Genomic DNA, 72,089 nt, shown 5'->3' on the forward strand with positions numbered 1-72,089 from the left:
CACTTTGTGATCATAAATTGCAACTCACTGCCGCTAAGGCAGAGGCAATGCGATCGTGTTGCTGCGTAGTGGTGGCAAATATGCCGCATGTTGCAGAGAAGAAAATACCTACCGGATTTTTTAAATTCACGAACATGCAAGCAATCCAAAGAAGGAAAAGGGAAACACACATACACACATTTGTGGCATGCAGTAAGCCGCTTCATGCATGTGGCATAGCAAATTATAGCAGAATGCCGGCATGCAAATGCTGCCGCCACGACCACTGCCTACGCGCCAACCAACGGAAGGGCTGCACAGCGCATGAATTCTGCAAAGTGGAGGCTTCCTCCAATCAGTTGATCGTGATTAGCCAAACAGGAATGTGTGCATATGCATGTATGTATGGACATATGCTGTGGCATGCCTAGTCATGCTGCTAAGCAAAGTGTTGAGAGTGGCGATTACTGCGCTGATTTTTTAAAACTTTTTTATATTTCTAGCCTTTTATTTCTTTTTTTTTTAGATTCTTGCTCTGTTCTTCTTTGGTCTGCTCTCAAATGCACAAAAAGTGCCTATAATTTGTTGTAGATCGTGTTGATTGTAACTGCCACTAAATTCATTTCATTTTTGTTGTTCTTTGCGCTTGCTTTTATTGCTAGTTGACCGCTAAACGAACGCGTAGCGAGAGCTCCGTGGTCTTTGAATCGCTGATCGCTGATGGCAGGCGTAAGAAATGCAATTTTCGTTTAATTAGTTGCACGTTGCAAACGCGCGCTACTTTTTCTTATTTTTTTTTTTAACTTAAATGCGCTCGTATATTTTTTATGGTTTTCATAGCTGCTTGATCAGCATTTGTTAGCCGCTGGCAGCTGTTTTGCATACACTTCTATTCGTACAGCTTAAGGTACATTCACTTTTTATAACTAATCGATCGCCTATTCATGCATTGTGGCATGAATGCATTGGGTGTTCATAATTCATGCCACAATTATGTGTAAGTAAATTAGTCTGGAGTTGAATATTTCTAGAACTATGCAGATGGTAGGGGAACAATGTAGTGAAGAAGTGGGAAGAGTTTCATAGAGGATTTTGAGCTTTAGGGAATGTTTCTACTGCATGGTTATCTTATTGATGGAAAAGTAACTGAGAAGTAAATTGGAAAACGAAATGATTCTACTAGACGAAATTTAATGCGAATTGTCGTAATTTTTAATAAAGGCTACAGCTCGATTGCTGAAAAGAAATTTTCTTAGAAATATGATCTGAAGATTAGTGCCTCCAAAACCGATCAGTCCTGTTCACAAGCTCAGGGATAGTTTCAGAACTCCATCACTTAATTGTGCAAATTCTAAAGTATGGAAACCGGAACTTTCTGGGAGTTCTTATTGATTCTTAACTTGCTTGGAAAGTATATATCGAAGAGCAAAGAAGAGAAGCACAGGGCGGGCTTTAGCAAAGGTTAGCTTAAGCTGCGGATCAGTCATACATAATGTCAGGCCTTATCGTTCTCACCTGGAATCCTCTTAACCTAACTTACTTTACAATTAGAACGACAATGTCAGAGGCAACTATATATAAATAAGACACATAATATATTTCACCTGATTAGCTTCGTCCAGTCTCAAAAGTATGTTTCAAATTGTCACCAAATTCGAGAATTTCCCATACTCGAGAATTTTGAATGCAAGGTAATTTTAAAGTAGTAAAACTTTTAGTACTAATTTTTAAGTAGGTAAAAATTATTAGTAAAACTTTCGGTAAGATTTTCAGTGCATGGTTTTAGAACATAGTTTTAGCACATATATTTAGTGCAAATTTTTAGTACACAACTTACTTGGAAGGAATATTTTTAGTAAATATTAAAAAAAAATATTTAGCTCATTTTTTTCCAAAAAATGTATAGCAACAATTTTTTTTAAATTTTTATTACAAATTTTCAGTAAAAATTTTAAGGTATAAATTTATAGTTAGCATTTTGAGTAAAAATTTTTAGCTAAGCTTTTAATAAAAAGTTTTTTTATTGAGCATTTCTTAAAAGAAAATTTTTAGCAAAAATTTTGCTTAAATTTTTTTTAGAAAATGCATAGCAACAATTCATTTTAAAAGTTCCAATAAAAATATTGCAGTTGGTATAAACTTGTAGTTTTTTTTTGTAATATTTTGAGTAAATATTTCTAGTAGGAAATTTAAAGCACGAATTTTTTTTGCAAAATTGTTAGCACAATATTTCGTAAAATGTTTTAGGTGATGTACTAAGTAAAACCATTTTCCAAATTTTTATTACATATTTTTAGCAACATTTTGAATACAAAATCCACTTATTAGTAATAGCTTTAGTACACAACTTTAACACCAAATTTTTTAATTTTTTTGTACAATATCTAACTCAAATTTTAGTACAGTATTTTAATACAGTTTTTAAAACACATCTATATTAAAATTTTCGATAATATTTTTAGTAAGAAATTGTGGTTAAGTGCTTTGTAAAAGTTGCTGTTGAAGTTTTTTGTAAATATTTTAGCAATATTTCTTTAAAATTTCTTAATAATATTTCGCAGCTTATAAAAACCTACCATTTTTTCAAATACAAACATTTACAAAAAATTGTCCCAACATCAAGATTCAGAATAAATAAAAATCAATTAAGTGAAATTAATTGGCACAGTTACTTGTAAGTTTTTAATGGTTTGCCGTTATATGAATATTTCCTTCTCTGAAATTTTACAGTGTGTAGTGTAAAAATTTAATAAATAAAAATTTAATAAAAATTTAATAAAAGAGCACCTATAAAATTTAATAAATAAAGCTTCTATGCGAATAACCAATATTTAAATACATTTAAATATTTCTTGAAGCGTAGGCTTTTTACACACAGAAGCAACTTTTTCATAAAGATGAAAAATTGCAAAAAAGCAAATAATGCCTTATGTCATATTATATTGTCACTGAGCAAATAAAGTGGCACGAAATAAAATCTAAAGAATGCCAGCCGCCAGATGTATAACCAGAGTACGATTTTTAAATCTCATATATAACAAAACATTTATTGCCTACTTTTGGGCGCGCTTGCCGGGGCTCGGGACAGCCTATGCTCGCATTACGAAAATGGCAAAACAACAATAATTATCACATTTATCACAAAGGCAATAAGCGGATGCTCACTATGCCAAAAGTCAACTTTTAGGCGCACAAGCTTGTCTGTTTGAAAGTACATAAAGCGAGAGGATGTTGAGAAGTGAAAAGCAAATTTGTTGGGCGAGTGGCAGAAGCAGAATGCTGCTTCGGAGCTAGGTGGTGCCCTCGAGGATGAGAGGCAATAAAGAATTTTGCCTGCGCCTAAATACACGTTACAAAATTTGTTTGAGGACTTATTTCTATGTGAATATGTACAGTTTACATGCAAAGCTCATGTTGTTGTCACAAACGTCAGTTTGAGCTGCTGGACAAATAAGCTGCGCTTGGCTTTTCTTGCATTTTTCTTATTTATGTTGTATTTCTTGTTTTTTGTATTGTGAGCATTTTACTTTGTTTACTTTTCAACTTTTAGCGGAAACAAGTAGCTGATAGCAGCGGAAGTAGGCAAGTAAAAGTTTGTTTTGCTTCCTCTAAGAGTTTGTGGAGGGAGGTTTGCAGGGTATGCAGGATATTTGGGCATTTCAAAATTAAAGTCAGCAATATTTGCGCAAACAGCGCCAACAGTGCCAACTTGGGTGTATAGAGAGGCAAACAAAAGCAGAATTTTTTGGGCGGTGAAATGGCAAAATCTGTTTTTGTACCAAATACATGCTTACTCATTTCATAACAAAAGTTTACTCCCTACCCGCATACCTGCATACCCTGTTTAGGGTCCCTTTTTACTCTTATCGCATTTCACTGCCCTTTCCTCTTTGGCTCTAAGCCAAATCGCTATTTTATAAGCTTAACTAATGAAATGAGTAGCCGATTTTGTTTTACTGCCAAAGCGAAATACCTAACAAGCTGTCTGCCTTCAGCAATCCCCCATAACTACTGCTGTAGCATCGAAATGCGGCAACTCGTCTCAGCCGACTGACTTTTTTTCAACTTGCCGCCACTATGCCGCTTTAAAGCGCTACCAAGTTGAGCCAACCAAAAAATGCAAAATTAAACAAAAAATTGCAACTTGCCACTTAGCTAGTAGTGCAGCATCTTGCTGCATGCCTCCACTAACAGAATCGTGAATTTCACTTCATTATTTACGCCGTATATTGCGAAATTATAGTGTGGCATGACCACGCCCTGACCGTGTTGGCGTGGCGCGTATCCAAGCTGTCGTAGCTGCTGCCGTCGCTAGTTGTGGCACGTTGATGGCAGCTTAATTCGCCGCTAAAGCTGAGATTTGGCAGCGCGCCTGCATTCTTAAGCCAATTATACTGCAAAGCATTTGCCGAAAAAGTTGCATGTTATATGCTTGCAATGCTGCAAGCAAGCAAAGAACTAAAGAATTTAGGAAAATATTTGGTTGCATGCAAAGAAAAAACGCTTTCCAACTTGACAAAAGTTTGCAATACAAGGACTTTGTTTATTCTGAATAACAAAAATGAAAAAAATTACAAATATTTCTTGTGGCACTTGCCAGCTGGCGTACAAAATTATTCACTGCGAATTTTGCAACAATAAAGCAAAAGCGCCACTTGCAAGCAGGAAGTTTCAGATTTCATGGCCACTTTGCATTTTTAAAAGTGAAAGAAAAAAGCAAAAGCCCTAATTAAAGCTTGACACACGCATATTTGGCAAAGTGCATCGTGCAAAATCACCAGCACCAGCTGACGCAATGCGAATCGTTAATTCAACAAAAACGAAGGAACAAAATTACTTGAGGTAAGTGGCCACAAATTGATGTTGTACTGGGATGACAGAGAGGGAGGCGCGAGTGTGGTAAGTGAGAAAGAGTCAAGGTGGCAATTTTGCCTTTAGGGGAGCAAAAAAAAATGGTGCAAAGTGTGGTAGAAGAGGAGCGAGCCGGAATTATTGGCAATTATTCTTGTTAAAACGCGGTGACAGTTTAAATTGCAGTTAAGTGGCAGCTTTTGAAGATGAGGCTGGACAGGCTAGCCCTTAGCTCATCGGCTGAACAAGAAATTACGCTGGAAATTACACAGCTCCACACGAAAAAAGTTCTTCTATAGAAATGTCTCTTCTGGATTAATTTGGGATCGCTGAATACGAAATGTATATCTTTTGAGCTGTTTGGAATCTTTGCGTGCGTGTATTTTCCACTGAAAAAGTGAACGTAACAAAGATTTAATACTTTTGTTATAAAATTAACTTAGGTTTTAAAATTTTTTATTATTGCTTTTACAAAGTTTATCAACTAAAATGAATGAATAAAAATGAACAATATACGAAAAACTTAAAAATTTCGATAGTTTTTGAATTTAAATGCCCATAACTGAAAAAGTATTATCCCGCAAAAAATGAACGAAACAAATTTTTCTATTTAGTGACCTGAAATTTGCTTTGGGATATCAAATTTGCAGTTTTTAAAATTTAAGTTAGTTTTCTGTAGGCAGGCCCATACGACGCAGATACGAACGCATCCCAATACTTAGCTCGCTTTTAGTATACTGGCACATTTAGGAGCCTTCCACACATATACTAGCTTGGACCACAAAGAGGAAAAATAACTGATGAGTCGTTTACTATAATCTTGCAGTAGCCCGCAGTATCAAAAACAGAGACCGACATATTTTTCTATAATTCGGTGTTTCATGCCCTCAATGGGTTCCGAGTCCCAGCCCCACTCAGCTACAGCGGCAGTACGACTTTACTAGCGTCAAACTCCGTTTAGATAGACTCTTCCTAGCTACTTGCTTTTCTGAAAGTTTGTCAATAAAAACGCTTTTCGAGATTGTCAGAACCTCTACTTGTTGCACGGCGGGGCCATCGAGATATCGAGTTCAGTAGTAGGTCAACATACATGTAAATACCTATAGCGGTTCCGTTATACATTTTTCAGGCATTTGCGAAATACTACAAGTATACTAATGCATATTTCTATGGTCAACACCTGAGATTTATTTCTCCGAAACTTTGAGCCTATGAATTTTACCAGAAATTTCCTGAGCCTAAGTATATTTCTTTGATGATTGCCCATTCTAACTAGGTGACTACTTTCGGTATTTATATTTTACAGATCTCTCTGAGTATTCTTAAACAGTAATTTTATCTCGAAGGTTTGCGTAAAATGTCAAACAACTTGTCTGTACAAACTTCATTGAAGTGATTGTAGCGACAAATGTTTGAAACTTACTTCAATCTCTAGCTAGAAGCGATGTGAAGAGAAAACGATTGTAGTCTGCTTTAAAAGAGCAATACTGCACTTCTTTTATTCAGATAGTGCCTTCATATATAAAACTTCTCTGTAATTTTTTGGATGGCCAAAACAACCTTCGAAATAGAGAAGCGAAATCTTGCTACCTCCTATTCACATTAAAACATAGACCCAAAACCTTATTTAGGCAAAGAATTCGACAGAGATTTCACAATACAGTGGCACTGAAAAGATTTGCCTCCCTCTCTTCTGCACCTCTCTATTTAAAAGTATGTTTTGGTACTGTCGCAAAGTGATTTGCAGTTTGGCATGAGAGCTGCACTTAGTTGTTGCGAGAAAGATTATGCTTTGGAATTTGACAATCACATTTCCGATGCACTTCATCAAGAGTATCTAAACCACCTAGAATTCTCCAAAGTGGCACTTAAGGTCCATAGCGGTAACTGTAGCCGAGCGGCTTTGTACGAGATTCCCATTCGGTTCCACCCGGTTTCGCAGTCTTCTTGGGAATAAAACATCAAATGGAAGTTTACCCTAAACCCTGTTCAGATTTCTACATAAAACATCAAGTTGTTAACCAAAGAAATTGAAGAAAACGAAATAATTCATAAATTCAGTTGCCCAGTAAAAAACAATTAACGTATGGACTAATAATGTCTTAAATTACCCAAAGAATGAATCTAAAATTGATTTAACTACACTATGCTGCATTATATTTTTCACTATTGGTTTCGGTAGGTTCTTTAATGATGAACTTGAATCCTATCCGAAATTTGGAACTTTTCGAAAATGGTAGCTCATACTTAGATCGGTATGGCCAAAAATACATGCGCGAAAAAACATTTCAGCATAGTTCACATTAAAGTTCACGCTGATAAACACATTTTCCCGACACACACTTCCCCAAATCTATGACGTCCATGGGCTGATATATTTAAAGGCAATTTGATGCGTCATTTAACATATTCAGTTAGTTATTGATAAAAGCTTTTTGGTCCTTTTGACCTTTCAAAATCTTTTTAACGTCTCGGATTGATATATTTAAAAACACGTCGATATGTCATTTAAAGTTTCTAGTTAGGTTTATTAACAAGGTCCAGTTTATCATGCTGATATTTTTAACAATAAGTTGGTATCAAACTTAGCATTTCCAGTTAGGTTTAATAGGCGATGTAAATAGCTATCAGCTGGTTAAGCTTACCGGCACTTAGACATGAAAGTAGTCCAAAACCGCTGGTACCGCATTGGATACTTAGAGAGCCGGAGCGTTTATATCCATTCGGACAACATGACCCAGCTAGCGAAGCCGCTGGATCTGTATTCGCTGCGCTATGTCTATGTCGTCGTAAAGCTCATACAGTCCACCGTTCCATCGCCTGCGATATTCGCCGTTACCAACGTGCAAAGATCCAACGAAAATTTCTCGGAACTAGCAAATTTTTATTTATCAGACAGTTGGAATAACGAAAAAATTAAAGTACACTTTGAATTTGGGTATATTTTATCGACTGGATTAGAAAAACTCACATTTTTGGCTAGATGAAAAAATAGTCCTTAATCAATTAATTTCTTACAATTTTTTTCTTACATTAATTTTACTTCAATTCAACTTTTGATATCCATTCGAAAGCATTTGCGTTTGCAGTCAAATTGAAATAAGCAGCTTATCAGAAAATCCGAACTGACAATAATTCATTTATCAAAGCAAATGGAAAACGGGCAATTCCGCAATCTACGAATAAATAGGCTAACCGAAAGAGTTCAAACTGATAATTTAGTTTTGAAGACAGATACCAAGTTCGAAAAAGCAGAATGAAGAAAGTGCCAATTGAGAAATGATTAATGGCGTCTCAGCAACGCTGCCTACAACTTTACCAAAAGGCTGCATATAAAGAAGATGTCTTATCATGCAGCTACTAATGTTGTAGAATTTGGGAAACGGGTGCTAGAACAACAATAGCAATTCGTAAATGGCGGCATTGTTAACTCTGAGCTAGGCTTAACACCGCCACCACCACTCAATACGCGCAATGACAGCGAAAAAGTTTTTCAATTCAATGCTTTCTTCTACTTTCCTATAAACAAATGGAAAAGTTTTCTTGCACCTTCACAGCGTAGCGCTATCTTTCATGCCTTCCGCGTTACCTTTAACAATACCAAGAACTGTCAATATTGAGCATAAATATAAAATTTACGATTTAATACTAAGTGTGTATGTACATATGTGTGCCTGAGTTGAGAATTCAGGCTGCGATTGTGGTTGTGTTGCAACAATTTATCAGACCAGCAAGCTGGCAGGCAGTCAGGCAGTAGAGCTAATCGAGTTGGAGCTGCAGCCAAGCCGGTCTCGGTATCACGCCCTCAATGACACACATGCACAAGCAAACACGATATGTGTGGTATTTTTGGAAATGTATGTATGTGCTTTTGTGTAATCAAAAGTTGTTTCCACTCAAGGTGTGCGCTTATGCTCTTTATGTAGATACTGTCAAAAAAGTACCGAAAATTAGGCAATTAAAAAGCCGGTTTAAAGAGATTTTAAAAATACAAAAAGGGAAAGTTCGGACGGTAAATTAAGTACAAGTCCTTTGAAAAATCAAATTTCATTGACAAGAGCAGAAAAAGAGCTCACTGATTCGTCGACAAATTCGAGATTTAAAAAAAAAAATTTAGGACTGGACCAAAAAAGACATCTTTGAAGGAAAAGATTGAAAACAACAAGATTTTTGTATTATAAAAATGGCCAAGAGTTCATCGAAAAAGATCAAAATTCATTGAAAGGCTCACGAATTCATTAAAAAAGGTAACATTTATAGAAAAAAATTCTTAAGTAGTCGTGGAGAAGACTAAGATTTTAAAAGAAAGTAGTGTAAAAAGGTTATATTTGCCAAAAAACATGATCATTGGTTGGTCGAAAATTTCGAGATTTCAGGTAAAAAATGTGAAGGACTCATCGAAAAAGGTCTAGTTTATTAATAGGCTGAAGAATTCATTGACAAAGGCAATATATATAAAAAAGGAGTTCAAAGATTAATTGAAAGAGGCGAGATTTTAAGAAGAAAAACAAGTTCAAGGCCTCACCAAAAATGCCCAGATTTGCTAAAAGGCTTAAGGATTCACCGCAAAATTACAAATTTAAAGAAAACAAAGTCAAGAGCTCATTGAAAAATAAAAAAATTGTCGAAAAAAGGGTCAGATATTTATGAAAAAAGGAGACATTTAAAGAAAACAAGTTTAAGAACTTATGAAAAAAGGGCAGATTTGTGAGATAAGCTCAAGGATTTATAGAGAAGTAAAAAATTATGGAAAAAAGTTTATGGGCTCATCGAAAACGCCCACTTTGTAAAACTAAACTCAAAGATTCATTGAAAGGACAAAGCTTGAGAAAAAATACGGAAGTGAGATTTTTAGAAAAAAAAAAGCTGAAGAGTTCATCAAAAAGCGAACTTTGGGGAATATAGGCTGAAAAATTAATAGCAAATAGCCAGAAGAGCCTGTGAAAAGGCTCAAGAATTCACTGAAAAATGAAAGATTTGTGAAAATAAGTCTGAAGATTCGAAAAGGCGAAATTCAGTCGAAAAGAGAATTCGCTGCAAAAACTTAGTCAATTCTGGAAAATTAGATTGAATAATTTTTTTACATATTATTGGATTATTTGTTGGCAGACGTATGCAATATTGCAACCGTGTTACTTGATTGATACCCTGTTGTTGATATCGAGCGGTAATGTTTCGATGATGATGTAGTTTAACACTTTTCCTTAGAGTTGTTCGTTTGGATTATCAAAACTTTAGATTTCCAATATTTTGGCACAAAACACCGATTTCTGCTTAAAATTATACAAATCTTTTAAGTTCAATTGAGCTTTATTTTTTCGGCAAGAAATGCCCTCTATTGAATATTGAAATACGAGGGCGGGTCAACAGGCATCTGTCAGTTGACTCCTGTCAAAATTTGAACGTGCTGCGTCAGTTGGTTTGTGTTTTACAGCTACCTTTATCAGACTACCCAGTAATTCACAGTCGACCACAAACGCAATCGTGTAACAACTTCACAGGAAGGTTTGGCGTTGTTTAATCGCAATATGGAGGAGTTTTTGCGCCGTTTTGTAACCGTGAACGAAACATGGATCCATCACCACACACCAGAGACCAAACAACAGTCGAAACAGTGGGTTTCTAAGGGGGAATCGGCTTAATAAGCACACGAAATTCAGTTTTTTTCCATTTTCTCCTCAAATTACTGGGTAGTCTTATAAAGGTAGCTGTAAAACACAAACTAACTGACACAGCACGTTCAAATTTTGACAGGAGTCAACTGACAGATGCTTGTTGACAGGAGCAACAAAGAAAAAGAAAGCAGTAAAAAGGTCAGAAATACAAAATGTCACGGACTTCTTGACCCGCCCTCGTATCATTTATTAAAAATTTAATATTATAAATATATCAAATACTCCCTGTTTTATTTGCCAATTCCCGGTACTTTTTTGGCAGAATGTATTTATCTAAGTATGTGTGCATGCAATTGTGTGTGTAGCCAGTCGCATTCAATCATTAGGCAAACGATCCATCATACTATATTAAATTTGACATTTGTTGCAAGGGGAGGTTAGGTGTTGGCAATATATGAAAAAGCAGTTAACGTCCGTCCGAGATGAAACTCTTTACCGCTTGCGTGAGTCATTCAGTCAGAATAAAATACTTAGTTGGAATAAAGCAATCAAGCACTCACCTTTGTTTAGTCGCTTGCCATGAGCGATTCATCCATAGTCACATTCATATTTATGCATTTACTTTGCTCACGCTTTGCATGCATGCATGTAAATGCGTGTGTGCATTTGTGCCGCCTTAAATCACGTTCAATATTTGTTATTTGATAAATCTGTAAAAGAGAGAAAACACAAAGTAAATGAGCTACATTGAATATTCTTGGGTAACTGCAGGCAGCGGAGTCAACTATATTTGATCTATTTACCATACATTTACGTAAGTATGTATGTATGTAAATGTATGCAAGTGTTTGAGTGGCTTATCACTAAACTTCGAGCAAATGAGGGAAGGTTAATGCAACGTTGTAAATTCTAATTTATTTGACTTTTAAATGCTATCTATTATTCCCACTTTTTATATCCATCCATTATCATACTATAAACTCGTATGTGTACTCTAATTCTTTGACTTGCCTTCATGCACTTCCTCACATTCTGCTGCGCCTCGGCGTGTGGCGACCGTGGCTGCACGATTTGGGTCAGTCATTGTCATGCATCCATAAATCTAGGCAGGTAGAGACAGTTGTGCTTTTGGCGTGTTGATAAATTGTTAATTGACACATTTTAAATGACTGAATAGGTAGGTGCGATGGTTTATGTGTGTTGATTGATAAACGGTTGCAACAACTTTTCGGAGCTCTGATTTTTATTATTTTATTGCTTGTGTGTTTTTTTTTTTACTGCACTCCTTTTTCTAGCTTAATGTTGTGTCAGTATAGAACTGCTGGAGTTAGGTGTGAATGTTTTTAGGCTCTATATACATAAGTAAATTCTTATATTTGTTCTCAGGCAATGTTGGCAGTGTCGTATATTACTCTAGATTGGCATCAAAGGAAGTAGGCTGAGAGCCACCGATAGTGATTTAAAAGGAAAGTGTGCGGGTTAAGGCGCTTAAACTTTGATGGATATGCAATGTAAAGCAGTATTTATATACATATCTATGTACAATGGCTGCGCAGAAGGTTTCCACCTGATGGGTGAAAACACAACTTTTGAAACTTTTTCTGCCTTTTTTTTTCATATAATAGATGTTTCCTGCTTGATAAGGAGGAACATTGTGGTGGCGCAAAATTAATCACCCTATCAGAAGATTTATAATTTTGCAGAAGGCATCGTACCTCATCCATATTTGCCACTTGTATAAAAGGACGGAAAATCTTGAAAAGAAAGGCTAGCGATACACTAGAAAAACCGATAGAAATGCTTGGTTCTTACAAATAATTAGGTAATTAGTGCAGCTGTTACCTACCCCAAATATATAAAAATGAAAAAAAGTTCCTTTGTTAGTTTGCGTTGCATTAACATATAATATATATTAGGCCGGGTCGATTTGTGGGGAGGCAAAAAAATCGCCCATTACTCTGTGAAAATCGTATTCTAGGGATCAAAATAAGAAACTTTGCCGAAAGAACCATACCTCTAAAACGAGTTCTGATGTTTCCCAATTTGGGCCGAACTTTTTAGTTTCTTTTCTCATGTAAAGGCCAAAAATGGTGATATTTTGAAATGATTGTATGGGGAACCCCCCAGGGGAGTTCCAGGGGGTGTGCCACTGGCATGGGTGGTTCCTTCGGCAATGTTTCTGATGTTGATCCCTAGAATACGATTTTCACAAAGCAATGAGCGATTTTTAAATCAACCCACCCTAATATATATACATAATATATGATTTGACATAGCACATAGCTCTATATTTCAAGTTTTGGACACATATAAATGAATAAATTGTTAAAAAATAGTCCTCATATCAATAGGTTATTTTTTTTATAACTTGCAACTTTGGAGGTTTCCGGAACTATAAAAAATATAATTTTAAGTTGCAGTATAACACTAACAAAAAATCGAACACTGCTCAAGTAGCAGCTATCGGAGTAGTAGAAGCGCAGCAGAAGTGGGAGTAGTAGCGCTCCTTGCAGGTCACATAAATAATCTCGCAAGTAGCGCTCCGGTCTATTCCAAGTTCTTCACTACTACTGTACACTGAGCGCTACAACTACAACTACAACTTTTTTTACTATAACTCTGAGCTACTAGCAGTAACGAAACGGCAGCTTGGAGAGAAGCAAAACAATTGAGCGCGCATTTTGCGCTACCTGATTCACAACGCTCATCTGTTGAAGTTCAGAGATGTAACGAGAGCACAAATTAAAACTAGGAAACAGCGAGGCAATTTCAAATCCCTGTACATGGTTTTGGAAAAATCGTTTGTAATTTTGTAACCTACTAAATTTTGTGATAAATTGCGCAGGTTTAAAATGTCTCCCAATTTGCGTTGATTCTTGCTAGTTGTGTGTTTTAAATAGAGAAAATACATTTGACACCAAAAAAATTGCCAAAAATAAAAAAAAAAATCGATTTTCAGCGACTTCAAACTTGACTTTATTGTATGAAAATGTAATGCACTTCAAAACCTAAATGCTTTTAAAAATTCTGACTAAAACGTTAAAGATTTTGATATGAAGTTATTCAATAAATTTTTTTTTTTAATTTTACAAAGTTTGAGGTGAAGCTACATTTGATGAAAACCTAATTTTTTTTTTTTTTAGTAAAAACTCCTACATATTTCATTAAAAATTGTTTTTAATTATTTTTCTATATAATTATCCATAATACTAATGTCAAAGAAAAAAACTGTTTTGGAATGAAAAATCTTATCTTATTGCAAAGAAATTTTTTTTTTCAATAAAATCTTTAACAATACTAATAGCGCATTGGCTGAAAAGTCAAGGGCCTAATAAAGAGAACTCTTTGTTTTGTTCAAAATTAGCTTTATTTATTAATGTAATATAGTTTTCATCAAGAACAACGCAATCATTCCAGCGCCGCTCTAACATTTCAATACCACTTTTGTAGAACGATTTATCTTTTGCCCCAAAATATGTCTCGGTTTCAGCGATAACCTCTTCATTCAAACGAAATTTCTTACCAGCGAGCAGTTTTTTAGGCCTGCGAATATCCAGTAGTCGCTGGTAGGCAAATATGGTGAATACGGTAGATGTGGGAGTTATTCGAAGTAGTTTTGTCATTGTTTTGATTGACTGGTGACATGGTGCGTTTTCTTAAAAGTGAGCAAGCGTGGGACCCACTTTGAACAGCGCTTTCTCATAGACAAATGCTCAAGCAATATAAAGCCAACACGTTCTTTTGATATCTTTACGATGTTAGCTAACTGACGCAACTTCACTTTTCAATCATTTACAATGATTTTGTGGATTTTTTTTTTATGTTACCTGGTGTTACCGCCGTTGTTATGTTACCTGGTCTACCTTTGGACGTCCATCGCGTTGTTCATCATCGGTGTTTCTACGACCACGTTCGAATTCAGCAACCCATTGTTTCATTATTGTTTCTGATGGAGCGAAGCCCCCATTACACTTTTCAAGTCATTGATTCACTTGAGTGATATTTTTTCCATCAATAAATAGTGTAAAATGAAAATACGAAATTCGGGCTGATCCATTGTGAAAATATCAAAAGTAGCAACACTCTTAGCACAATAACCCACGAACTAATAAATAAAATATCACGAAATTTTAACAACTGCCTATATCCTGCTTGGATTTGACATTCGCATGAACGGAGCTAAAAATTCATCAATAACGAGAGTTAACTTGGACTTCACGACGACAATCGTCAGTTGTTTGTCTGCATTGCTTGTCACAGAAAATAGCCCAGCTGACTTGTGAGATCCATACCACCCATCCCAAGCCACAAAAATATCTTTTTATCGACCGTTATTGATCCCCGGTGACAGCGAGCGCAGATCTATTACAGTAATATCACTTTTAAAGGGCAATTCACACACAAACCACAGATCTATAAGAGTGACCTCTTCCTCGTTTACATAATATTTTCTACTTCCAAGCCATTTTTTGGGGTTAAAAAATAAATAATAGTCGTGTGGAGTTAACACCGGTGAATATGCTTGATTGAAAGCATTTTGAATTTTAAGTTGTTGGTTTTAGCAATCGCAACGACCAACGTATAGCCGGATGCCTCGAAAAAGGATTTTGTCTTCGCCATATGAGGTCTTTATTTGCACTTCGTCGTTCAATCGATGTTACTTTCTGAAAGAAGTAGGTAAATAAAATGTTTTTCGCGTCCCGAATATAACCTTTTTCACCAAAATTTGTACTGGCCTTATTTGGGAATAGTTCAGTTAGTAGAATTCAATGTTTATTGCTTACTCTTTTACTTCAGGCGTGTAATGATGAGCCAAAGTCAACATTTTTTTGGTATAGTGCTAGCTTCGTAGTTAAAACGGTTTGCTGGCGCAATTTCAGTTCGGGTGTTAGCAATTGCGGTACCTACAGAGGAACAACTTTTCCATGCACAAATATTGATGCAAAATATTACGACCAGTTGACATCACTGTAGTTTCAGCTATTTTATTCAGTTTCAATCTGTTAGCAAGATTTTATGCCTCTTTTAATCTTTTCAGCAGTTGTGTCTTCAATGGCGCGTTTTTCACGTGGTGCATCATCAGTGCTTGCTTGAGCAACCTTTTTCGGTAGCTCACTCTTTCGCCACAAAATTTAAGATAGAATACCCTTTTAGTGTTAAATCTCTTTCTTCCTATTTGAAATGGTGTTAGATCTTCCAAATTAAAATATTTTATGACCGCACGTTTCTCTGATTTTTCCCAATTTCACTAAAACACGCTTGTTCCAAAGCCTGCGAAACGATTACTAAAAAAATTATAGACCGGTAACTTATTTTTCTGAATTTACCAACTTTTAGAATTTCTAGTAATTTTTCCCAAATTGCATTTTATTTGGATCCTATCAAAGGTTTTGTATTGAAATAAAATTAAGAGAAAATTATTTTGACTGTTACAAAAAGATCGTTTTTACTATATTAAAAGTCTTATAGCAATGAAAAATATGTATATTACACCAAAACCATAACTTGTAGAAAAGTTGAAGTCTTCGGTATGCAAAAAGGTGTCTGTGCTTGGCAGTTGATTTATACGTAGCAATAAGTTATGCACGTGACGTCGTAGTTGAGCAAACATAAAAATTTAAAATAGCAAAAAAGTGTTATTCTTACGCTATTTTCTTGTACGAGTATTAAATTCCAAAAAAAAAAAATATTATTCCTAAAAATGCTCCCGGGCGCTCCGGAGCACGCACACTCGTAAACACATAAATGTCACAATAAACATACCATAAAAACAAATCACAAGCAAGGCGGCATTGTACAATACTTAAATAGCGGCAAATTGCAAAAAGTTGTTTGCGGTATCAAAAAAAAAAAATAAATAAAAATAAATATATAAGAAAACACAAGCGAAATAAAAGTAACAATGTGAAGCAAAATAGTACTCCATGGCATTAGAAAATAAGCTGCATATTTTAGCGAGAAGAAGTGTCAAGTATTGAAAAACATGATTAGATGCGTAGTTACAACAACCACAGCATTTCGTACTGAATGAATATAAGTATGTATATTTGTATATATGTGAATATATATATATGTGTGAACATATATGTATGTGTAAATATATGCATGTATGTGTAAATATATATGTATGTGTGTATGTAAACACTTCTCTATGCGCGCAAATTCCAAAAACCAATAAACACTTTATTTGCTATGCTTTTGTTCCAGTCGCCGCTATTTGTTTTATTTGTGCTTTTTTTTGTTTTGTATCAGATTTTTATTATTGTCACTCTTGAATTTTATTTTTATTTCGTATTTGTTTTGCGATTTTACACGCCTACACCCGAGTACGTGAGCAGACGAGTGTGGCTTTTTAAAGCCATTGCTCCTTCTTCTTGTCCGACGCGACACACACACTTGTATACACATTCTTATCAATTTTCCCGCAACAGCTACATATTTGTTCAGCCGCACTTCCTTTCTATGATTTCTACAGGTCTTTTTGCCTTTCCACCATACTCGAAGTCCTTGATTTTTTCTTATTAGATACCAAACAAATTTTCTCTGTCATTGCGTGCGTATTAGCAAGCACCCACAATTGCAGCAACAACAATAATGTGATTTGATTTTGACTTTCCCTTTTCAGTCTATGCTTTTGACACATTTGCTGTCTTATTTCCTTTTGGTTGTCCCATTGGATTCGATTTTTCTCCATCAGGCGTGCTTCTTTAGTAATGGCATTGACACCATTGTCTGCGCGTAGACAAGGTCCTCAGACATACTCATACCATGCACAAGCATACGTATTAAGAGTGAGAAAGTGAGGTATGTTCTTATATGTACATATGTATTATATAACATACATATTTACATATATAAGTACGTATGTAAATATATACTGTATTGCAGTATACAGTTGAGTACATTTTTATGGATAGTCGCGATTACATGCTTACATAATCACGATTATATACATTTCTACTAATAGTTACATATTTACTTAAAAAATTCGATACGTATTTAATTGATTGTATACTTATGCACTTATATACTCAGCCACTTACATAATCATAATATACATATACATACATACATAATTGGCGCTTACACACTTTTTGTGTGACTGGCCAAACTCCCTCTGCTATTTGGGGCGTGCGTCTTAATGTTGTTCTACAAATGGAGTGGCCTACGGCTTTAAGCCGACTCCGAACGGTAAATGCGTTTTTTATGAGACACTTTTTCATGGCAGAAATGCGCGTGGAGGTCTACCATTACCTGCCAAAGGAAGTCCACTATTAGAAAAAACTTTTTCTTCATTTTGGTGTTTTACGCAGATTCGAATCTACGTACCCCGAATTCCGAATGGTAGTCACGCACCAACGTGACTTCGGCTACATCGGCCGCCATATAATAAGTATATTTTTTTATATTTTCTTTATTTATTTCATTTCAGAAATCAACAAACAATTGTTTTTACTGACTTCTTACTACAACAGTAAATAAAAAAAATTAAATTACATTACAATTTTTCTTACTGACTAAATACTAGGAAACTATCGTTATTAAAAAGTTAAATTACTATAGACAATTTAATTGAGCAGAAAAACATAGTTGAACTGCTAGACCATTACAGGCACAATTTGTTCTGCACCTAGTCAAATGGAGCGGATATTTATTACGTAAAGTTTTGGTAAGGACTGAAAAGTTAATCATTTTTAGAAGAGAGAAATAGTCAATTTCTTTCCTGATAATATTAAGCAAAAAAGACAGCGGCAAAATCAATCTTTTACTTTCTAACTGTTTGAGATAAACTAAAAGCAAAGGGGATTTATATGATGGGACAGGATCAGAGAAATTCAGGGAAGAGAGAGCATACTTAAGTAGAACTTTTTGAACTCGTTCAATGCTGTCAATAGAGAATTGGTGCTAAGGTCTTCAAAAAAAAAAACCTGCATATTCTATAAGTAATGTACAACGAACAAATGCAGTAAATAGCAACTTAAGGTATAAGGGTCTGCAAATTTCGAACTACTCCAAGTACTTTACACTTGCTTTAGGCAAAATAAAGTCTATATGATTAAGAAATGTAAAGCGGGCAGCAAAAACAACCCCTAGATCTGTGATTTCTTCAACAGATTGGAGTATATCATCACCGATGTGATAACGAGTAGGAATGACGTTAGTTAGTTTTGAATAAGTGAGTTTAAAACATTTTTTAATATTAAGCGATAATCGAGAGACACTACACCAATAAGTTAAACAATTAACATCAGCTTGCAGTTTATTAACATCCCCAAGCTTGAAATAATAGAATATATATTTTTAATCATCCTCCCGTATTTTTGACTGGCTCTACCATTCCTGAAAGTGAAACTGTCAAATACCTCGGAGTACTTTTGGACCGAAGAATGACCTGGAAAACCCATATTAAAGAGAAACAGAAACAACTCAAGTTTGAAACGAAAAAAATTTACTGGCTCTTAGGCTCGCGATCACAACTTAGTCGCGAAAATAAAGTACTGCTCTACAAAGCTATCTTAAAGCCAGTATGGACATATGCAATACATCTTTGGGGAACAGCGAGTAACTCAAACATTGAAATCCTGCAAAGATACCAGGCTATGACTTTACGAAGCATTGTTGGTGCTCCTTGGTATATAACTAACTTCGAAATTCACAAAGTATTAAATGTACCTTATGTTAGAAATAAAATCACCAAAGCCTCTCGAAGATATCTAGACAGACTGTCGTACCATGAAAACTTACTAGCAAGAAATCTTCTATACAATAGCAAGGATGTCAAATACCGTAAAATTTAAAATTCATATTTTGGATCTCCCAAACAGATTTGAGGAAACATAATTGATTTGTAGCGAATACAACTGTTTTACAATATATTGGGTGGTCTCAATGGAGCGCAATCAATCCTGTCATAATTCTTATATTTAAAAAATTTGCTGATTGTCAACTGATGGATTGCAAATAAAATTTATTCATAATAAAAAAAAATCATCCGCATACAGAAGAAAGTTGGTAAACGAAAAACAATTACTTATATCATTGATGAACGAAACAAAAAGCAAGGGACGCAATATATTTCCGTGAGGTATACCAGAGTGCGCAAAAAATGAGCAGACGAGGCACCATCAACATAAACTATACAATGCTATTACGTAAGTAAGTTCGTAGCCAATCTAGAAAAACTGAGTGTGACCCCAGAAATAGAAGATTACCGGCTAAATTGGAAACTGTATAGAATACATCTTTTCTTTGACAATATTTTCAAATAATTTTGATACTGACGAGAGCCTCAAAGCTGGTCTGTAGCTACGGAGATGATGTTTTTACGAGTTGTCGCTAAAGACATTTTAGGACTAAAATTAAATTTCTTTAAACCAACACATTTTACACCGTTCCTTCTTAGCTAAATTTTAGTCCCACCGGCTCCAAATATGTATGTTGGAAAGCTCTTTTCACGTGCTAACACGTGTTTGATTAATTGTTGTTTGCTTTTAGTCGTTCGTGAGTTATAGCGTCGCAAACATGGAGCAAAATAAAGAGAAAATACGGCATATTTTACAGTACTACTACGATAAAGGCAAAAATGCATCTCATGAGGCCAATAAAATTTGTGCAGTTTATGGACCCGATACAGTTTCCATTTCCACCGCACAACGATGGTTTCAACGCATCGTTTTCGTTCTGGTGCAGAGGTGATCGAAGATACGCCACGGTCCGGAAGACCTGTCGTCAAAAATTGCGATAAAATCGCTGAATTGATCGAAAGAGACCGGCATAGTAGCAGCCGTAGCATCGGCCAAGAGCTGGGCATGAGTCATCAAATCGTTATAAACCATTTGAAGAAGCTTCGATTCAAAAAGAGGCTCGATGTATGGATGCCACACGACTTGACGCAAAAAAACATTTTTGCCCGTATGGATGCATGCGAATCGCTTCTGAATCGCAACAAAATCGACCCGTTTTTGAAGCGGATGGTAACTGGCGATGAGAAGTGGGTCATTTACGACACGTGAAGCGCAAACGGTCGTGGTCGAAAAGCGGTGAAGCTGCCCAGACGGTGGCCAAGTCTGGATTGACGGCCAGGAAGGTTCTTCTGTGTGTTTGGTGGGATTGGCAGGGAATCATCCACTATGAGCTGCTCCCCTATGGCTAAACGCTCAATTCGGACCTGTACTGCCAACAACTGGACCACTTGAATGCAGCACTCATGCAGAAGAGGCCATCTTTGATCAACAGAGGCCGAATTGTCTTCCATCAGGACAACGCCAGGCCACGCACATCTTTGGTGACGCGCCAAAAGCTCCGGGAGCTCGGATGGGAGGTTCTTTTGCATCCATCGTATAGTCCGGATCTCGCACCAAGTGATTACCACCTATTTCTGTCCATGGCGAACGAGCTTGGTAGTCGGAAGTTGTCCACAAGAGAATCCTGTGAAAATTGGCTCTCCGAGTTTTTTGACAATAGGGAAGCGAGCTTCTATAAGAGGGGCATTATGAAGTTGGCATCTCTTTGGGAACTCGTCATCGAACAAAACGGCGCATATTTGACTTAAATCGCATTATTATAACCAATTTTATGAACAATTGAAAATTCAATAAAAATACCGCAAGACTTTTTGACAACCTTTATTTCATTAAAAAAGCCCCAGTCTAATTCTATCGCCTTGCAAGTACTGCGCTAAATCGATTTTCATTTACTGAAATTACTTATCAGCTAACTAGACAAATCTGCTCGGAACTCAATGAAAAAATATCTAAGTCGCTCACTTATCTTGACCCTATCTCCACTAGTTTAATAGTCGATGTAATAAAAAGTAAAAAAGGCATAAAGGGTATACATGGAAAGAGTACGGCTTTGCCATCCAACGACTTTTGATTCACCTTAGACTATTCCACTTTATTCAGAAAGACCACACCAACTCCTCTAAAGATATTTTTTGAATGTTCAGCAGTTCTACACTCGACAAGTATTTCTAACGTCTATACTTCAAAATCGGCTTCAGTGGCACAATTCAAAAGGGGAGTTGAAGAATCGCATACATATTCTGAAGGAACCTTCACTGCCTTGACCGTTATACGATTCCCATAAAGAGTGGTAGGTGTAGTAAGCGTTATGCATATATTGAAAGATGCAATAAGCTTTATTTAATCGGTACACCTTGCATGCAACAACTTTTACATCTGCAATGCGTAAATTGCTTATGTATTCCCTACCTTTCGCATTGGCGTTCGCAGCTATATGTTGCTGCCAAAAATCCACCCTCAGTTTAGTGGAGTCGCGCCCTATTTTTTTTCTTTTTTCAAATTCCGGATGCTTCATTGCCTTTTTGTCGCCATGCGCCACCACTTTGTCACCATATTTTTTCATTATTTATGTTTTACTTACATATTTTCCTATGGCCTATGTCTTATACCCTGTTATTTATATACAAATATATTCGTATATACTTATAAATTCGTGTGCGATGTGTTGCTGCTCCAGTTGCAGTTTTGGTTCTTCATAAGCCTACATTGAAATATATTACATACATATCAAGTCAGAAGTTAGAGACCTCAAACGTCGTACGGGGTCCCCCTTCAATTTGATTTCAAGATTTCGTGCTTACTAACGCAGAACGCCTTACAATATACACGCACTTATTTCTTGCTTCAACTCCTCTGAGCAGCAACTCAAAGAAATCGATTTTCAGTCACACGCAAAAAATTCAACCCTGTTACGCAGGTACATTGTACTTATAAATATATGGTATGTATGTACTAGTAAGTGCGTGCTTGCAACTCCAATTGTTACTATGCATATCTGCTATGTATTCCTACGAACACTCCCCAACTTTCTACTACTCGTTTGCTTATATTTCAACTTCAATTTATATTTCTCGTCGCATTCATTTGTTGTCATTTATTGCTCCACGCTGTGTTGCCTTTTGATAACTTAATGCATACCAACGCCATCTTCGTGCCCCCAGCGTATTCTTTCTCTTCCCTAACAAAATATTGGTATACAAATAAGAGAATACAGGTTACCCATATGTTACTGTACTGTGACTTGTGACTGATGGGGACCTGCACGAAAGGGTGTCTATTTTCACATACGCATATGTACATATGTAGGTTTGTCTGCATGTATATTTTGCGTTTCATATTTGTTGTTTATTTTGATTATTGGCATAGCTGTCATGCAAACACGTGCAAATTCTCAGTAATCCTTTGGGTAAATATTCAGTCGCAAGTGTATCTTTGAGCTTAAGCCTATGCAGACAGAGGTGTTTGAATATTTGATTTTTAGTGGTTATTTGAGGATTAACTTAAAATAAGTTCCTGGCGGCCTTTTTAAATTAAATATGACATTTTTCGTTCTGGTGTGTATGAGTTAGTTCCATGCGTCTTTTGCATTTATCAATTACTCTGCCTTTGACTGAATTTGCTACTTTTCTCGTTAGGTTTGAGTAGCATTATTTTGGATGAGCTTGGCGCCCTATTATATTGTTAATATCATATTAAAATGCTGGGCTTTATATTTATGGTTAAACTACTTATAGAGTCGAGCTTATTTCTTCTGACAGAATTTAATCTTAATATGGCCTCGAGTATTTGAACATTCTTTTTTTTGGAACCATGTTAAGGTCGTAAACCTTAACGAACCATTTCGATCCCTATGTTAAGTTTTTATCACTCATTTCAGCAATTTTGATATACCCGACACGCCCTTCATTATCAGGAAAACACACTATGTTCTTTCAATAAACGATTGACGGTAGACACATTTTTTTTGTGTCTGAAAAATTTTAATTCTCGACGCTTAACCAACTCCTACTTTTGCAGCTTCGCCGTTTGCCAAAACAAAAATGATGCGTACGCCGTGCAGACTATGCCCCTAGTGTCATTTGGGCGGTAGGGAGTAACCGTTGAGTTTAATAATCAATAATTAATTACATTTGTATTGAATTAATTAATACACAACCGGAAATTTATTAGATTCGATATCGACCTGAAGGATCCCACGCGGCTTTTTATATTCATAATTCCTGATCTACTTTATTGGCTTACGAAATATCGACTGGCCAAATAAATAAAACAATACACATTTTTTCAATATAATCCGGGGGCTCAATTCCATGTTAATAATATTTATAAATTGGCGGACAAAAACAAAATAAGGGATTTTAATTTAAAAGAAAATATAGAACGAATGTGTAGAAAATTGTAAAAAAATCAGGCTTAGCAGACGTTAAAAATAAGTGCAGCTCAAATAGTGGTGAATAAATACTCAGCCAAGAAAATATATAAATATAAGATGTATTCCAAGGCAAAAAGGCCTTTTGAAATGGAATATTTGCTGGTAGCGCCATCTACAAGGTTTTTCAATTGGCGCGGGTCGATTTTGGCGCCCTGTGGCAGCCATTTGGTTTTGGTGACATCTGTCAAATCTTTTGTTTATTATTCAGTTGTTTATGCCAAATCATCATGGCAAGTTACACGATTGAACAGCACGTTCAAATGATAAAACTTTATTATCAAAATGAGTGTTCATTAACGCAAACGTTGCGCGCATTGCACCCATTTTTCGGTATACGTGGTGGCCCTTCCAATTTCTTATGGCCCATATACATAGAACCATATGGACCTACACGACATGTGGTTCCAGCAGGACGGCGCTACGTGCCACACAGCAAACGCCATTTTATTCCATTTCAACACCTACCCGCCCTTATTGAAAAACCCTATATATGTGACATTGTGGAAGAAACTATAGCTTTTTCTTACCATATATTTTGCATTAGTAAATAAACGAAATATTCATTCAGAATTGCAGTTTTTCAATGACCAGATTCACCCATTGACTGCTTTTTTACCCAACTCGTTTCAATGAATGCCCAAAAATATCAGAAATTGGGAAACTGTTAGCTGTTACTTTCAATTTGCAACTATTTGGAGCATTGGTGCCATCATATCACATATTAAATCAAAGTAATGACAGCATATCAACCTAAACTAATGCTCACACTGTCACTTTTCGACGAATTCGACGTGGGCCTAACTGAAAGATAACGCCAAAAGTGAATTTCATAATATTTCTATGTTGTATGTCAGAGAGCGTAAATAACTTAAAGACCACAGGCAAGTAAATAGTAAAAATGCAGCAATTTAAAATCTTGAAACAACTCAGCACATTAACATCAAAAATGAACTGAATTCGAAGTAAAAAATTGCAAAAAATAATATAAAAAAGAATAAAAATCTGTTAATGCATATAATTTGGCGCGCTGTGGGCGCATTTAATTATGCCACTCGCTTTTCATTTGCAACACTTTTACGGCACACATGTGGCCGAGTTGCAATTGCAAGGTGTTGAGCAGCCTGTATGTATTTATGAATGTACCTATGTAGGTGTACGTCGACGTTGAAAGGCGCTGCTGGCGTGTTGCAGTGCGATTTATTGTTTTGTTGTTGTCTCCTTTGGGTAATCAACGTTTTTTATTACTGTCTGTGTAACTGTTTTATATATGCCTTAAATGAATATGTGCGTACATATGTAGAAGCGAATGTTGGCATTTGCTGCTGCCGTCGAGTGCATCATAATTTTTAAAATTTTAATTTCGTAAGCCTACTAATAAATCATTTTAATCTCGCGTGTGGTAGCGACGCCCAGCTTCAATGCTTAAAAGTAATAAATAAATATATTAGTACAGGGGTTTTCAATAGGATCACAACATAACCTCAACGCAGAGCTCGATGGGGAAATTTCGTCGATTCAAATGATCAAAAGAGGCTTCAGAGCTTGGACTATCAAGTCATGTAAGAGTAAAGGACTGATATTCACGTTAAATTCATCACAATGACGACTGAGAGATTCCGAATTCCTATGAGCGGCGTATAATTACATCAGAAATATTTGCAGAGAAATATGAAAAGTGTCCATATATGTACATATGTATGAAGATGGCTGGCCAATTTTTTGATTTCCTTAATGCAACTAACCAAATTTGCGCTATGGCTAAAACAATCAGACACCTTTTTTCTAAAATATTTACCCATGGCGCCAACACTTTTATGTAAATTTGTTTAAAGATCTATATTATTTAATGCCCTCTTTTGATTTCCTTTCCCTTGGTCCAAATATATGTTTTGAAAATGAAATTTTTTAAGGGAAAGTTTTTTTCCTGACATAAATTGCATCGTTTTACGCTTCAATAATGCTCAAAATTATAGCAAATTTATTTAAAAACTGCATTAATCAAGCAGTTTATTTACTGAAAGGAAGTTTTTGAGTAAAATTCGCCTTTTTGGCCTACCATGGTAATCTTACTTTTTTAGGCATAAATTAAGACAAGGGATTGTTTGCTAAATAAAACATTTTCAACTACTTTTTTTCAATTGTTTCTACATGAAGTCGCTCGTGTAATTAATGACGATCATTTTGAACCCAAAATTATTAAAATCGGTTCATTTTTGACTAAGTTATGGGCATTTAAAAAAAAATTTTCTTATATAATTAAAAAAAAATCGATTTTGAGCCGAAAAACAAAATTGCCGATAACTCTTAAAAAAAATTTTTTCGGGCGAAAAAAAAATACGTGTCTCATTATTTTGACCAGAGAGCAACATATTTAAGTTACATCGAAATCGAAGAACATGACCCGAATAGCCCGGTTGAATTGAAATGGAAAGCATCAACTATAATTTTAATTATGACTTTCTTCATTTATATGAAAAAAAAAAAAAATTTTGACACTCATAACCTTACAAATGATTAGATAAAATTTTGTTGTTAACTTAAAATTTTCTTTAATATTACATGGCAATGCCTTTTAAAAATATTATAAAATTAACGCTATCTTCACTTTCATCTATATTTATATATGCACATTCATATATCACTTGCAATTGAAATATTGTATTTTGTAGTCAATTTCTTAATTTCCATAAAGGTAGGTGGCAACACCAGCTATTTTTCTTCTTTATTAAAGCATTTTCAAACACTTTTTATTTGATTATATTTATATGAAGCTTTTGGTAAATAGCGATTTTCGCAATAAAATCCAGGCTAGCACAAACTTTGAACCGAAAAACAAGACTAGACTTTTCTGAAGATTTTAGAACCCGAATAAGAAATCAGAATAAAACCAGAACAGAAATTCAAAAAAGGATATCTGAAAGACAAATAAGGATTTGTATATGTATCAAAATGGGCTTAAGGGGGTACCCCTCAGCTGCTACGACCTTCAAAAATATATTTTTTAATGTTTTATCACCTCAAATAGAACCATAAATCGTGTTTAAATTTAATGGAATATCTCAGAACTTTAATGATTTGAGACTATTCTAAGGCCATACTATGAATAACTGAGAACCTTTTAGTTTATTTCTATGTTCTCAAAATTTAATCAAATATTGCAAGTTTATGTAATTTGTTGGAAAGTCTCTACTCTGAAAAATGTTCCATGCAACTTAAAAAATATTCCAAATATACTCAAATCCATTCAAGTTCTTAGGCATAAACGTGTTTTGTTGATTTTATTTAAGTTTAAAAATAAAACTTGCTTTTGGACCACCCTGTACATACACTACATATCCATAGTACGACGTCCTACGCATATGCAACTACTCATTTTAAGTACTAATGTGCATGTACTCATACACAATTGAAGCAGTGATAATATCACTTAAATTTGTTGCAAAATTTTCGCCAAGCTCCAAGTATCGAAATAAATGTAATTAATGTGCGTGTGTTTGTATCGGCATCTCCACCTCAACGACTTTTGCGGTTTTTCGCCAATGATGCCTATAATTTTATGACTCTTTGCGTATACAAGTAGAAGAAGTAGCCAGATCAAAATGCAGGTCATTGACACGTCTGCTTTCAAATTCACATAATTCATCAATTTTTTGTACGAAAGCTATTTGTAGAAGTGTAAAAGACGAAAGCAATAAAAATTCTAAATTCTAGTTGAAGAATTTTTTCATTTACCCAGCCTTTTCATCTCGCCGCAATAATTCTAATTCCTTTATTAATTTTCTTTATATAATTTCTTTTTCGTTCATGCGCTACCGCTTGACTCATTTACCCCACACGTAGCCGACGTAATCAGCCATGTTGGTGGCAGCAGCTTGTTGAACGCATAAATATTCGCAAATGCCTTGGCTTATCATCATAAAACCATTAAAACCGTTGAAATGGTCGCTTATAATGAGCGTAATCACTATTTTTCTTCGCACATATTTCTTTCCCTTTGTTCGTTGCTTTTACCTCTTGCTTTTAGGGTTTTTTGTTGCTACTTGACCACAATTTATCGACTTTACATCTGCTCCGGCGAACTTTTTCCAAGCTTTTCGTTTATCCGGCAATTTTTTTTTTTTTCATTTTATACTAAACATTTTTTGCTGCTTCAATTTGTATGGCCTTTTATTCGGTTTGAGTTGAGTGACTTAAATTAAATTATCGTAAAAAGGAATTTATTTGCTTCACGGCTATTAAAAGATATTTATTACAAATTATTTGAGGCTGCTTACTGCTGCCACGCTCTTTAAAATCGCTTCAGTCAGGCCAATCAGTTAGCGTATTTCTTTTAACATATTTTTTATTATTCTTTTGCCTGTTTTTGTAGATTCTTCTGCTGTCATTCTTCTCACGCATTTCTGATTGATTTATTAACAACTTGATTTATGTATAGATTTTACTTTTTTGCTTTCCATGATACGAAAATTGATGACATATCTCTGAAGCATCTCAGAATCATATTGAAATTTAAGAAAAAATATGGAGATTGATAATAAATCATGGCAATCGAAGAGCTTATGCTGCTCCGTGCAACACAGATTTTAATTGCCAAAAACAAAATAATTTTTCAGCAGGAAAAAGTTAGTTTTTTGTGACAATGTAAATACCAACTGGCAACGAGATTCGCATTGGTATTCACATTTCAGAACAAGAGGGAATATATAAATTGTAAAAAAAAATCAACTAAAGGGTAAAACTGTGATGAAAACTGGATTGAACTTAAAATTACAGAATCTGTATATCTATAATAAAATCGGCATATGAATAGCAATAAAATATTAAAAACTAATCTGGATACTTAAGAATATTATTAAACACTAAAAATATTTATAACTGAACTCTCCAGCACGCGTAGTGGCACTCATAACTTCCATCGGTAAATTTGTAACACTAAAAACGCAGAAATCTTTAAAAAGTTTTGAATATTTGGTCAGAATTTCGACTCTTATCTCTCATCTACTTTTACTTATTCGGCGGCCTATGCGAGTAGTAGAATTATACGAGAGTGTACAATATATGTAAGAGCTGTAGCTATTAACCCTAAAACTCACAAACGCTTTAACACTAAGCCTACCGATACTTCATGTATATCTATTCCTACCACAGCGGGTCAAGTGACCCGTCTTTAAAATGTTATATGTATATATATATATATATCATTCAGCACAATTTTGCATGAATAAAACAATTTTTAACAAATAACGATTCAAAATTATTTATTAAATTCAAAAAACATAAAAATAATACAAGAAAAACAAAAATAATACAAGAAAAAAACTAAATATTCTTGAATTAAATTTAGAAAAAAATAAATAATATGCTAATTTTATTCATATTCCGCATATTTTGCAAATTATTGGGTTTTCGAAGGCACATTTGCCACACACATATTTGTTGCATTTGAAACAGATTTTTGTAGTTTTGTTTTATTTGCAAAAACCTATTTGGCACCTTTTTCGCGAATCCGAACTTGAATTTGTTGACGTTTGCTGTATAATTTCTTTTTCTTTCTGTTGCTCATGTTGAAAATCTTCGGCAAGTTCTTCAGCTAATTGGAATAAAAATTGTTGTCTAGAAATTTTTTCGCCGGTTGTTTCTCTGTATAAAACCCATGAGTTGATTCCAGCCAGGTCAGGAATGTTGAAAAAATCTGCGCAGGCCATCTTCGCGATTTCGATTTCACAGAGTATTTTCTTGCCATCTGATCTGTCATGTCCACACCGTATTTAGTACTATTGTAGAATCTGATCATTTCAGGTATACGCTTACCGTTTTTTTTCGATGTTTATAGATGTATGCTTGGAGCTTAGTAAAAGCACTTTTTTGTTTGGCTCCCTTCTTAAATGGTAAGTGAACAATGACTCGATTTGTATAGTCTTGTTGAGAAGCGTGGCATACCATCTTTGGTCTGCTTGGCGAATTTTGGGAGTTCTCTTTTATTATTACTGCGGATAGTTCCAACAATAGTGGTTCTTTTTTCTAGTAATTTTGCAGCTAATGATGCGCTCGTAAAGAAATTATCTGTAGTGACGCTTCTTTCGCATCCTGTGAACGGTTCCAGTAGTTTGAGAACAACGAATTCCCCAAGCGTAGATGAAGTTCCTCTGTTTTCATCCTTTCCCAAATATGGAAATCCATTTATAACGTATTTGGTGCTGACGTCAGATGCTAGCCAGAATTTGATACCAAACTTATCCGGTTTATTCGGCATATATTGCGTAAACCTGCACCTCGCTTTAGTTGGGAAAATCTGTTCATCTATAGTAACATGTTCCCCAGGCTTATAACAATTTTGGCTATTCTCGATAAATTTGTACCAAATATCAGAGATTAGAGCAAATTTATCCGTTTGTAAACGCTGGCTTCGTTGACTTTTTTTATCAAATCTGATAAACCGCATAATTTCACAAAAATCACTCCTGCTCATGGTATTTGGAAAAAAAGCAGGACCCCATTTCTCGTTCCATAGTTATGAGATGTTCAAATTGTTTGCCTGATATGAGCCACGTGCATATAGAAGAGCAATAAATGCATTTATTTTTGCAGGAGTAAGATTCCATTTAATTTCCAACACTCGAGAGGCTTCTTCTTCTGTGTATTTTCTTATGTGCTCCATTACACGATTATCAATAAGCAAAGAAAATGCAGTTCTCATTTTTGTTTGGCAAATGCTGTCGGGCCCAAAACATCCCTAAAAATATTATAAACTGGTGCTCGTCCAGGTGTTGAACCTTCTTGTATTTCTTGCCAAATTGTACCTTCAGCCGCAATTTCGGTACATCGGACTTCTACATCACTTTCACTTTCTGAACTCGATAACGGTCTTTTTCTCTTTCGTTCTCTACGTACATATATTCAAAATATTCTCGTCTTCACTTTCCTTACCTGAGGACTCACATTCGTCCGTAGTGTCATGTTGTTCTATGCTATTCACTTTACTTTCAGATAGTTCGTCTTCACTAAATTCCGAACACTCTTCATCTATATTATTTATAATTTCTAAAGATTTCAAATATCTTGAATGTTTCGACATTTTTTGGATAAGAATTATTAGTAAAATAACAAAATACCGCATCGAATACTTTCACAGCCGGAGAGTTTGTATCCATTCGGATGGCATGAGCCACCCAACGAAGCCGCTGGATTTTTACTCGCTGCGCTATGTCTATGGCGTCGTAAAGCTCATACAGCTCATTGTTCCATCGCCAGCCTTACTCGCCGTCACCAATATGCAAAGGTCCAAAAATCTTCGGCAGAATCTTTCTCTCAAACTCTCCGTATGTGAGTTACCGCAAACATTTTACGGTTTGACTTTTCTTTGGCATTCAAGTCAAATTTCGAGCTTTGAAATGAATTTTATAAAAAATAATTTTTTGGTACATTTTAGCCGGTATGAGTATTCTTTGCCCTTTTCCGAAAAAGAGACAAAAAAGGCCCATATAATAATTGTTATGTTGTAATTTTGCAAAAAGTTTGCAATCGTCTTTTCGAGTAAATTAGAAGGTTAACTTGCAGGCGCCTTACCTTATAAGTTTGCTTAGAAGAATAGTAGATTGAGGTCTTACAAATACTAGCATGCCACGGCATATGCGTTTTAACGCTAGTAATTTTTTTGAGACTTTTCGAAAGCACAGATGAATGCCAAAAGTCAAGGAACAATTTCTGAGATAAGAAAAGAAATTGCGTTTTGTTCATTTTATTTAGAAAATTACTTGCTTTTGTCTCTTCTAAAAATGAATGCTCAATTGGCGTTATATCTGTAGCAAAAATAGATCAATATCGTATACTCTCTTCACACATACACGAACCCGCACAACTTCCCGATGCAGCGCACATGCAAAAGTCAATTTGCATGCAAATGCAAACAAATAACGGACATAACAATAAATAAAGCGCATAACTCGCTTAACAGTAAAGCCATCGCACATACTTAAGCGCCCATAATTATGCCTCACATATTTGAAAAATAATTCGCAAATAAACAAAAAGCGATGAGCGAACAGGTAAACATTATTAACCGCATGAAATTAATAATAATGCGCAATTGCCAAAGGCATTGGCAGTGGTCATAAAAAGAGGAATACTCGTGGATATGTACATATATGGGCACGAGTGTGTGTAAAAACAACAAATCATACAAACAAACATATATTTCAGTACGTGAAGGTATGCGTACTAGAACTATCGAATGATAATGATTTTATTCATATTTGCATTGATGTTTTCGATTGAATCGCGCACATATTTACATATATTTTTACACTTTATTCCAAAAAAAAACTGAAATATTCTATCAGAAGAGTAGCCAGAAGCGATTTCAAACTGTCGAAGAAGCATTTATGAATTTGGTCGGAGGAGCTTTTATGAAGTTAATTTTCAAAATTCAAAATGACAAACCTAATATGACGGAGGACTTTTAAAAACAAGAATCATCATCAACGATCTGTTTTAAATGTCTTGCAGCGGTGGTTTTTGGGGCACTTGTTTCGGATCTGAAAGTAGTGATTCAATATTCAAAATGAACGACTATTTTTAAAAATAATCATCCGATTTTAATTAAATTTCGTGTAGTCCTTAGCTTAGCTCTGAAGGTAATCAAATCTTTCGAATTAAATTTTTGGCACACAGCCATAGAGGATGAAATATGAAATATGTAAATACAAAAATATCAAAAAAATACAAAAAAAAACACAAAATATTAAAAACAAATTCTACGAAATTAAAAAAAATATCCAAAATTTTTTAGCTTACCAGCGTAAAGGACAAAATGTTGAATTCATACAAAAACATCAGAAAACTATATTAAAATATTAAAAAAATAAGTTTCTAAAATTTTTAATTAAATATTTTTTTTTTAATTTCTAAAATTTTATTTTATTTTTTAATTTAATCTAAAATGATTATTTTTTTAATATAAAAAATAGTTAAAAAAAAAAAAATTGAAATCTTAAAAATCCAAAAATATGACTATAACCTCCTCGGGATGGCCTCCTGAAACTATATTTATTGTAGGCGAACTGAAGGAGATGCAAGACAGAAAACATGTCTGATTCTGAGGATAATCAGAAACTGAATAAACTAGTTTTTAGCATACCGGCATAGAACACGAATTATGAAATACGTACGATAATATTTAAACACTAATTCTACGAAATTAATAAAAAATGCATTTCTTTAGCATACGAGCATAAAGGACAACCTATTAAATGCATACAAAAATATCGAAAAAATAGTTAAAATTGTACGAAATTATGTGCTTTTAGTGAGCACAGACAAATTAGATATTTCAAAGGCAAATTTTTGGATACGCATAAGACAAAAAATCCTTAAATTGTGTACTCTAAGCAACAAAATTGAAAAAATTATAAGTTACGTATAACTTCATGTATTGTGAAATTTATTTAACCATTAAGTCCTCAACAAATTGGCTTCCGTTTGCAAAAGTAAGAGATAGTAGAAGGCAAAAAACCCGTAACATCATTCCAACAGACAGACATTATTTCCAACAGACAGTCAGAAAAAGACAGCTTTAGATGAGCGCTTGGGGACTCGAACTGCCTGAATTCCCAGCGGAAGTTTGATCCAAAATAAAGTCATATTAAAACGTCGACAGTGAATTTAAAGTTACGATTTTAAGTGAACTCTGTATAAAAAAAATTGTTCTGCCTGGCCTGATAGCCGTTGCAGATTATTCAGACTTTTTGATTGATAATAATAATTATTATGGGACCTTTGTTGGTATTTTCCAAGCTTCTACAATATTTGTTGTGAGAGTCTTGACGTTTTTACACAAGTGGTGGAACTTACAGTTTCGTGCTTCTTCTGTAAGGCACATCCGGAGATTTGTGAGTGACATTTTACCCGAAAAATGTTGCATAGGTATTGAAAATAAATACATAAATTAAAAGTATTTGAAGAAATATTTCCGCCGTTCAAATAATAGGACTATGAATAAGTTCGTGCGGTTTTACAACAGATGGCGTAACTTGATTATTATTCCATCGATCCACATTTCCAAACATTCATTGGAGAGCTACTGTCGTAAGGCACAAACGTCAGTATAAGTTTTTTATTTGAAGCGTAAACAACAATATTTTTACCACACTTGAAAATGTCGAATTTCGTGCCAAATAATGTGTTTTTGCGGGGAATTCTTCTTCATTATTTTAATATGAAGAAAAAAGCAGCCGAAAGTCATCGTATCTTGGTGGAAGTTTATGGTGAGCATGCTCTATCTGAGCGAACGTGCCAGAAGTGGTTTGCACGCTTTAAAAGTGGTGATTTTGGCTTGGAAGACGAAGAACGCGAGGGTGCGCCGCCAAAGTTCATGGATACCGAATTGGAGGAATTGCTCGATCAAGATCCGGCTCAAACGCAAGAAGAGGTTGCAAAAACTTTGGGAGTTGATCAATCAACCATTTCCAAACGTTTAAAAGCCATGGGAATGATCCGAAAGGTAGGCCATTGGGTGCCGTATGAATTGAAGCCAAGAGACGTTGAACGCCGTTTTATGGCATGCGAACAACTGCTTCAACGGCACAAAAGAAAGGGTTTTTTGCATCGAATTGTGACTGGCGATGAAAAGTGGGTCCATTACGACAATCCAAAACGTCGGGCAACGTATGGATACCCTGGCCATGCTTCAACATCGACGTCGGCGCAGAATATTCATGGCCTGAAGGTTATGCTGTGTATCTGGTGGGACCAGCTGGGTGTTGTGTATTATGAGCTACTGAAACCGAATGAAACGATTACGGGGGATGTCTACCGACGACAATTGATGCGTTTGAGCCGAGCACTGCGAGAAAAACGGCCGCAATACGCCGATAGACACGACAAAGTTATTTTGCAACATGACAATGTTCGGCCACATGTTGCACAAGTGGTCAAAACATACTTAGAAACGCTCAAATGGGATGTCCTACCCCACCCGCCGTATAGTCCAGACCTTGCGCCATCCGATTACTATCTCTTCCGATCGATGCAACATGGCCTGGCTGACCAGCACTTCCGTAATTACGATGAAGTCAAAAAATGGATCGATTCGTGGATTGCGGCAAAACCGACCGAATTTTTCACAAAGGGAATCCGTGAATTGCCAGAAAGATGGGAAAAAGTAGTAGTAAGCGATGGACAATATTTTGAATATTAAATTTGTAACCATTTTACGTCAATAAAGTTTCAAATTTCGAAAAAAACCGCACGAACTTATTCATAGTCCTATTATAATTTTCAGCTTTAGTGTCTTAAGAAAATGTTCCTATATTTTTTGCTTTTTCTCGCAAATGAGACAAAAGAGATGCATATTTTTAGCAGTTAGAAGGTTCAAATACTCCATAAAGGTTTTCCCATGGGAAATCAAAAATGTAAGTGTCACATAGTTGCTCATACCGGCTTAACATAAGAATGAGCCAAGGGCTGGAGACTTCGATTCCCCTTAAAAGAAATTCAGATGTAAACTCTAAATACGCATATATTTTTGCTTTATTCTCTCTACGAGAATCTACCGTCGAAGTCTCGTTGCTTTTTTATGGTATGCGGTGTAATTAATAAGGCACCATTATTATTATTTTATTTGCCAGAAGTATCTTCTCAATAAAAGTATTTGCCACAAAATAAACACCATTTGTTTAGATTTGTAAAAAATTGCTTTCCTTTTTGTAACACAGTGTGCACATAACTACGGTTTAAATTGCAAGCGTGCACGCCTAAAGGTATGCAATGTTATATCATTATTGATACTTTTCTTTTCGGTATTTATTCAATTTGTGCAATTTTCGATTGAGCAGAATTTATAACAGCTTTGCCCTGCTTCGCTCTGCCGTTATTTGTTAATGTTGCATGCACAAATGGGCAAATACTTAGCAGCAACAACAACAGGACGACAGCAAGCCCAAGCAACCTCAATTGACAGCTGCTGGAAGCGCTTGACAAACCATATTGGCCATGCTGGTATGTTGCCTGTTGTGACCATCATAAATGTGTTAATATTTGTAATACTTATTTATCGCATTTATGTCTACATTTATTGAATCGTCTCTGTTTGATGTTTTTTGTGTTGTTATTTGCTTGTGAATGTAATTAAAATGCATCATAATTAATTTGTCAGACAAAAATCAACATGGAACGCTGCCGGGAAATGCCATAATTAATTGAAATGAAATGCGTAGCAGCGCAAAAAACATTTTGTTTAATTGCCTGTTTGTTGTTTTGGTATTTTTCAAATCTTGATTCAACAATTTGTGGTATCACACAAAAGTCAATTTTGTATATGAATTAAAAAATTGCAGAATTTTGATATTGAGCGCACAAATACATTTTGGGGAATTTTTCAAAGGATGACATAATAGCTATTAAATCGCAATCAACCATCAAAAAATCTGTTTGCAAAAATTTTAATTTTATTACGCATTCCAGAAGAATATCCATGCAGTAAAATTGTTTCTTCGAGGAAAGCCGGCAATGTTTAAAAACACCACACATTAGTTAGGATCGCACAAATGTTTCAAGCTATTAAAATCAAACCATTTCTGAGAAATGTGGCTAACAGCAATTTTTGCAAATGAACCAAGCAAAAGCTGAAGGCACTTATATTTTTGGTTTTATTGTTATATTTTATTTAAAGAATATTGTGTCAAGTCGAGCGGAGCTATGAATATCTGAGAATCCCTTGCTCCCAGTGGAATTGCCGTACCTTCATGACTTTGACTTTATTTAAATCCATGTATTATGAAAACTTTCAAAGCCTACAAAAAATTTTGTGAGGGATACTTGGAGAAATATCTTCCTTAACAAACGCGTAAGAATTGCTGAGCGATTGTCTGGATCATACATACCATGTAAAACTGTGCATTTATTCGCGAGTTTCAACGGCCATATAAATCTAATTCCATCTCACTTTCCATCTCATCTAGTTTTGCCACCTGAAATAATTTGGGTGAGAGCCCATAAAACAAATTTCCATGTAGTTCCGACTAGCGCATTTTCTTCGCTTTATTATTGACTTCCCACTACTTTTAAATGTTTAAAAAGCATCCTTAATGTTACATACACTCGAAAGCTGAGTGAATTTTAGGAATTTCGTCCCACGCATGCTTGTAAAATTATATTTAGATGCTTTGGTTCGCAGCACACTGAGCATGAGTGTAATGGATGTTAGATTCTTAAAACCATTATTGCAAAAGTATAAAAATAACCTTCAAGGCAATTAGAGAAATAAATTCTCTAGCATTCCATTTTAAGTGTTTAATTTTCGTCCCAAATAAGGATTGACAAAATTAGAATACTCCTTTTTTATTCTCTAAATAGTATTTAATTCACCTCAAGTAAAAAGAGAATTAAACACCTTTTACAACAACAACTGCTAACTGTTTACATATATCAAAAAAAACAAATGCTCCCATTTGAATCAGCCCATACCCATACATACGGACATAGTTGGTATGAACTCTTCAAAGCAATGCCTCGCAGCGTTTATTTGTTCGCCTTTCTTTCATTTCTTCTGCTAAGGTTTTGTTTTTGTTTTGCTGTTGTAAATTCGTAAATTCCAAAATGTCTACAAGCAATAAAGCGTTTACTTAGCACACACCAAACAACACTCGACTCGAATTACGTTGAAATTAACAAGCGGCTCTGCGGCATCACACCAGCTTCCCTACAACGCCGCACACACTGCCACCCCGTAGGGAAAATGTGAGCAGGCTGGTATCGGAAATGTAAACGCAAGTAAATGGCTTTCTTGCAAATTATGGTCATAGCGTTTAGTACTCAGTTACTAGGACTTCTATCTAATGGTTCGGGTCGGGCTGAAAAGTGATATTGTGTCATGTTTGAATTTCAATGAAAGGTAAGTTATTAGAAAGTATTTGTAATGATGAATATCAAGTTTATGAATTTATGTAATGGGTGGGATCATCGAATACTTTACTTCCGAAAATAAAGCAGACACGGTTAACTATTATTTATAGCGAGATATATTGAAAAATCGCCACAAATACATATGTACCTTAAAATACGCGTAAGGGTATTTTGGCTCAACTTCTTCTTAATTTTTGTCATAGAATAAAAAAAAAACTAGGGTCTGTCAGACTCACGCACGGTAGAAGTGAAACTTCTAAGTTGGTTGTTCCATGCATGGGAGCCCCGGTTTAGATCTCTCCCCCCTCTCTCGTGTTAAATTCAGGTTTTCATATTTTTTTATTTTCACATAAATGTGTACTATTTATTTTTGTCCTTATTAGCTTCAAATTTGACACTTGGGTGCAGTGTTGCACTTGGCGCTGACATTTCTTTGCACTTCCAATGGTGTTTTTTGCCTACTTTTGGCACGTTAATCAATTCGCTTTGATCACCGAAACGGTTGAAATGTCATTTTACAACCTTCTAGTTCAACTATCGTCACTCGTTTGGCAAACGCACTCATTGTATCGCTTCGTCTCCTCCATACCTACCATCTATTTACTTCACAGCAGTTTCTTATTGCTTTCCCGCTTACACACATTCAATCGGCGCTTTATCTGATACTCACACACAGCACTCATTTGCACGGGCTATGGCTATCTATAATACCCGTTGTCGGTTGTCGATTGTCGGTTGCCTGCATGTCGCCAGTCTACTTCAATGCTTACTTGTGTGCTATATACATTTCGCCGTGTCTCGGTGGCTCCCTCACATCGTTCAGCGCTTGCGATGCGAGAGAGCGAATAGGCGAGAGTGGGAAGGAGCACCTGCTCCTTGGCCCCGCCCATTTGACGGATTTCGGTAACGCTCCGAACTTACCGTTTCACTCTCCTATTTTCAATCTGCCTTGGGGCCCCCGACGCGCCTAAAGAAGTTTCACTTCAAAAACAAATACCAGTCTAACGGTTAGATGCGATAGAAGTGAAAACAAACTGAGAGAGAATGAGACGAAAGCAGCATTAGGAGCGGGATAATTATAGGTGCATTATGATATTGCTATAAAGTTCATATTTTATTTTCTTCATTTTATTATTATTCATTCTCAATGTTTTCAATTTCAACAAATGATACGAGTGGCTTACGATAGCTAAAATATGATACAAATGCTTTGGTTTCGATGTTGTCAACATATCTTTGAAATACCGCGTCAATTGTTGCTTTTGATAGAGTTGTCGATTCAGTGCGATTGTTACACATTTTTAAATTGAATGTTGTATTGAGAAAGTCAGTTAAAGGAACCGCTGTATCCAATGCAAAATTTACGTTAAAATCGGCACTTAAAATCATTGGAACTTTATCGTAATCTTTTCTAAGTATCCGCGATACTTCTGGTGTATACTTTATTAAATTTTCGTGAATGAATTCCGTGATGCTATTTATTGATTGATTCGGTGAAATATAAATTGACACAATTAAAACTGTTTTTCCATTGCTCAATCTGGTTTCGCATGCACATATTTCTCCCACCTTAGAGAGCTGAACAGACAATGATTCTAGTTGCTGTGCATTCAGATCTACATATCTGTGGAGTTACAATACGAGCACCGTCATTTTGATTGTGGTATATTGCAACACCGCCTGCAATTGCGGTAAATATTTAAAAATGAAAATATTTACGCACACGCGGTTGCTATTATGACCGTCGTAACGCGTATATTACACAGACGTACTAACATACCCACAAACATTCGTAGGACGCTTGGTCTAAGCAAGTATTAGGTAGTGTAGTATAGGTATACATAATGCCTTCTCGCTCACCGCGGCTCCGTAATACGCAGGCGCGCACACATACGTACTAGCATACATACAAACTTACATACGCATGACGCTTGAACTAAACACCAAAGCAAGTAATAGGCAATGTAGTATACATATTACAATACTCACCATACTAGCATGGTTCAGCAGTACGCAGCCACACACATATACGTATATCAACATAGTGTCGTTTTAGTGCCGCTTTTTCGTTTCATCGAGTCTCAAATCACTCCCAACGATTCTAAAGAAGTTTTCACTTCAAAAATATTATTTGATACTAGAAAAATGTGTTTCTTTATTTTGTTATTATTTTAAAAGTAACAAAAACAAATTACTTATATTGATTTTTGTATCCCATATAAATACTTCTGTGATATGCATTTAAAATATTTTGATGTTGTGTAGTTTCCGCAAGAGTAGTTTTCAAGTTTCATAGTTCTTTTTCTTTTCTTTTTCTTTCCTTTGTAAATCTAAGAGCTCACATATTGTAGATTTTGTGCACCTTATTTTATGGAAAGCTATCTTAGAGGCGCACTATCTTTTTCCATTTCCCGCCCATATTTTTAGTTAACTGTCCCATTTGTTCTAGTGAGACATATACCTACTATCATATACATGATTTTAGGTTGAGTCTGATACATTAAGCGTCATGAAATATCAAACCCAATGAATTCGTATAAGTAATGTCTAAGGTCAGATATAAAAATGGTTTAAATTGTGGTTGCCAGTGTTTCTAGCAAAAATGATTTTGGCTGGATTAGAAAAATTAAAACGTTTCATTCATTCTGAAATAAGGCATCATTTAAACGATCTAGTGCTTCGAGGTTAGCTTGAAGGTTTATGGCCTAATCTCACGAATGGCTTAGACCATATTTGTTTTAGAGGTCTGGATTGTATTCTGGTATGCCTTCGGACTATCTTATAGCATTAGTCTTCAATGACAATCTACAAAAAGGTAAGCTCTAAGAAGTAATAGCACATTTCTTCCAAGAAACGTGCTTGACACGTCCTGAATGGTATTGACTACTACTGAGACAGGGGAAGCAAAATTACAGACATTTTTTCACATATTTATATAATTGGCCCTTAATGGGTGTTTGGCCGACCTCCGTCTATAGTTTTTCTACGCCTACGAATGGCAGATGGTTTTCTTGTGGAACTTTTTCATGGCAAAAATACACTCGGAGGGTTACCATTGAAAACCGCTGTTAGCAAAAAAATTGTCTATCAATTGGTGTTTCGCTTCCGGGGCTTCAAACCTGTGTACTTCCAAATGCTAGTCACTTACTATCCTTTCGACTACGGCGGACTTTTCTCATGTTAAGTGAAGTAAAAACCACTGACTATTTGCCAGTAGATATTTTCAGTGACTGTACAACGATTAACGTTGTGCTTACACCTGGAAAAGGTTCTTTGACAGTTTTGTGTTTTGTAAAACCTAATTGCATGTTCCAGCTTCCCAAAATGGATAGATATATTTTGTCGGATTTTGTACTGGATGGGACTTTTAGAAACGGGATTCAGGCTGTATTCGTTGTCGTCTGTAGAATATTTAGTAGTTCCAAATAACGAAAGGAGTTTGTAAACCAACACTTTCTGTGACATCGTAATATATAAAATTCACCAGTTTCATATATGAAAAAAAAAGAAGGAGCCCGAACTAGTTGTACTAATCCGGTATTACTGCATTGTCCTACAGGGTGTTTACGTACTCAAACACACAAACGCACACTCTCATAGCACATTAAAACATTTTCAGCGTCGCTAATCCGTTTCCGTTACTCAAACGTGCACGAATTAAGTGCAAGAGGGAAGATTGCGGTAATGTGAAAATGTGGCAGCTGCGGAAGATGCGTCGAAACAGCAGATCGTATCTTGTTTCTCGAGCACTGTTCAGCTGCGATGATGACTGTCTACGTTTGGTGGCAGTACTGTTAATGACACGGCTGTGCTTGTCAATCACATACAAACACACACACATGCATATACCGATAAGTGCAAGGAAATGGAGGGCGTTACGCCTACCGCGTCCCTATGTCCCGTGGCAGGAATAACAATCCTTTTGCGTGGTTGACACTAAACGCACCCTAAGGGTTAATGCGTTCAAATTTTGTTGTTGTTGTATACTTTATATACATACATACATATGTACATACAAATGCGAGATATGACGACATATGATGACTGGGCGTGTCACGCACCACAACTGACATTGAGTAAACAAGCAGATAGATGTGAGCGTCTTTGTTGGGGTATAGGGGTAAGTAGATGAGCGCACAATAACGCCCACACGGCTAGCGCCTATATCAGCCGAAATTTTCGCTGCTATAAAGTTCAAAATGTGCGTAGGTGCGTTTTGCATGCAAATTTTGCGCCTACGTGGTGTTCATCAAAATTGAGCGCTTTGTCAGCAGTAACACACGTAATCCATTATGTATTGCTAGCGAGGAAATGTGGCGCAATTCAATACGACGTACAATGTTTCAGAGCTGATTACAGTGAAATCTAACCCAAGCGCTCATCCGAAGCTAGCAACCGGAGATACGGCGAGGTTACATGTAGGAGTACCAACAACAAGAAACGAAGCAGCAATAGGTTCAAAATAAAATTAACAATAACAAGCGCACGCCTGTGATTTCTCACGTAGATAAAACGCGCCGAAGTGAAGGTGAGCAATATTAACGCCTTCATCTCTGATGCATTCCGGTGCTAGTTTGATAAGTGTAAGGTTGGTTGATTTTTGTAGTTGTCAAATTTGGCGCTTTTTCGATATTAAAAGTCGATTAAGCAACACAAAGTGTAGCGTTCCCGTATAAGCTGTGGGCAAAATTAGTTAACTTGATTCGATTTGACTGAAATTCGCAAAAACAAAAAAACCAAAGGGGGTTAAATTTTGTAAAGATGCTAAAATGCTAAATATTATCCGATTTTGATCAAACTTAATTAGTGATTGGTTCAAAGCCACGAGTCCTAAGCACATGTTAAATATTTTCTTTTCTAATATTTTTCCTTAGAAATGCATTTATTCAACCGTTGCCACCGTCTTCTGGTACGATCCATTAATAGCACTCATTACTTATACAAACTAATGCGTGCTAAGATCCCTCGTGACCAACTCCCTCGTTTTGATTGGCTCGATACCCGCTTACACGATTTTGACCAAGTTTAACAATGCCGTTCAGTCGTTTCTTTCCCGTGCTGATCGGCGCCAGTTGGACACACCAAGTGAAGCCAAGTCCGTTCCATTTGATTTTCCAAAGTAGAAGAAGTCTTCCCCTTCCTCTGCTACCACCAGCTGATACCACATCGAATACTTTCAAAGCCGGATCGTTTGTATCCATTCGGACGACATGAAGCCGCTGGATCTTTACTCGCTGCACTATGTCTATGTTGACGTAGAGCTCATTCAGCTCATTGTTCCATCACCTACGATACTCGCCGTCACCAATATGCAAATGTCCAAAAATCTTCCTCAGGATCTTTATTTCAAACACTCTAAAGATGCCCCATCGGATATTGTCATCGTCCCAGGTTCTACACCATACGTTAGGACGAGCATGAGGAGAGCCTCATTTCCTCTCGATTACTACTCAATTGCCTATTTAGTCCAAAGCAGCACTTGTTGGCATCAGGGTCTCTACGTTAGACTTCAAGGCTAACATTGCTATCGGTTCACCACCAAACCCATTCGCCTTGCTCCTTTATTCAGTTTAAAAAAAGCAGAACTAACAGTGCAGTTGTTAAGGCCAATGATGTCAATATCATCGGCATACGCCTAGAATTATACGTTCTTATAAAAAATTTAGCGATTAAGTTCCGCGGCTCGCATGATCTTTTCTAGCATCAGGTTAAAGAAGTCACACGACAGCGAGTCACCCTGTCTGCAACCTCGTTTGGTATCAAACGGTTCAGAGAGGTCCTACATCGTATCGGGTAATATACGAGATGGTATTACGTTACGTTAAAGCGTTCCAAGCTGGCGACAAGAGGAGAAACATTTTGAGAGATTCTCTAGTATCAATACTACCAAGATGAAAAGTCAAAACGGGCGGGCAAAAAACTTTGTACTGTATATAGACTCTAGACCGTACCGAAACCAGAAAATTCACCATACACCCCTGAGTTGAAAGTGATATACTTTAAGATTTGACTATAAAAGCCAAAAATATGCAAAAAAATGTGAAAAGGTCATGCCTACATTCGAAAATAAAAAAAAATTAAATAGTTAGTTCTACTGTAATAATGAAAAATACTTCCCTAGCAAAAGTTTAATGATTTTTAGCGAGGTTTATTTTATACCTATATATATAATTGGCGCGTACACCGTTTTTTAGGTATTTGGCCGAGCTCCTCCTCCTATTTGTGGTGTGCGTCTTGATGTTGTTCCGAACGGCAGATATTTTTATGAGAAGCTTTTTCATGGCAGAAATACACTCGGAGGTTTGCCATTGCCTGCCGAGGTTCGACCGCTATGAGAAAAATGTTTTTTTTAATTTTGGTGTTTCACCGAAATTCGAACCTACGTTCTCTCTGTGAATTCCGAATGGTAGTCACGCACCAACCCATTCGGCTACGGCAGCCGCCGAGATTTAATTTAATGACCTTAAAATGGGACGTTTTAGTGTTAGGAACTGAGGTAAGAACAAAAAAAGATAGATAAAACAGATAGATAAACAGGAAATTAAAAACAATGATATCTTTGAGACAAATTCATCGATATATCACACTTCAAAATTCGACTATAAATGCTGAACATATGAAAAAAATATGTAAAAAGCAGACGTCTCCGTTCAGCAGAAACATTTTTTTTTGCAAATTGCTTGCAAAAATACTTTAGGCCCAGCGGATCTGCATTTTCTTCGAAGTTGATCCGGTCTAATGGAACCAAAATATTCCTTTGGAACCAATACCTTTACTTGGTAGATGTTTGTAGTGATCGATATCTCGTAAGGTATCCATCAAACAATTTAAAGTTTATTCTCGTTGTCAAGGTGACTTTTCACACTAAAAAATTCTTTTGCAGTTTTTTGGTTGCTCTATTCAGTTGTGAGATACAGTACATTTATAGTTTTTCTTTGAAACATTTTATAGGTTTTCTTTGGTAAAGGCAAAAATATAAGCCAGGCCACTGAAATTGTGAGAGTGTTTGAATGAGAATGTTGAGTGCATTTCCGTTAAAATCACAGAAATCATTGGAGTGGACGGGCATGGTTAGTCGTCGTAGCATCGTGCAGTAGCTAAAGATAGACCATAAAAGAGTTTTAAAATATTTGTGCAAAGATTGTACGCAAAAAACATAGATTTCCTTTTCCACAAACTAATATCAGTAATGGATGGTTGTCTAACCGTCGAAAATGTTGATAAAATCACGGAAGTCATGCAGTAGTTATTTTATTTCCAGAAACCGAAAATTAGCAACAAAAAAAAAAGCAACATAACCTAGTATTCATGAAATTTCATTCACAAGCACACATTTTTACGCAGTACATTTTACGTTGAAGAATATCTCACTACTTTTATTATTATCTAGTATTTCTTCATTGGAGATATTTTATTACCTGTATGCATCCAGAAATTGGAATTTCGAATTTTGCGGCTAAAGGATGGTAATACGATTTAAGAAGATTAAAAGTAGTGGCAGGATTTTAAAGAGGAATTCAACGCAATTTTCAAATGTGTATTAAACGCAGGGTCATTACATTAAGAAGTCAAGAAAGCATTTTTGAAGCGCCTTCTCTGGAGGAAGCTTAAATTTCACTCTATGATAGACAGCAAACAGCTGGTAATGCGAAACAATTTGATACGCTTTCCAAATCCAAGGATGCATAAAATATATGGAAACACGCGTGATTCTCCGTAGGTCTGCTGCTGTCAAGCGCCTTGCAAGCTAAAGCTATGGATATACATACATAGCTGTCATTAAATTGCCTGTTGTAGGCCATTGAAGGGAAGTCTGTAACTTACCGCTGACTTATTGTTGTAGGACACGTTGTTGTAGAACACTGTGATGTAGTACGTATTGTTGTTTTACATATAATATGTACATATTGCAGCAGTGTACATATTATTCTAGTGCACATCATTTTACTCCCTGTTATCCTGCACCCTGTCGCTGATCATTTTGCGTTGGCTGTCATTATTATTATTATTTTTATTATTTTTCCTCATTTATCCATTACGCTTGCTCTTAAATTATCAACGTATTCGCACAAATTGCTACGCATCAGCTATGCACACACGCATACATATATACACATGTATATATTTACTAAGTGACTCTTGCAGCTATTCTGACATAGAACCCTATAGGAAAATGTAGAAAAATTAGATTTGGATAGGCAAATTAGTTAAAAAAATGCACAGCTAAAACACTTTTTTTACCTTTCTCTCTTGGCTGAATTGTGCTGACAAAACATCTTCAGATATCAAATTCAGGCATATTACGGGCATAAAACATCGAAGTTATAAAAAAAGTTTCTGTTTTAAAAAAAAATTTATAATAAAACAGGTGTCTCTCTGTCTAGAATCTTTGAGTCTAGTGCAAATTAATATTCTATAATTTCATTTGCCTTAAAATTTTTGCAGCTTAAAATCATTCCCTACTACTCAAGGGATAGTGCATCTTCATAGCGTGAAAATTTAAGGAAAATCATCCAGAAATATGGAATAAAATGCCATGCGCCTGGACTTTCAGCACTGGCTCCCAAAAGGTTCCTACTTAGATTAAGCATTCTAGTGTTAGTGATATGAACTGACAGAAAAAGTAAATGAGCTAAGGATTTTAAGCTCAAAGTAGTTTACGTACATCAAATCCTGAAGTTCCATTGAAATTGTGGGATGAAGCTTAAGTCCAGCCTTTACATATGAGTGATTCCAACTATTTCGTAAATTTTCCCGAACACTATTAATAGTTAAGCCATGTTCAGTAATCTCTACAAGTTTGATAGTGGGATTGCCACAACTTTTCGAGTTATATTCAAATACATACAGCGAACCAGTGGAAAATCAATGCAAAATACTACTGTGGACAAAAAGTAAGGTGAATTTATTTGTCAAACTTCGCGGGACTAAAATTTCGCTCTAGTTATTTTTTTCATGAGTTGCCAGTACTGTTAAAAACATCTGGGCCAACTTTCATGTGAATGTCATTATCAGTAATATATGTACGCTTGTGTTTACCAAACGACCTAGAGTGCATTTTTCGATTTTTACAATGTCTGATTTGATTGAGCAGAGAAGTGCCATCAAATTTTGTTTGCGGAATGAAATTTCGACTGTTTAGCATGTTGCAGAAGGCATTTGGTGAATCGACCATGTCGCAGAAAAATGTTTATAAGTGATACAAAGACTTCAAAGAGGGTCGAGAACGTGTTGATGACTTGGAGCGCTCCAGACGACCATCGACGTCAACAGATGACCAACACGTCCATAAAGTGAAGCAGTTAGTGCTCCAAAAACCGTCGGTTGACTGTTAAAAACTTTACTGATATGATCGGAATATCAGAAGGATCTGTGAAAACCATTTGGGCCTACGAAAAGTCAAATCTCGTTTGGTACTGAAAACTCTCAATTTCTTGGAAAAAAGTCGTCGCGTTGATGTGTGTGAAATAATGCTTTCCGACTATCAGGACAAGTTCAAATGCATCATTACGGGAGATGAGACTTGGATTTATGCTTACGACCCTGAAACAACCGACCAATCAAGCGAATATCGTGCTAAAGGCGAGGCCAGACCGAAAAGAGCACATCGAAGTCGTTCAAAAATAAAGGTCATGATGACAGTTTTTTTCGATTTTCGTGGTGTGGTGCACTATGAATTCCTTCTATCTGGCCAAACTCTTAATAAGGAATATTATTTGGCTATTCCCAAAACTCAAGAGACCACTCCGGGGAACGCGTTTCGAGTCGATTGAGGAGATAAAAGCTGAATCGAAGAAGGTGCTGAAGGCTATACCGGAAATGGACTATTTGGCATATTTCGGGGATTGGAAAAATCGGGGTGAGATTGATTTACAAGAATAAATAAAGATTTTTCATTTTACAACCAAATTCACCTTACTTTTTGCCCACAGTAATTGATTGACAAATCGACCAAAGTGTCGCCACGTGAAACGCAAAAACGTACAAAAATGTTAAAAATAACACATGAAACATATTTCTCTTTAAGAAGCTTCATACTGAAATTTTCACCAACTATTATATATATATCTCAATTATTAAATATATTTCAAAATATTTTCAATTTAATTCTTCTTAAAAATAAACCAATTTTCAGAAACATCGCTGACATGACGCACATTTTGTGTGAATGTCGGCATTGGCCACACCAAAAATAAAAAAGTCCCTCAAATAACACTGGTTTACAAATAGTTGATTTTTTTAAAAGAAAATTTTATGATCTACCTTATTCTCCTTAATCCAAAATTGTTGTGTGGTGATGTCTCGAAAATTACATCACAAGCAAAAAAAGATCAAAAGCTTTTTTGAGTCAGTGGCCGATTTTACAAAGGGGCAAAGACTTTCTTCGTTGAGAAAAGTATACAAATTCCAGCTGGGTATTTGTGCTCATATAAATTACTTTTATTGCCTATCGGGCACACTACGAATATAAAACAGTAATGCCGAGTAAAAGAACGGTGCAGTCTCATTGCAAACGATAACTACCGCCTTGTCGCTTGGCTTTGCTTGGTGCTAATAACGCGTCGGTTGTCATTGTTGTTTTCTCTGCTGCTGTCACCACTGGTTATTCTTGATGATGCCAATTTAGCCCATTTTCCACGCCAAGCAGTATGAAAAAATTGTAACAGCTGCAATTGTTTTTTTGATACGGAGTAAATTTTGTTTTTTTGGTTTTTGTTTTTACGCTTAATGAATGTGACACAGCCGCGCAATACAAAAACGAAAACATGAAAGGATAAGAAGATGCGAGGATGGGCGTTTTGAATGCATTAAATCAGGCACCAACCAACAACCTACGCGACTAAGAATATCGAAGCGACTCACAGGACAGTTGTACCTACTCGTATGAAGGTGAAGTGAACGAATAATTGGTCGAAGCAAAGGTTGAAATGAAACATCAACAAAAAAAGCCCCCAACGAAAAAGAAAACAAGCACAGCGGACACAACACCAAGTTGTAAAGCAAAAACTTAGTTGAAATAATATCGTCGTTGTAAATTACTGGTTATCTGTAGCAAACACATGTTGCTCTAAGGGATTGGCAGATGAAAAGCGAGCGATTTTATGAAATAACAACATCAAAAGAGGAGAGAATGCGTATGAACAAAGCTATGTACATATGTTTGTATGTATGTATGTATAAAATAATGAAATGCGTAAAATTTATATAAATAGAAAACTAGGAGTAAATTAAATACAAATAGTTTCCGTATGCTATTTTTTGCCTTATAGGTAAGCCCTTCAGCGCTTGTGATTGATTTTCGTATAGAGAAATTTTGTCAATGTAGTCGCGGTACGTGCATCAGTTAGCCAGTTGGTGAGTGAGTCTGTTGGTCCCACGGGTATTGCTGAAATTAGCTAATAAAATGCTAAAAGCATGCAGAGATCAGCAATTAATCCAACGGCTGGTTGGGGTTGACTCAGTTTAGGGGTATGAGCGTGTGAGGGTGAAAGCTGCTGGTAAAACTCTTTGAAGGCGTTCAATGTGTGCGAAATTAATTATTTCAAGGCTAAATTATGGCTGTGTATGTTAGTGAAAAACCAAATTTTGGTTATAAGGGTGGGGAAAAATACTCTTTTGATGTACAAAAAGTACCAAATGAATTGATAATCGAATAAGTGTGCAAATATCTTTTTTTCTTAGTAATTAAAGGGTGGCAGGCGGTTCTCGAACAGCATAGACATGGCAACGGTAGTCTCTGGTTGCGAATCGAACGTTTTGAGATGCAAAAAATTATTAAGGTAGGCCTTTGAAAACTACTGCTTCTAGTCGATTTATTCGGTAAACTCGTTCATTTATATGAAAAGCTAAACGGAATAATAAAAAAGAAGTGATTTTATTGAAAATACTGAGATATGTACCTAAGAGAATGGGCTCGAATCGTATTGGCAGGGTACACAGGGTTAAATCCTAATTCGATTGTATTTCTATTTCTAGGAATATTTTGAAAACATTCTCGAAAAAAAAATACATATAGTAAACAGGAAAGAGCCAAATTTTAAAGTTGATGCAGCTTAATAGCACGCCAGGAGTTAAAACAAAGTAAGTAGGCACTCAGAATTAGTAAATAAGACAAAATAAATGCGTTTGGCTGAGATACTACAAAGTTAAATAGTTCATTGAATGAAGATACTTCATCGCACAGCTGAGGTAAAGGAGGTCGGAGCCATCGATAGAACACCTTGATCAAAAAGTTTCCGGAATAACCGCCAGGTGAGGCTTTGAGTCAACTGTTCTGAGCTCTGCTTTTTTTTAAGGTTGCCACATCCGTGATTAACATTCCTACCAAAATATGTAAAAGCTACGCCGTCTTAAGTAAATCCGCACGTGTATTTGTATTGAATTTTGCGTTAAAATAGATTTAATTGTATGTCTCTTAAGAAAACAGCCGACAGCCGTTTACGAGTGGCATGAACGCTTCAGAAACGATCGTGAATACATCGACGATGGCTAACATAGTGGCAGGCCATCGAGTTCGAAATCTGATGAAAATTCAAAGAAAAGTTGATTAATAATCTCAAATTAACCATCAGAGAGCTGGCACAGGATATGAACATTGCTTATGGATGCATTCAATACATTGCAGTTGATGATTTGGGTTTGCGCCGTGTTGGTGTAAATTTGGTCCCAAAGGATTTAAATTCCATGCCAAAGACATGATTTCCAAAGCGAATCCGACCCTACATTCACCAAATGCATCGTTATTATAGACCAGACTAGGATTTATGAGTACGGGGTACACTCACGAATGAGTGGAGTACACTCACGAATGAGTGGAGAGCACCGAATGAACCAAAACCAAAAAAACCACGTCGTTTTCAGTCAAGAAAAAAGCGATGCTCACGGTTCTTATGGATTACAACGGTCTTGTGCACCACATATTTTTTCTAGGAGGGCAGGTAGTTAATACGGACTATTAATTGGCGTTACGGGACGTTTACGTTACCATCTAACAGCCATTGAATTCATCTGGCATGGCTCCCAGCAATTTTTTTTTTTTTTTTTTTCAATGGAGACAAGAAACCGCAACGGCTGATGCGTTTTAACAGCCGCAAAGAAGCAATAAAAAAATCGCAGACAGCTCTGATGGATTTACCGAAAATAGAGAAACTAACAAAAAGTTATTACAAAAAAGGAGGTATGTATGGACAAATTTTTATACAACTATAAAGTAACCGCCTCTTTATAATATAATAAAAAATATAAAAAAAAACATGCTTAGCAAACTCCTTAAAATTAATAAGTTCTTGGAATGTAGCGAGGACTACATAGTATAACATAACACAACTTTCCCTATTTGTCATTTCATCTGTTTACCTGTTTGAAGACATTAATCCCCAAACAAACATAAGACTTCACTGATAAGTAGAAATATTTCCTAAGCTGGTTATAGGTTAATGTTTATCCTTAAAATACTACTCACCATCAAAATACCTTTTAAAATATATTCTAAGGTGAGATTCAGCTCCAAATCGAAACATATCTACATATGTATATCTAAAACGCAAGGATTTGCCATGCTGATTTACCACAATAATATAAAAAAGGTGAAAACTTCTATAGTATTTAAGCTGATCCAGATGATTCGACAAACGTTCAACAACACTAACAGCTGTGCTATTGTTCTAGCTCAGATCCCACATTATACAACAACGTTTTCAAACAGAAATCATGCTGGGGTTACAGGCTTTGGCAAGAAACTTGACAAGGTGCAAAGACTAGCATCTGTTCTGATAACCGGCGCCATACCATCGAAAGCATTATATGCGACATTAAACCTCCTTCCGGTAGATCTGCAGGCAATATATAACGCACGCAGTGCGGCAATAAGGCTGAACACTCTAAACAAGTGGTCAAACACGGATTATGGTCACGGTAAAATCCTGGCAGGCATTTTGGGGCTTCCCGGACTGGTGGACTATGCACTCCCGCATATACTTGTCATTACATCGTTTACGACCCTCCTACCCTCAAGGGAAGAGTGGGAACGGGACGACGTGAGACAGGGCGAGTCCATCCATGTATGCACAGATGGCTCAAAGCTCGAGGGCAGGGTGGGCGGAGGTGTATATTCCGAACATCTGGGGATCTCCTTCAGTTTTCGGCTCCCCGACTACTGTAGTGTCTTTCAGGCTGAACTGATGGCAATAACGAAAGCCGCGAAACTAGTACAGTGTGATGCGATATCTGGAAATGACATCTACATTTTTACTGATAGCCAAGCGGCGATAAAATCGCTCACAAAACAGTCGACAACCTCCAAGGTAGCCATGAAATGCCGCACATCTCTTAATGAGATGGCTGAGTCATTTCACCTAAAGGTAACATGGGTTCCTGGCCATCGCGACATTCAGGGTAACTGTAGAGCCGATGAACTAGCGAGACTCGGCACTAAATTGTCTGATGAGCACATAGATAATGACATAGGGATACCCTTACAAACATGTAAGCTACTCATCCTTGAAGAAATTGTAAAGAAAGCAAACGAAAGATGGCGTAATGAAGCCACCTGCAAAATCGCCCATCAACTGTGGCCGACTCTAAATGCTAAACGCACAAAATCTCTGCTAAGACAAAATAAACACAGTCTTAGCACATTGATCTCAGTCATAACGGGGCACTGCCTAATAGGTAGAAACGCCCAAAGGATGGGTGTGCAAACACATGACTTCTGTAGAAGTTGTCTAGATGAGGACGAGGAAGAGACAATCTCGCACCTACTGTACCACTGCCCCGCTCTATCCAGGTTTACTATTCTGGGTAGACAATTTTTTAATGAGTTAGAAGACCTCAGTTCTATAGAAATCAGAGATATTTTAAAATGTTTCAAACACACACTGGTTTTAGGAGAGATAGGAACAAGCTCCCCACGCGGCATGACAATGGGCTATGAGCGTGAGTGTGTCCCACAGGACAACCGCTTCAACCTAACCTAACCTACTGGCTTTTAATAGTATCGCTTTAGTGGTGAGAAAAAGCTATTAGAAATCTTAGAAATATGTCAGACTTGTTGCTCTTAATTGAGGTCTAAAGAATATACAAAATTCGATCACCTTTGGTTGTACATATGTACATATGTATGTATATATGGGCGATGTAGATGTGATGCAGTTTATACCATTCGTTGGTGGTGGCCGGACCTATTGTGCAAGTATACACATGTTGTTGTTATACCAGCACAAAATTTTATGAAGTGGTGGTGCTTGGTCGGATATACATACATATGTATGTATGTATGAGTGATATATGTACATAGTAATAGGACTATGAATAAGTTCGTGCGGTTTTTTTTCGAAATTTGAAACTTATTGACGTAAAATGGTTACAAATTTAATATTCAAAATATTGTCCATCGCTTACTACTACTTTTTCCCATCTTTCTGGCAATTCACGGATTCCCTTTGTGAAAAATTCGGTCGGTTTTGCCGCAATCCACGAATCGATCCATTTTTTGACTTCATCGTAATTACGGAAGTGCTGGTCAGCCAGGCCATGTTGCATCGATCGGAAGAGATAGTAATCGGATGGCGCAAGGTCTGGACTATACGGCGGGTGGGGTAGGACATCCCATTTGAGCGTTTCTAAGTATGTTTTGACCACTTGTGCAACATGTGGCCGAGCATTGTCATGTTGCAAAATAACTTTGTCGTGTCTATCGGCGTATTGCGGCCGTTTTTCTCGCAGTGCTCGGCTCAAACGCATCAATTGTCGTCGGTAGACATCCCCCGTAATCGTTTCATTCGGTTTCAGTAGCTCATAATACACAACACCCAGCTGGTCCCACCAGATACACAGCATAACCTTCAGGCCATGAATATTCTGCGCCGACGTCGATGTTGAAGCATGGCCAGGGTATCCATACGTTGCCCGACGTTTTGGATTGTCGTAATGGACCCACTTTTCATCGCCAGTCACAATTCGATGCAAAAAACCCTTTCTTTTGTGCCGTTGAAGCAGTTGTTCGCATGCCATAAAACGGCGTTCAACGTCTCTTGGCTTCAATTCATACGGCACCCAATGGCCTACCTTTCGGATCATTCCCATGGCTTTTAAACGTTTGGAAATAGTTGATTGATCAACTCCCAAAGTTTTTGCAACCTCTTCTTGCGTTTGAGCCGGATCTTGATCGAGCAATTCCTCCAATTCGGTATCCATGAACTTTGGCGGCGCACCCTCGCGTTCTTCGTCTTCCAAGCCAAAATCACCACTTTTAAAGCGTGCAAACCACTTCTGGCACGTTCGCTCAGATAGAGCATGCTCACCATAAACTTCCACCAAGATACGATGACTTTCGGCTGCTTTTTTCTTCATATTAAAATAAAGAAAAAGAATTCCCCGCAAAAACACATTATTTGGCACGAAATTCGACATTTTCAAGTGTGGTAAAAATATTGTTGTTTACGCTTCAAATAAAAAACTTATACTGACGTTTGTGCCTTACGACAGTAGCTCTCCAATGAATGTTTGGAAATGTGGATCGATGGAATAATAATCAAGTTACGCCATCTGTTGTAAAACCGAAACGAACTTATTCATAGTCCTATTACATATATGGTAACGTATACCAAAGTATCGTTGAAACTGCCCAGACACAACAGTATCCAACAATCCCAAAAGTTGTTGATGACTTCTGACTAGCATAAAGATATGCGGAGATATGCTGACATTGAGTGAATTTAAAATATCAAAATGTTTAACTGAAAAGCGTGTCACGGGCATTAAACCGAAAATTTAAGTAAGTTTTAAATTACTTTTCCATTCCTTATTTACTCGTATTTGCTTTTTAATTTTTTATTTTAGATTTTAAATTTGATGTAGTCTCTAATATTTATTATCAAAAAAATGTACACCTACACTCAGGTGGTGGTCACAAGCACCAGTCTATGACCCATTCGTAGGGACTGACTGCAGTCTAATTACCGGCTCGTTTAATCTTTTTTTTAGAGTGTTTTAGAGTAGTATGCAGGACTAGACATTGGCGAAAAAGTTCTTAGAACATTTTCTAAAGCGAAATTTCTCAAACTTTGTCGGAAATTGTTCATCTCATGATTCAAATTGGGGACTGTGAGTGCATTAAAAATGTCCTAAACAAAGTGTGAGTATTCTTATGTACCAATGTATATATGTATGTATGTTTGTAACTACAATAGAACGAACATAAACCTTTTCGAAATGCTGTAAGACGACAGCAGTCTGAATTCCAGAAATGAAAAGAAAATAATTCGAATAGCATTTATTTTTAATCTTAAAGAACAAACATCATTCGGTGTACAACAACACAAAAATATAATTCAGTGTCGCAAACAAAGCAAGGGAGCCGATCTTTATTGTTTACACATAAACACACACACATTCATGCATACATACGTATGTATGCATATATTTATCTGTATAAAAAAAAGTGCACTTATAGGAGTTCCCGCCATCTAAATGCAGCAAACTATAGACAAATGGATGAAATGAATGATATTGGAAATGGAATAACTAGACGAAGCAGCTGCGGGCAGAGCGAAGCAATGAAGCAATTCAAAAGCACTAGTCGAGTGTATGCGTAGTAGCAAGTCTCAAAGTACCAGATATACATAGATCCATATAAATAAACATATGTAGATATGTATTCAGATACACACGAGATATGTTAGACAACCAATTATGAGAAATTTCCACTATAGCTAGGCAATCAGACGCTGCTGCGAGCGGCAAGGAAGGCATCAAACAACAGTGCGCTTCGTTGCCTCATTTCGTTGTTGGTAGAGCTATGCCCAAACGTATATATATATATGTGTGTGTGTATGTGTGCAAGTGCCTTTGTAGGCTTCAAACACAGCATCAAATGAATTGTTGAGATTCCTGGTGAAGCACTGACGCAGTTTAAAATTTCAAAGCATAAAAATTTATACTGATTTCATTTTTCTTCTAGATTTACATGGAAAATTGATTTATTTTCGCTTTTTTGTTAAACAGTTCGGAGTAGCGTAGGTTGGTAGAAGTTGGTTTTCGTTAAAAAAAGTTAAGCGAAACCTTTTTTAAGCACTCAGGCATGCGAGTATTACTACTAAATTTAAACAAGTTGCGCTGTTTTTACACAATTTTTTGTATACATTCATATAGCTGCGGAATTCGTACAGTTAAACTTGTTTCAGATTGTTTGAAATTATTTTTTTGATATCTGAAAACGTAAAAAATTGTCGGTAAGTCATTAGCTTAGGGGTCTTCAAGTTATTTTGAAGTAATCTTAAAAAAGCTTTTAGGGTATGAAACTATGCAGTTTATTAAATTACTAGCTAACCCAATTAGTTAGCATGAAATGATAAATGTATAATAAATATATACATGTTTATATATGTACATAAATAAGCATTCAAAAAGTACTAAAATTAAAACATGTAAATTCGCTTTTCAAATTTACGACCCGTTCTGGAATAAAAAAAAATTTGTTTCTGGAATTCAACATTCATAAAAATGTACACATTTTTGAAATCTTAAGACAATTCAATCTAAAACAAATTAGACTCGTTTTTGGAATTCTCGAAAAAATCTGCAAACGAACAAAATCGATTTTAGCATTTTCCAATAAAAAATTCTTAAATTTTCGTGACTTTCAAATAACTCTGGAGTTAAAAATGAAAAAAATTTTTAAATCAAAAAATATTAGGAACTCCAAATAAAAACTTAATTACCTCTTCAAATTTTAGAACAATTTTGGAACTCAAACAATTGATTTTGGTACTTTCAGTTAATTTTCGTCCCTAATTAATACGACCTAACTAATATTTGAAAGTTTTAAACAATTCTGGAATAAAGGGGGGGGGGGGGGGGGGGGGGGGGTAGGGTTTTTAGGGTAAAAAAAATCGATTTTGGTTTATTTGAGAAAATGAATGTACATAATCTCAAGAATGTTGTGTCCAAATTTTAAGTCAATCGGTGCAAAACTCACAAAGTTAGAGCATTATAACCGTTGGCCGCTCCGACTCGGCTACCTGCTATAGAAAACTTTAAATCGATTTTCTGGAAAACGACGTTTTTCAAGTCGGTGGACACTTTTTCTCTGAATCTACTTGACCGATCTTCCTGAAATTTTGTACACACTTTCTCTACATAATTACCGAGGTAACGCTGGGAGGTTTTTTCTTTTTTTCAATTTTTATTTATTTTAAAAATCGCACTTCTACTTCAAATGTTAAAAAAAATTGAAAAAACTTTTTTTTTTAATAAAAACTCGACAGGGTTACCTCGGACAATTGATTACCTAATGAAAACTCTTTGATTTTTCGATTTCAGATGATCCAATGCTGAGAAAAACTGTCCACGGCAAATTGCCTTTTTTTCGAGACGTCTGCGTAGATCTGCTGTCAACGGCTCAATTTTGTATATTTTCTTGTGAAAATTTTTGAAAATATTTTTGAAATATGAGTTTACAGTATAGTAATTGGATAAATACATTTACATGAATCATTTTTCCAAAAAAAATTCATAAATAAGTGCATATTTTTAGTGGAATTAACCCTACCCCCCCCCCCCCTTAAATGTAACAAAAAATTAAGAATTCTTAATAAAAACCTATTTACTCTTTGAAATTTTTGGAACAATTCTGGTATGCAAAAAAACGTCATGTTGGCACTTTCAAATAATTTTCGAATTTAAGCAAATTTTTTAAACTTTTGGACAACTCTGGAAATTTTGAAAAGAAAAAACAATTCGTTTTGTTAAGCTTCCAAATAGTTTTAAAGCAAAAAGTTTTAATTTGCCGACATTTTTTTTTTTTTTTTTGGTTAGAATTAACATTAAAAATAAACAAAAGTCCCTTATATTTGAAACACTTTAATACAAATTTTCGAAGAAGTAAAAAATGTGTAAGGATTTTTCTAAGCTAAACTAAATCAATATCTACCCAACTCCAAGCACCGGTTCGTGTGCTCGCTTTCCTTTTCCATTGGCGAACAATTACATTTGCCAGCGGAGCTCAACTTGGATATTATTACGCTTTCGATTTCTTCTATTTCCTTGCTTTATGTTGTTGCTGCTGTACATGTTGCAACATACGAGTAATATGGAAAATTTTAATGATGTCTGCCTGCGTTGGCAGTCTGAATGAGAAGGGCATGTGGCACTATAGCAACAAAAACATACACACTTGCGAACGTATGGATGTACAGCACAGGTTCACAGAAAAGTATGCCGCAATATGTTTCAAGTGAGCTTCAGCGCCGATTGGCTTTAATTTGGTTGAAAGTTCAATTCTACTTAAAATTGAGTAACAAAAAATGGAAATTCTTTTCATTGAGAAATTAATGAGCTAATTAAGAGTTGATATGGGGGGAAAAGAAAGAGCTAGTGATGTATGTAAAACATTATATATGTATGTATGTACTTGTGCATACTTACAAACATAGTAGTCAGTGGATATTCATTTCACATACCTGCAAAGAAAGCGAGAATGAAAAATTAATCAAAAGTCAGTCGCTATGGTAAACATACGTAAAATACAACTCTATTTCATTTCATGCAATTTTAATGACTTCTTGTTTTCACCGATTTTTCTGTTTTTTAGTTGCTTGTTCCTCCTACTGACGCAAATGCATTAAAGTGCTTCAATATAAGCCTTGAAATTTTGCACAGCCAACGGTTAGCTACTACTATCACCACAAGTCAACGAAGTATTCATACAAAGCTGCAATGCTGGAACTTTCATCGAAACGGAATTTTTGCTTTGCTGTGGCAAATTCGATTGCGGCTGCGGCAACGTGAAATGTATTAAAAGCACACATGCACATACGTGTGCATATAGAAACTAAACGCAAATGCATTAAAGCCAACAAAAACAAGTACTCGTTTATAAAGCAACGACTTTGAGTCAACCAAACATATGTAGGGTTGAATGTATGTACGCAAAAATGCTACATCAGCCTTGCAACATGTCAATGAAATTTTGTAAATGCTTGCAAACATAAAACCAATTTGACATTGTCTATTTGTGCATTACATATACACTCTCACCCTAACTGACGCATATTTTTGCACTTCCTCTTTGCTGTTTCTGCCTTCGTACACTTTTATTTTAGTCCGGCGAATGGTCATTTTGCTAAGCTCTGAGAAGGATGCAACGCTTCATGCTTCATGGTGGGTGCTCTGGTGTGAGGGTGTTTTAGCGCGACGGTGGTTAGTGGGTTGTATTGGGCTTATATGTATGTAAGTTTGGCACGCCTACTAACTAGCTACCGCATACATTGTAAAAGTAGACAACTACAACTCTGAAAGATCCCTCAGAAAACCCAATAAAATGTACGCCAATATGTTGGCCACTCCGAGAGTGGATGGAGAGTAAACGAGTTAATGGATAAGTCCTAAATTAAAGTGAGCAAGACATGTGGACAGCTTAGGGATTGAATGAATGAAGGTTTCCCACTTTTTCTGTTGTCGAGTTTAATGCGCTTTTAGGCGCAAAATAGTAGACTACGGAATTGTTGAAGAATAATTGGTAAGGGGCGTATTTGAAAAAAAAATAGTAATAACAGTGAAAATTGCATAGAGTATGTAAAGTGTAAGCAACAAAGCGTTAATATGTGTATGGATAGTGATTGGCAGTAAAAATCATACTCGACATTTTTTGCAATGTTTACTTTCTTAATTTTTATAATACTAAGGTTGAACCTCTAGCAAAACTAGTACAACTCAAAAAACAAACTTTTGAACAAATATATATAACTCAATCAAAATAAAATTCGAACAAACAAAATTAAAAAAAAACTGATAAAATTACAAAAATTTGAAAAATTATTTATGCTTCACAAATTCAATTTCATTCATATGGACATTTAATTTTAGTAAAGGATCTTTCAATGTCAGATGTCTGTAACGAATAATTTCTAGTTGACATTGGTGAGAAAGTTTCAACTGGTTGGGTCACGGAAAGAAAAAGGATTGGCAGTCCAAGCCTGAACATCCTGTTGAGACTGCTGTATTATTCCTGCTGTAGCGTAGAGTACTGCTGAACAACCTTCAGCATCGATATTTCGGCGTTCTCAACAATTACGTGAATGCTGGAGAGAGGAAATCAAGAAGAGTCTCAACGAAAAATTTATTTTTTTACTTGTTTCTTCTTTTTCATTTTTCCAGAGCAACAGAACAGTATCCTATATATAATATAATGTAATGAAGCGAGTGCGAAATCTTCCTGAGTGCCGTAGTGCGCCTCTGTGGCCACTGAATGAACCTAATCAAACCTAATGATTTATATATCACTTTGCTTCCAATTAACATCAGCATTTTTTTTATATTGTCTAAATACAACTACAATTTTCGTCACATAATTAACTACGAAGCTAAAATTTGTTATCGGTGGGACAAAAGCTTTAGCTGAAAGCCTGCCTAATTTATCTTTCATTTCTTAGGTCAACAATAAATTATGTTCACCGAAACAAGATGAATATCTTTCAAGCCTTTGTTACCAAATTATACGAAGTAGCCCTTTTTTTGTGGCCGCCTTAATCGAGAACCGGTACGTGTTATCGCCATTCGGGGGATTTGGTTTCGAATCTCATTGTGGATATGTAGTATGAAATTCTAAAGAAAAAGTTGTCGCCCCGCAGCAAGCAATTGGCAGCGTCCGAGTGTATTTCTGCCATTAAAAAGGTTCTCATAAAAAATAATTTGCCGTTGAGAGTCAGCTCAAAACTCTGTAAAAATAATCGTTAAACTAAATAGTAGAGTAGGACTCCAAAGTTTGGAGATGGCTCTTGGATTACAATAAAAACATTTTGCGTTTGAGCGTTGGAAAGAAAATTGAAGTTCCTTCTTGGCACAGATTTAGGCTAGGTTAGGTCTGTTGTGATAGCACTGTGTAACACAGGAACCTTACTGCTTACTTTTCATTGAACCAGGAAGACTCTCTTAAGAAGCGTGGGATAAGTTCTATCCCAACACCCCACAGTTCCGTGAGAGAGTCAAAATGATGCGCACAGATTTGTTTTTTTTAGAGACTTTTACATATAAACGTTTATTTTTCATTGGTAGAAAAACTCGCTACTTTGTTACGCTTGCAAGCATTAGTTCTATGAATTCAGTTAAAGTAGGTATTAGGCCGCCGTAGCCGAATGGGTTGGTGCGCGACTACCACCAAATCTCGGTGAAAGCACCAAAATTAAGAAAAACATTTTTCTAATAGCGGTCACCCCTTGGCAGGCAATGGTAAACCTCTAAGTGTATTTCTGCCATGAAAAAGCTCATCATAAAAATATCTGCCCTTCGGAGTCGGCTTGAAACTGTAGGTCCCTCCATTTGTGGAACAACATCAAGCCGCACACCACAAATACGAGGAGGAGCTCGGCCAAACACCCAAAAAGGGTGCACTCGCCAATTATATATATATATATAGGTATTAGACAAAGTTGTGTGAATTTAATTCGTTTAATTTATTTATTTTTTATTCACCTGCGATGCATTTGGTACTAGAAATACGTCTTAGACCAGCACCAACCAATTACTCCATCCTTTGCTTTCGCATTCTACCTTCTCCCTTCAATTATTAATGAATTCTAAGGAAGTATCTGCTTCTCCTATCGGTATATTGTAAAGCCAATTAAATTATCTGCTCATTTCCTTGCATTAGAGCCCCGAAATAACTTCCTTCCGAAGTTCGAATTTGCGCTACATCATTGCTTCGGTCATTGCAAAACTGTAATCAGGTATAGAAATTGAATATTTACACACACACATCGGTAGAAAGTTAATATATGGAGCTGTAGTAGTGCGTAAAAGTATGAGCGTATATAAATATGTATTTATTTATTTTTGTAGCTACCTAATAAATGGCGTTATATCTCTACGAGCATTCCATGTAGAGGCCACAGCATTGCATTACCATTTTTATTTAATTTTTCATAACATAATTCGCCAAATGTATGATGATCGTCTTGCTCATACAACCACATATTTGTATGCCTCTAAAAAAAAAAAAAAATTGTTCTAAATTATGCTAGTTGGTTTTCCTTCCGCACACATGCACAGCCTGCACATGAGAGAGCCAAAATATCAGTATATCTCAACTTCAGTTCAAGTAAAGTGATGTTAAAAAGGAATTTTGGTACTGAATTTCATTCGACTGCAAATGTTCACTGCCTCATACATTTATTCATGCACTCATTTATTCATTTATACACCAAAGAGTGTATCATCGCTGTGGGTGCCACCTGCCCTCGCTTCCTGCGCTATTTCATTGTGAAAGCCATTCCAATTTTTGGCACTTCCAATAATGACTACTAACCAACACATACGATTCCAGGCAAAACCAGGTGCAGGTGCATGTATGTATATGTGTGAATAAATACATATGCAACTACCATCAGTTAAAGCTACCACATTCCCCACATCCCCCAACTAAACACTGTTTTTCACAAAAATAAAACCTACAAATAATAGCCAAAATGCGAATAAAATTCGTACTTTGCAATAAAGGTTGGCATACATTTAGGCGCTGCACCCTGCCACCCTTCAACAATGGAAATGTATGTAATTTCATTTCTAAGCCAATGCGTCTGTAAACGCTATAAACATTTTTTGATGAAGGTGTGACTGTCAGAGTGGGCGAGAGTGCGGAAGGTGAAAGGCGAGAGTACGTGAAAGTGGTTGGAGGAATTTAGTATTGGTGCTCCATGGTACACTTTTGCCAGTCAAAGGTAGTCTTGCTACTGCTATTTTATTCTGCTGATTGTGTGCATGCCCTTCTCCTTTAAGTATAAGCTTCGTTTTTCCTCCTCCTGCCGCACTCACTTTCTCCCTCTTTCTATCGCTGTGCTGGCTTGCCATTTTAGGCCATAAATTAATGCACCCCAATTTCCGTTGCGACTTTGGCAACATCATTCAGGTTCGTAGCAGGCCAACAAATGCGGCTACTTTAGTACACATGGTCAGGGCCAAAATAAACCAAAATAAGCGTAACAATATCCTTAAAAAGCAAGCCTAGCATAGGCCAATAGAAACGGAAGCCAAGCCAAGCTAAAATTTTTATTGTATTTTATGGGAGTGAAAGCGGCTGTAAGCAATGGACAAACGAGTGTACAATTTTGTTGTTTTTTTTTTTAGTTTTGTACTCTCCGGTATGTATTTGCTGATTCATTCACCTATTTGGCAAACAGACACTGCCTATTTGGCGTATTTGCCGTAAGAATGGTTGTGGTTGCGTTAGTCCCTCCCTGCATGAGAGCAGCACATTTATTATCTACTTTAAGGCTGTGCACACTTGTACAAGCGCAGAGGTATATGTGCCTTCACGCTACAAGGATGCCAGCCAGCAATGTTGTGAAAGGATATTTTGCTTGAATTGGATAAAACAAAAATATTCAGCAAGCAAATATTATCTAGTACGAAATGTGTACACCAGTGAGTGTTTGTATATATGCATCGAAGTAGGCCTCTTAAAGCGGAAGTAAAGAAGAAATGTTATGTAGCTGAAATAGACGCCGAGACCGAGCAATAAATGTGCTCTCCTTGTGAGCATAGTTGTCTGCTTAAGGTTAAGCAGCACATAAGTATGCTATGTTTCTGAACAAAACGCCACAAAATGGAGGAAGAGGCAAGACAAGTTTAACGTTTAAGCAGACAAAGCGTTCCCAAAGGAATGCAATAAACATTTGTCTCAAGCAAAATGTGCAGACGTTACGAACAAGGCTATTGGGCAGTTAATTAAGGCAAAAAGCTTAAAGAAAAGAGAATCTATAGCAAATGGGCGTTGCGAAAATTCGGTTAAAATAAATTGTAAAATTAACAAAAACTTTTAAAAAAATAATTAGACTATTTTTTTTTAATTAGCATTTTTTTCTCTCTCTCGCATTGTTTCTTGCCTTTTTGACACGCATTCTGCTATAATGCCTGAATACATGCTAAACATTCAGCTGCCACTTCACTGGATAGTGTAAGAATTTGCGGAAATATCTACGTTTATTAGCATTTTGAAACATTTTGTTTCATAAACCACACACAAACCCAATCGTGCTTTTTATTACACCGCCCACAACTCGCAATCCACACGCAGCTATTGTCGTAAAACGCTTGCGCGCGCATATTTAATTTACATATAAATCATTTCATTTAATTTGCATACAAATTAGCCAACTTAAATCTAATTAAGCACAATTTAACCGCAAGGAAAAGAGGAGCCGACCGAGGAGACAGAATAAGCAAGTGAGTAAAACAGGCGACAAACGACGCCTGTGCACGTAGCACGGAAGTGTGGGAGGCAAGCGTCCAAACCCCATTTGCTGAAAAACAAAATGTTCTGTACAAGCCACTTCCAATTTCATTACGCCTCATTTCCGCACATAAAAAAAATGTCCTTTAGAAAGGAGAGAAAGTGAAAGTGGGTAGAGCAAACTTAGCATGAATATCAAAGTTTTCGTTCTCAATGTCGTACGGGTTAACTTTAACTCGTTTGAATATTTTATTAGTCAAAGACTTGGGAAGAGGAGTAAAGTAAGTGAAGTTGTCAGGTTTGTGTTGAGGTGTCAACCTTGCTAATGTATACATATGTAGATGAGGGACGTCATGAAACTGGGTCAGTGAGTGCCGGCGCGCATATCTTTAGCCCAATTATAATTTTAGAATACTAAGTGTGAGGTGCCTGTCAAGAGTTTTTCACAGTCAAACGTTTTTTGTTCAACAACGAATTTTCCGATTATGTGCATTCACTTTGTGCAAAATTCTACCAAGTGGGAATAAGATGAGCAAAGATTGAAAACGTATGCTTTTTAACTTCTACATATACCTGCTAATTTAATATTGCGTTGCTCTCTTATATAAGGATACTAGCATTATTTGCCTTAACGGCAGAGGGGCGAATGCCTGGTATTTGCTATATATAGACGTATATTTCAATTGCTAATCCCCCAGATTTGCACACCATCCATATACAGATGAAGAAAACGCCGTTCTATTTTGTAAATTGTTTTCGCTAAATTCTGTCATTATTTGGAAAATAATTCCGTGTTCAACATACAACTGAAATAAACTGATTTAAAGTACTACAACAAATGTTTTTCGACCTTTTTGCGGTGCTTAAAGATATATGAGAGATTCAAAATATAGAAGTGCTTCTCAGTTCAAGTAAATATATCTGGAATACATGATTTTCAATTATTTTTAAAGCCAATCCGAAGCCTCTTTCAATCCATACGTTCTTTCCTGGATTCATCCAATTGCCTTACCGTCGCTGTCGTGGTGCGCCTGCAAGTATGCCTTGCAATTTTCATAATTCCAAACTTGACATTCATATTAAATTTGTTTGCTGGTATAACAATAATTTTCTGATACCCAATGACCAAAATAGCTCCTACATACTTAATTCGTTTCTCACTCTGCAAAAAGAGCCGATGTCAAATAAATATTTGTCCAAGATTGGTCAATTGTAATGTCACTTAAATGTAGTGCGCCATTATTTCCACAAATAATAAACAAAATAGTAAAGTCATGCGTATTTGTTTTCCTAAATAAAAAGTCAATTTGTATGCGTGTCCCAGTGCTACAAAACATAATTTTTGGCGCCTGCACACACCAACAAAATGGTCAAAGCGTGCAGACGCATTGGCGTCAATTTTCGCTTTTCGCATAAGTTACAAAATTTTTGCCATATTTGAGACAGCATTGCGTTGTGGTTGTCGCAAATTGTTAACAGCTTATCGTCGCTAAGCTAATCAAAGGGAAAGGAACAGAAAATAATTTCCAATGTAATGTATTTCGTTGGCAGTCTGGAGGCGCAAATTTAATTTGGCTACAGCTTGTGTCAGGGCTCCCTTTATACAAATTTTTACAACAACACTCTTGTAGCTAAGTTAACTGTGAAAAACGGCTGCAAGCAAATCAACACTCAAATTGCCATCTTGGGCCACTTTTGATGTTTATTGGATATGCAAATTTTTAGCAGTTTTTGTTTTTTTGCTTTCCTAGTCGCATATTATTATTTTCGTTTTTTGTAAAATTTCTGATGGCGTTTCGTGCCTGTTTTTCACTTTTCTTTCTCTGTACAAAAAGAAGCGTGAGAGTTGAAATGCTTACAGCTGCACATATATATGTACATTAGGGTGGTTGTCGTGTTTTTTTTTTTCAAAATTGTCCTGACTACGGATTTTTTGCAATTTAGAAGTTGCGAAGAGTCCTTTTATGTAAGTCAACTTTTCTTTCTCTCGAAAAGAGGAGCTTTATTTTTAATACTACACATATACGTATATATAAAGCAGGATGGCCAAAAATTCTTCCAATTTTGTCTGCATTTTATGAGAACCGAAGCTTCTTGATTTTATTGATTTTTTAAATATGTCTTAGAAATTGCGACAAGCCATTTTTAAGCTCACGCCTTTTGAAATGCCTCATGGTGTTTAGTCACTGTTTTTCGTTATTTTTCCTCTCTGTAAATATGGGTACAAGAGTTATTACATTTAAGGCTATACATATATGCACTAGGAACAGCTGTCATAATTTTTTTTTTTTTGTTTTTGTTTTTAAATAACTTTTAAATCCTACCATCAGTTTTGCCTCTTTGTTGTTTCCTGACTTTAGAGATTGAATTCCCTGTAAGTTGTAACCCAAAAATTTACTTTTCTTATTTCACATTAAAGAAGTTATTTTGGCTATGGGTGCCTTTTATGGTATATGTCGGGATTAGAGAACAAAAACAAATTTTAATCATCGAAAATCACTTTATTGTTTTTCAAAATATTCTCCATGAAGATCTATACACTTTTGCATGCGTTTGAACCAATTGTCGAAGCACTTTTTGCCACTCTGAATGAGGTACCTCCAAAACATGCATTCTGCATGCCGCAACCGCTTCTTCAGGTGTCGAAAAACGTTGACCTCTCAGTTTGTTTTTTACGTATGAGAATAAAAAGAAGTCATTCGGTGCCAAGTCAGGACTATACGGCGGATGACCCATTAATTCGATGTTTTGGGTGCTCAAAAAAGCAGTTGTTTGAGCCGATGTGTGAGAGCTCGCATTGTCCTGGTGAAAAGTGATCCGTCTTTGGCCATTGGTTTCCCTAATTTCTTGGAAGACAACTGGCAAACTAATGGTTGTGTACCACTCAGAATTTAATGTTCTGCGTTGTTCTAGTGGTATGGTTGCGACATGTCCAGTTTTTCTGAAAAAACAGGCGACCATTTGCTTGGAAGTGCTTCGTGCGCGAACAACTTTTGTTGGATTTGGCTCAGCTTGAAACACCCATACAGTCAACTGCTGTTCAGTTTCGGGCTCACACGCGTAAATCCATGATTCATCACCTGTCACGATGTCATAGACGTGTTTCGAAGCCCCGCGATCGTGTTTTTTGAGCATTTCCTTCGACCAATCGACACGAGCCTTTTTTTGAGCGATTGGCAAATTGTGTGGGTTCCAACGCGAACACATTTTTTTGACAGTCAAATGTTTATGCAATATTGAAACTATGCTGGTCCCACTAATGCCTAAGATTGTCTCAATCTCACGATAGGTCACATGACGATCTTGCAATATCAGTTCGCGCACAGCATCAATGGTTTTCGGAACAACAACTGATTTTGGGCGACCTTCACGAAATTCGTCTTGATTGAATTCACCATATCATCGACAAATACTGGTCCTTGATGGACCAAAATGGACGCCAAAAAATGAATTAAGTTCATCCATGCAATGTTGCTGAGTTAATCCACGTCGAAAGTTGTAAAAAATTATCGCACGAAAATGTTCACGATTTAATTCCATTTATGGACCGAGATGAATCTTTTAAGTTACTGTAAACAACACAAATAGCGCTGGTATTTCAAAACGTTCTGAGTACGTAAAAGCCAAAAAATGTCAAACTTTGCGATACAGCTGTCAGTTGCCAGATTGCAATACCAGGTTTGTCAAATCCCGACATATAAAAGGCACCTTTCCAAATTTTCCAAAATTTATTATAGTCTCAGACTACGTCCAAAATATTAAGGCTTACGCGCGCTGGATCGATTTGAAAGTATCTCAAAAATCGGTTATAATAAAATAATGTTTGATAAAACTATTTTTGGAAACAGTTTTTTCGAAAGTCATCTTATCTAATGGAAGAGTTTAAACTTAATAGGCATGCACAGAAATACTTCAAAATCTTAAGAACGGAATCAAAATAATGAGGTTTATATTCTATCTTTGCGCTTTTTTTTAAATAGGATTAAGGTAAACTTGAATATTGAATATTGACAAATTTAGATTCCTACGGTATCATTGGAAGGAAATTTCCTCAACCTTGTTACTACACAAAATGCGCCTTTTCGAAAATTAAATATTTTTAAAACGTATTTTATTTATTAGAAACTCGACTTTGCAATGCATTCAAATCCGTTCAACTCGCGTATTTGTATCTTAGTATTTGTCAGATTTTTTTTCTTGGTATGGATAGTGATGCACCCTAATTTAGATGGCAGCGCCGTTTTCCCAAGAAAAAAATTGGGAATAAATTGAAATTTCACAATTTTTTTTTATACATAGGTACCCTAATGCACATACATACAAATTTAATAAAAATATATAAATGTACGTTCAGTGCTGGGTGCAAGCGGAGATGGAGTAGCGGTAATGGTGTTGCTACTAAAATGGTGCCAGTTCATCGTGTGAAGTCTTTACACAATAGTTGTTTTTGCAAATATCGCTGTCAGCCACTCTTTGCTGTTGTTTTCGTGGTACTGTCAATTTCGCGCCAGAAACGAGATGCCCGATTCCCAATTCCGTATTTCTAATTTGCATTGTTTCATTTAATTTGATATTTTAGATTTCTTTTCATACTTTTTCATTTGAAGTTTTTTATATTTCTTCGCTTTATTTTTTATCCATATACCCGTATTCCCCCTCATATTTCACGCTTGTATTTGCCATTCGCGGCAATCGGTGAAATTGGTGTCAAAAATTTTATGTAAATTATAGCTCTTTTCAACCTTCGCCTTCGAGCCCTTTAAGCGGCAAATACAATACCATTGCTGTTCGTGTTAAAGCTGGATTTTGCAAGAAGTCGCACGATTAGTAGCAGGCGGTACTGTTTTCGTGTATTGTTATTTCTCCTTCTCTTTAAAATATGCCTCGAACAACAATTTTCACCTCGGAAAATTACAAAATTGAAAAATTACGCTGAAAAGCATATTTGGTGGCAACGGGAAAGGAGTTAAAAAATGTGGCAAAAACTTGGGTGTAAAAAATAATAAAATTCGGCTACAGCGATAAAAGTGTGAAGCCTCGCAGAGCTCTACCTTAAAATTTGGCGCCAGCTACACTAAATATTGACGCTCATATACCTCACAACGTAAAATTTATAATTGGAGACATTCAAATTCGGACGCCCAAAAAAAATGTATCTATTTTTTATTAAATCTGAATAGTTTGATAAATTTGTTGTTATAAGCTATGTGAAATAGCTTGATGAGAAAGAAAAATAATTGGAAGACATATTTCCTAAATTCTTAGCACACACGCCACCACGTGGGGACGCCATTGAACTGTGCCAAAAAGGTGCACTACCGAATATATTCATAGAGTAGAATGGGGTAAGATAGGTATGGGGGCACAATAGGTAGGTGGGGTTTTCGTCGCACTGTTTTTGCAGAGGTCACTCGTCTTATGTGAATTGAATACATGGTGGGGAACAACGTTTGCGACTGTCATTTCGGCCGTCACCATTCATTAGTTATCCTAGTTCTGGCGTCGTTTAATTTTTTGTGAGCTTTTCTCCGAGATAGCATTTTTTTTATTCTACGGTGCAGTGCATTTAATGTATGTAAATATTTGTCAGGTGAGTTTTATTTTACGTAGAAAATAATGCTGAACACGAATAATGTGTTAGTTTTTTGATATTAGTGTTTTAAAAAAAATATCGACACTAACATAAAACATGTGCTTGGGGGCACTATAGGTCAGCCGTCTGGGGGCATTATAGGTCACTACTTTTAATTGAATAAAATAAACTTTAATTGTTTTTTCAGCAAAATGGTGCGTAATTATGTGCGAAAAACGCCGAAACGAAATGAAGAGGATGTAAAAAACGCAATTGCGGCAGTCCGAGATGGCGCTAGTGTTCGATCAGCCTCTAAACAATTTAAAATTCCGTTCGAAACATTACGTACTTGCGTGATGAATTAAAGAAAAATTCCTAACTTTTATAACATGTGCAGTGTTCATACTCTATAAATAGAAGTTAAAACGTTAATTTCCAAGCCATGTACATTGTTCTTTTCCTCTCACACATAGTGACCTATCGTGCCCCCCGATTTTGAAAATATCGAAAAAAAAGTACCTTTGTCTTATTGAATGCAGCTTCCAAAAAATATTTAGCCAAACATAAGTCAGTATAACCAAAATGTTAGCAGATAAATAACCTTTCAAAATCTTGCTTATTTTTCAAAATCAATGCAAAAACACCGTAGCAAAAGCTCTCCAAAAAAAAATGACCTATCTTACCCCATTCTACTCTACTCGTATAATCGTCGTAATTTTTATTACTTCGGTGGCTCAAACCATATTTAAAGAGTATAATGAAACGGGAGTGGTTGAAAGGGACAGCTTGTTTCTGTATTTTGTATAGATACTCAAACTTCCACGGTGGAAAGATTTTTAGAAAATTGTTTTGATAGTTGATAGTTTGATTATATATATTTTTTTTTTCAAGCGCGTAAATAACTTTATCACAAGAGTAAATTCTTAAGGGGGAAGTCTACTGTGAATTTTTCAAAAAATCGATTTTTTTTTATTAGCTTAAAAAATACTTTGAACCCTCTTAAATAAGGTACAATATGTGTTACAGCTGGCTAAATTTTTCTTCGTTGAAATTTCGACCTTTTCCCGAAGCGCTCCAAAGCGCGTACCTGCTATACTGAAACTTTAAACGCATTTTTCTCGAAACTAAGTTTTTGTATACGGTGTACACGATATCTCGAGTTCTGATAAATGAATCAGCTTAAAAATTTAATTATATATTCTCTGTAATAGTGTCTCTCGTCTGACATAGGATTTTTTTGATATCGTTATTTGTTAAATTGTTATAAACAATAGTAACATCAATTTTAGGCAAAAAAAAAGAAAACAATTTCAAGAATTTTTTTTTCAACGCCAAAATTTTTTATCGACATAATCCTACGTCAGACGAGAGTCAATACTATGTATATGATAACAATATTTTGTTTTTTTGTTTTAGATCACCGAAACGTAAGATTTCATGTATACCGTTTAGGCACCTAAGAAAAGCGGACCTGCGCTTGCAGAAGTGCCACAGCGGCCATTTTGAATATTTTGACTTAAAATTTTTTTTTCAAAAACTTAAATATATAATAAAGATAAGAGTTTCAATAGATTTTATGTACGAGCAATATTTTGTTAGAAATAAAATCCGGAAAATAAGCCTGTTTTTTCCCTTGTCACAGTAGACTTCCCCCTTAAAAGTAGACTTAGAGGCTAAGTCTAAGAAAGAAGAACAAACATTAAATTGAGTTAGGGTCCTCTTAAAAGGAGCTTTCATCCCATACACATTTTTAGCAATACCCCGAAAAAACAATTCACTACAAAGGAAAATGCGTGAGGGAACATTAAAACGCCATTCTGGCACAGCAAAGCCCAACATGTGCGAGAGTCATTTGAAAAATTCACGCACGAATAAAAACGACTTAGTTGTTTGAGGTAAAACTTTTTTATTTTTCGGCATGATTTTCTTTTAGACTCATACACTTCGTCCAACGCTGCCTAGTTTTTTGATCCCTTCAGAATAATAGGATTTGCCCAAGTCTGAAAAAAGCCTTTCGTTTCTGATATTACCTCCTCGCTTGAATAAAATATTCTTCCTCCCAGCCATTTCTTCAAACTGGGGAGCAAATAGTAGTCCAAGGGATCCAAGTTAGGAAAATATGGGGAATTTGAAACGAGTTGGAGTCCTTTTTCATTTATTTTGTGACCACAACTGCCAAGGCCAAAGCTGGTGCGTTGTCGGGATGGAATAGGAAAATACCTCGACTTCCTCGGCTCAAACGAATGCCAAACACAAAAAAATAGACCGATCTGGCTTAAACTTGGTGGGTGCTTTTTCCAGTGATGCTACTAGCCAAAGATAAATTCGGTACGCGCCAGTAGTGGCATATCTCTGGCTATAGACGAACTTTTCAAACGATCCTCGTAGGCTTCAATCATTAGAAAAATTTTATTTGGGCTTTTGTAATTTTAGGAATGAAACAAACTCATAGGCAATGGGAGTTATAGTTTGTAAAATAAGCAGACGGACGAAAATTTAGTTTTAAGTTATAAATTGTGGGCATGTCTTTTGCCCGGTCTCAATAATATGCCGGAGTTCTATGCACTTATGGAAATAACTCATTTTCCAAAGTATTTCTTTCATTGTATGCCTTTTTTTCATTCATCACGTTTTTTAACAAATTTTAATAATTTTGCTTCATTATAGCAAAGGTTTTGAGATTTTTGTTTGAAAGTTGGTAATATGGAAGGTG

The sequence above is a fragment of the Anastrepha ludens genome, chromosome 6, assembly GCF_028408465.1.
Source record: "Anastrepha ludens isolate Willacy chromosome 6, idAnaLude1.1, whole genome shotgun sequence".
NCBI classification, from domain to species: Eukaryota; Metazoa; Arthropoda; class Insecta; order Diptera; family Tephritidae; genus Anastrepha; species Anastrepha ludens.